At 36.4% G+C, this 71,874-nt stretch overlaps 4 protein-coding genes and 1 non-coding gene across 6 annotated transcripts; 4 read left to right on the top strand and 1 right to left on the bottom strand.

The window, feature by feature from the left end:
• Positions 1-21,620: 21,620 nt before the first annotated feature.
• LOC110267105 (uncharacterized) lies at positions 21,621-22,800 on the top strand. Its single transcript, XM_021112246.2, has 3 exons — positions 21,621-22,185; positions 22,291-22,354; positions 22,489-22,800. Exons 1-3 carry the CDS (start codon positions 21,917-21,919, stop codon positions 22,750-22,752), a joined length of 597 nt encoding a protein of 198 aa, XP_020967905.1. The 5' UTR covers positions 21,621-21,916; the 3' UTR covers positions 22,753-22,800.
• A 1,979-nt stretch (positions 22,801-24,779) lies between these two features.
• Positions 24,780-27,405, top strand: LOC107616881 (phosphatidylserine decarboxylase proenzyme 2-like). The gene is made up of 7 exons (XM_088499180.1): positions 24,780-24,821; positions 25,702-25,773; positions 25,897-25,971; positions 26,081-26,149; positions 26,466-26,552; positions 27,149-27,210; positions 27,330-27,405. The coding sequence occupies exons 1-7, from the start codon at positions 24,780-24,782 to the stop codon at positions 27,403-27,405; spliced, it is 483 nt and encodes a 160-aa protein (XP_088355306.1).
• Positions 26,496-29,000, top strand: LOC148546300 (alcohol dehydrogenase 1-like). 2 transcript variants are annotated; one of them, XM_088500445.1, is made up of 7 exons: positions 26,496-26,552; positions 27,149-27,210; positions 27,362-27,629; positions 28,025-28,160; positions 28,291-28,386; positions 28,490-28,651; positions 28,748-29,000. In XM_088500445.1, exons 5-7 carry the CDS (start codon positions 28,303-28,305, stop codon positions 28,862-28,864), a joined length of 363 nt encoding a protein of 120 aa, XP_088356571.1. In that variant the 5' UTR covers positions 26,496-26,552; positions 27,149-27,210; positions 27,362-27,629; positions 28,025-28,160; positions 28,291-28,302; the 3' UTR covers positions 28,865-29,000. The 2 variants fall into 2 exon arrangements, with proteins under 2 accessions (XP_088356571.1, XP_088356572.1); XM_088500446.1 differs by lacking the exon at positions 28,025-28,160.
• Positions 29,001-33,846: 4,846 nt separating this feature from the next.
• LOC107615899 (protein FAR1-RELATED SEQUENCE 6-like) lies at positions 33,847-37,944 on the top strand. Its single transcript, XM_088499179.1, has 6 exons — positions 33,847-34,041; positions 35,153-35,212; positions 35,312-36,048; positions 36,145-36,545; positions 36,767-37,728; positions 37,825-37,944. The coding sequence occupies exons 1-6, from the start codon at positions 33,847-33,849 to the stop codon at positions 37,942-37,944; spliced, it is 2,475 nt and encodes an 824-aa protein (XP_088355305.1).
• Positions 37,945-64,281: 26,337 nt separating this feature from the next.
• LOC148546299 (small nucleolar RNA R71) lies at positions 64,282-64,389 on the bottom strand. Its single transcript, XR_015901628.1, has one exon. It is a non-coding gene; the product is annotated as a small nucleolar RNA R71 (small nucleolar RNA).
• Between the last annotated feature and the right edge of the window lie 7,485 nt (positions 64,390-71,874).

Below are 71,874 nucleotides of genomic sequence, written 5' to 3'. Positions count from 1 at the left end.
ATGTTTACTTTCTTGGTTATAGTTACAGGATTAAGATACTTGTTGAAGATGGTACTTCTTGTGGAATGTTTGTCTTGTTAGACAGTGCAGTCACTAAGCTATTAGGGAGAACCTGCTCTGATGTGTTTTTGTTGTTAGAAGATGAAATGGAGGTATGGTTAATGTTCTTAAGTTTTATTTCTGTATACTGTATCAATAATTATTTCTTATTCTTAAATTTCCTCCATTAATTAGTGATTATTTTTCAATATTTATGACAGAAAATTGAGCACCCATACTGTCCACAGTTTTTTCATCAACTCATTGGGAAAGAGATTGTTTTCAAAGTTCAAGCAAAGCGGATTAATAGTCCCGGTTATTGCGGTACCTTTAAAATCATCAATGTCATTAGTGATGCACATTTTTTCAACAAACTTCAGTCTGATCAGTGCATCAAGGTTAGTACTCTCTCTTTATGTTAGATATTAATGAATTAGAGGAATCATTTTTAGATATAGTTTGTTGATCCCCAGTTTCTAATTCTTTGGCTGTTCTTTTGAATGGTATCCTTTACATGCCAACATGATTTTGTCTCATACTTTACAAAGTTGGCTTTGTTTTGTAATTCATGTTTTGCTTCCAAATTTTAAGGATGTTAGTTCTGATTCGGCCTTTAGCCCAATACTTGAAGACTTCTCTCAGTGTGGACAGCTTAGAAGTTATGACAACCAAGTCATATCTGGTGTTCCAATACAACTGCATAGCATTAAAGAGATGCTTGCTGACATTCTTTGTGCTAAAATATATTCTTCTGCATCAAGAAATGTTAGTATTTATGTTTATGTTCTCAACCGTCTGAACTGTGTTTCAGCATGTGTAGTATGATAAAACATGTATCATAATATACCAATTACTGTTCCTCTACAGGATCAGATTTGTTTCTTGATCAGTAAGATTATTGATGTGCTGAAACATCAGAAGTGGTGGTGCTACTACTGTTTGTGTAATGCACCTGTTTCTCATGTTGGGAATTTATTTTATTGTTATTTGTGTAGATTTGAGTGTGTTGATGCCATAAGAAGGTATCTATTTTATCTCTGAGTTTTTGGTACCAGTTTTCTTTTTGCTTTATTGCATCTTCCACATCTGTTTTTCAGTGTATATTTTGATTTTGTTTATATTATTTAGGTATCGCATCAAAATTATTGTTTCCCATTCAAATGGCAGCAATATTTTCATACTTGAGGATGATGAGGTGATGCAAATACTCAAAAAGAGTTGCTCAGAATTTTTGATAGACAAAGGAAATTCCTCCTAAGTAATCATTTTGGTTTTAATTTAGTTTAATTGTCCTTATTTTCAGTTTAGTGTTTATGATTCAGGTATGTGAATTTTGCTAATGTACCTATTCTTTTTTTTCCCTTAGTCAAAGGATGATTTCACTGTTTCGAATAGCATGATTTCTCAGTTGATGAACAAGAAAATTGTCTTCATAGTGGATCCTAGACCCATTGGATATGAATTGAATACATCTCTTCATGTTGTTCGTGCAATATGTGATGATATTGATATTGTGAGGTTTTTGGAGGACTCCATCCATGATAATCAACAGCAGGTGATAACATTACTATGTAAATCTGATGTTGAGTTATCCCACTTTGTTTCTGATCAAGTTAACCTCAATTGGGTATATTGATTGTGTTTTTTCATGCATGGTGTGTTAAGTGTTACTGATGTTATTCCTCTCTTGTTCCATTTAGAAATTTCATCTGGATCCTTTTGTTCCTCATTTTCCTTTCGAATTTAAGAATCCAGTTGAGTTTCACTCCAATGCAAGCATTCAATGTTCGTCGAGCTCAAGTGCTCCAGTGCGTCAGGCTTCACCGATTTCTGTTCTGAACTGGAATTGTTGGGTATTTCTTGAGCTAATGAACTTTTATTCTTTATCTCTTAGTAAACTATGTTTGTAAGATCCAGAACCTTTGAAAAGTCTTATTATGATCAAGTCTCAAATCATATTGTTATTTATAGCCTTAATTTCAGAGATTATTTTATTAAGGATAATTAAGGCAAGTTTGGATTTATTGAACTTGAGATAAGTTATGATTATTATCTAATATGATAATTATTGGATTATTTTCTATAATTATATTATAAAGTTGGTAGTTATGAAATAATAAGGATTTTTATATGATTTGGATTAAATAAGTAATATTTTAAATATTAATATTGTTACTTTGGAAAATAAAGGGTTTAATTATATTATTTCTAATTATTTTGATTTGGGCATTTTATGGAAAATAATTTGTAGAATTGATGAGCAAATGGTATTTTCTATATACAATTAGTGTTGGATTTAATTGGGTTTCAATTACTATATTTTTCCCAATTTCATTTGAAATTACAAAAGCATCCCTAACCCTAAGTTTTAAAAATGAAACCCTAATCCTGAAACCCTAACCCATGACCCGGTTCCCTTCAGCCACACCCCCAAAACTTCCTTTGCTCTCAGCTGCGGCAACATACACAGAATTTCCTATGTTCCCTAAAAAAAAAAATGAAATGAAGCCGAAGGAGGAGTGGGGTGAGGAATCCATGGAGAAGGAAGGAGAGGGGGAGAAGAGGGAGGCGGCGCGGTGGGTGCCACTGCCACCGTCGTCGCCGTTGCTAGCCGAGGGGAAGGGAGATCTGGGCGAGCACGAAGAGAGAGAGAGAGCTCACGAAACAGGGAGAGGAAGGATCTGGTCGCGCCGTCACCACGCGGTTGCTGAGCCATGCCATCGCCGCCATCGCCGCCCTGTCCCTGAAGACCTGAGTCGCGCTTCTGTCACCGAGCCAGAGGAGCTCATCCTTGCTGAGTCGCCGCCACAACTGCTGGGGTTGTCGCCGCCATCTTGCCTCTGCCGGCGAGCACGAAGAGAGAGGGAGAGTGCGACAGGGGAGAGCATGGCCGCCTGGGTCACCGTTTCCAAATCCATCCTTCCCGTCGCCACTGTCGTCCAGGGAAGACCGCCGCTGCTTCTGTGTCCTCCAACGGCGCCGCTACACGAGTCGGAGGAACTCGTCCCTGTTGAGCCGCCGCCGCCACTGCTAGGGTTTGCCGCCTCCGTGCCGTTGGGAGGAAAGCCGTCCAGTCACACCGAGCAAGAGAGACAGAGAGAGCTGAGGCCGAGCTGGAGGTCCAACCACCGCAACCAGCCGTTGTTCACGTCGCCGGCGTCGCCTCCATCGGAACCGCCGCCGTCAGTACCAGCTTTACCTTTGACGTGGCTGATTATGGGTGAAAAAGGGGGCGGAGCTGCCTCTGCCGTCGGAGAACCTTGTTGCCATCGCCGGAGAACTCTGCCGGTAAGGGTTTTAATTTGCGGTTTTGGTCATTTTGGATCTTGAGAAGGTTTTAATGCTGCGCGATTTTTTATAGTTGATCCACCGGAGCTTCTGGCCACCGCTGGAGCTGTTGTCGGGGCCGGTTCGAAATCGCAACTGCTTCGTGTTGTTATTCCGGTAAGAAATCATGTTTCGAAAAGCCTCGCGTTAGTATTCTGTTGTGTTCGGTTAATGAATATGAGTTTTGGTAACGTGGGGTCGAGTCCTAATCATTATATGTTGCGATTAGTGTTGCTATGGTTATTGAGAACATGGTTGGGAGCTGAGGTTTTAGTTGCCGTCAGTTCGGGTTGAGGCGGAAAGGACTTGATGCAGCGTTTGGGTTATGGAATTGCGTTTTGAGGTAGGGGCGCTTTTCAAAAACTATGTTTTATGTATTGGAATTATTACATATGGATACTGATGTGAGATATTGAGTATTTGGTGATTGTATCTGCCTTATGTATTATTTGGTTGACTCGAAATGATTATGGATGTTGGTTTGGCTGAATTGTTGTGCGGCTTTGTGAATTGTAATGTTTGAAGTTGATTCTTTAAAGATTTGAAATCTAAGTTTAATCCGTTGAGGATTGATTTGATTTGAGTTAATTATTTTGATGATTGGAGAAGTTGAATGCACTTTTAAATTCAGCCTGGTTTACTTTAATCGACTCGGTTTTGGACAAATGATTTGTTAGTGAGCCGTTTCTTTAAAGCTTTGGAAATGAGTTAAATCAGTTGATATTGAGCTGATTTTTGAAATGGTTTCCTTGAGATATGCCACTGAGGCGACTGTTGGATTTAGCTTGCTTTGAATTGATTTCTGGTTTTGAGCTGTTGAAAAGAAATGAGAAACGGTTTAGTGGGGACCAGAACCGGGTGGCAAAAGTCCGAGTTTTAGGGGAGATGTTGTCGAAATTTGTATAAAATCTGAGTCTTTATTGAAATATTGTCTGAAATAATGATGAGTTAAAGACTTCTACTATTCTATTTGAATTATCAAGAAAAGGATGATTCATGCCTTTGAAATGAGTTATTAAAAAGGAAACTGTGATTTAGTCTTGTTTCTCAAGAAAGGTATTACATTTCCTTTGTGAACAATTTATTTAAATGAAACTTATGCCTTAAGGCCGTTGGAATGTGAAAAAGGTTTATGCCTTCGAATTTGACTTGGGGTTTTCAATTAAAGAAGTTTCAATGGTTTTGAAAGGACCCGAGTGTCTATTGACAAGTCTCATTTTAAAGTGTTTTCGGAAAGGTTTAAGTACTCCTCGAGTTCTGAATTTTAGCAAGACTAAAACAGTTTCTGAGCAGTTGAAATGCTTTAGAATCCCTCATGGGGTTGAAGCTGGTTTTTGTTTAAGTAAAAGGAAAAGCCTTTGAAAGAAGTAAATGATTATGTGACTCGGTTTGGCTTAGATTCTATTTTATTACTCAAATCAGGAAGCCAAGGTTTTTAATGAATTTAAATGAATTTGGCAAAATGAGTTATGTTATTCTCCCCTAAAGACTTGGGACTCTGCCGAGAAACTTTTGTTATGAAATCCCATTGTTGTATGGGTGATTTTGAATACTTTGAAATAAATCTTTAACTTTCCATGGTTTTGGAAGTTTTGGAAAGAGGAAGCCGAGAGTGGCTTATTTCAAAAAGGGAATTTTCCTTGAGTAAAATTGGCTTATGAGCCTGAGATAATTTGAGAAATGAGATCTTTAAAGCCAAGGCTGAAAAGAGTTGAAACTTGATTTCAAAGTGAAATGAATTGAGAAAATGATTTATGACTTAAATGCCGATTTCATGAATTTGATGATTTTAAATGTGGAAGTGCTGTTTTATTATGAGCCGGAATGGCTATGTATGATTATGAATATTGACTGGTTCTGGATTGAACCGTGAGCCGGAATGGCTGTGTGTGATTATCAATATTGGCTGGTTCTGGACTGAACCGTAAGCCGGATGGCTGAGATGGATGTTGATCCATGGATGAAAATGAATGCATGTATATGCTGAATTATTGATAATTGTGATTTTTGCACTTCTACTATTGGAGATGAGGGTTTCCCTGGGTAGTAGCAATGGCTAGCCACCATGTGCTCCAGGTTGAGACTCGAAGCTCTGTTAACCCAATGTCGTAAGTGTGGCCGGGCACTGTGAAAGGCCCGGATGAGCTCGCCCCCATAAATATTCACCAGTGATGGTGATGGATAAATATTCACCAGTGAGGGTGATGGATATGGATCATGATTATGATCAAGTTTATGATGAGTATAACTCGAGTTGGGGATGCACGACAGAGGGACAGTCCAATGGTTAGCTACCAGGACTTGTCGGGTTGGCTCTATAACCGACAGATGATATCATCAGCCACTAGGGACAGGCATGCATCATATGCATTTGTGTGACATTGGTTGGGTGTGCATATTGTACTTGGTCTGCCTATGTGATTAATTGCTAACTGTTCTACTTGTAATAACTGTTTGTTTGTGCTTGAACTTCCTTCCTGTGTTTGCATCTGGGACTCTGTTGGATTTGTGGTGACTGGTTGTTGGTTGGATTGTTTGGGCCTAGGGCCGTGGTTGGAAAGAGATGAACTGATGGTTGATTTCGGTTTTGTGTTTCTGGTTTGGAATAAAATTATGAAAGGCTATTTTGGTTCCGCATAGATAAACCGTTTTGAAAGGCTTTTGAGTTTTGAGAATTGAATGGTTCCTCTTTCAGTAAGGATTTTTTACTTTACTTTTATTGAAAACCGTGTTTTTGAAAAGAGGCATAAGAAGGTTATTAATCACTGGTACGGTTTATCTTCATGTATCCTATTACAGTAATTCCCAAAAACCCTCTACTGAGAACCCTTTCGAGGATGATGTTCTCACCCCCCTACACTTTTCCCCTTTCAGGATATGGGCGCAGAAGTTACGAAGAGTTCTTTTAGTTGTGGTTGAAATGCTTTGTATTGCTTTAGACTATTATTTGTACCCTCGCCTTTATCTTGAGATATTCTGTAAGAGGGATAGGAATCGTATTGGATTATGTTTGTAATATTACTTATATATATGTATGTATATATATGGATGTGCTCTTTATGAGTTTTGTAAGTTGTATGGTATTTATGGATGTACGTTATCGAACGAAAGTATCTTTGGGAGCGCTACTGCGGTTTAAAGTTTTAAACAGGCTCATATTTTAGTATAAAAATAATATAAGTGTCGTCATAATGTCCGAGCTATCAGAGTCGCGCAGCCGGAAGTGTGAGCTTTGGTAGTTAGGGTGTTACATTATGGTATCAGAGCAGTTCTTCCTGTAGAGCCTGAGGAATGGACTGACTATGCTTCAATTGCATGCTCTGAGCGTTTGTCATGGAATAGGTCTTGTCAAATGACGAGAATTAGAGCTTTATGCACATGACGATCTATTGATTAACGCTATTAGTCTTGCATTGCATAATTTCTGATATTAAGTTTGGCCGGCTTAATACCAGTGAATCTTGTATATAAAAGCACTAATGGGTTATCATAGATGATATTCGAGTTTTGAGTAAAGCGAATCGCGAATTTTGGGGACGTTAGAAACTATTTCTCGAGGCTATTCAGTTGTGTGTCTTGAAATTCTATTCGAGTCGACCTATTCTTTCATATCCTAACTTGAAGTTCTTGTTTGCTACTCCTTTCGAAAAGTAATCTGATGTTTTCACCCTATTTCTCTGTTCATATGCATTCTTGTTTGATCTTAATTGCATATGCTTATTTGCAGTCCTTGTACATCTATCTTCCTCTGTTTGAGTTCTTCTTGATCCCTGTATTCTTTGACATGGCTTTGAACTGGTCCTAATGCACTGTGCATTTTAACTCCTGATTTTGAGTACCTTCTTAGAGAAATTGTTGATTCAATTTTTCTTTTATTTGACAATAATTACAGTCAACTTTGAGATTTTTATAAAAAAATTGTTGTTGATTGGATATATACTTATATGTATATAAAACTGTGAAGATTACTTATACAGTTTAGCAACTATTTATTTCTAATACCTCACCTGTACTTTTACTGGTTTGCAGAATTGCATTTACTTTAAAAGTAAATTGACTTTCTAGTAATTTTACTATAGTTCCAATGTGCATCTTCAATTGATTATGTATTTGGGGTATTTTTTTAAAATTCTAGAAAAAAAGGGGATTCCTTGCTTTTATCCCGGTTGAGTTTCGTTTGGTAAACTTCACTTAATTTATTTTGATTTGAGTTTGATTTAGCATACTACATGGTTTATGCTATTGTTGTTCTTTTGAAAATGTTGGACTCATAGCTTTCTCCTTATGATCAGACTCGCTCCTTCTTAAGCTTTTCACCTCTATGAATGTCATACATGATTCTGTTTTTAACTAATCTGTTACATCTTGTGAACATTACCATTGATCTTGGTTTGTCCCCTCTTGTGAATCTCATCCTTATGTGGGTCAGTTTGATTCGTTTCAAGTTAGTGCATTGTTTATTCTCCCATTATCTCTACAAGAGTTTTTAGTCAAAGATTTATCATAGAGAAATTACAAATGATTGAGTTGTCTTTTTCTGTAACTTTTGTATTCTTTTGGATCAATTTAAAACTTGTTTGATGTTTCATGTCTAGTGAATCTTGTTTGAACTACTTTAAATTAAGATCCTTTCTTGCAAGGCTTGATTCCTTTTTAGTACATCTTGAACTTCTTGAATGTTCTTTTGAGATGGTGATTTTAAGGACGCTTTTGGAATCTTGTTTTGAATTTTATAAAGCAGGTTGAATTCTCTTTGAAGAAGTTCCAAATCGAACTTATTTTTCAGTTGCTTGGTTATAATTGAAACCATTGTTCAATTTTTGACAAAATTGTTTTAAAGTTGACATGCGCTATTTTAAATGAGGTTTTGGAAAGTTTCCTTGTTTAGTGGAAATTGGTTCGTTTGTAATGCACCACTTATTTCCTTTACCAAATTGTAAGCAAATTTTTGTCTCGGAGTTTCCTTTTCTGAAAAGAGTTTAGCTTCCTCTTTTGTACTTACTATAAATGTTATACACGCTTGTTTGAATACGAACTTTGGGAATTTCTGAACAAGCATTTGATCACTTCCGAGTTTTTATGAACTGCTTTTGGTTACGTTGTGCACCTAACTATCCTTCTAAAATATTTGAGGAAATACTTTAGCTTTTAGCCAAACTTGTGTGCATTTCGTTTTTAAAATTCTGCATGATCTGTTTCAACATGAAAGTGTATTACAGCAAAGCCACGTTTATGCTTTTGTTACTCTCTTGAAGAATGTTTATTACTTAACTTTCTTCTAAACTGCGAAGTGATATTTCCACGAGTTTTCGATTCTTTTAAGAACAAAGTATTCGTAAGTATTTTAATTATGCTCTTGAGTTCTATGAGCTTGACTTGGGTCTGAGATATTCTTTTCTGTAACCTCTTACTTCTTCGACTCATCTTGAAATTGTTTCAAACTAAGGCGCTGATTCTCCTTCCTATTGATCCTATTGAATTTCTTTGATCCAAGGGTTATCCTTGAAGTTGTCAATTGATTTATTTCTAGCAAACTTCATTGCTTGAACGTCCTTGTTTATCTGGAAATTGGATACATTCCCTTAAATCTATGAGTATTGTCCTTGACAATTGTCTCTCCGTTCTAAATCTTGTATCCCTCGGAGTAGACTCGAAAATGGTTTGATATCACGTGCGACCTGTAGACGTAGTAACGCGATGCATTAGTTCTTTAAGACGTGATACGTGTATACGGAAGTTGAAGCGGTAGGTGTGCAACATTATGAGTTGGGGGTGTTTTGTTCCTTGCGAATGAATTTGCGGTTGTCAGGCTTATGATCGAATATGAGGGTTGTAAAGTGCTTGATGGAGTTGGAAAGTTGAGGCTTTGAAGTTGATGAGTTTAGTGTGCGGATGTTGAGCACGTCGTTTTAACCCCATCATGTTTTATAGCCTTCAATACCTTGCCTTACCATCACATGTTTGACCCATTTCATCTTTTGCATTGAGCCTACCTTGTAACGTTTGCTTTGCAATCACACTCCTACCTTTGCACCCTTATGCATATGACAATCAAAGTATTTGAAAACCGTATATATGTTTATATTTTGAGACATTTTTGCTTCTTCCTTAAATGTGTTCAAGGGTGAACTGTTATGAAATTTCTTTCGTTTTGTATCAATTTTCGAGGGCGAAAATTTTTATAAGGTGGGTAGAATGTAAGACCCAGAATCTTTGAAAAGTCTTATTATGATCAAGTCTCAAATCATATTGTTATTTATAGCCTTAATTTCAGAGATTATTTTATTAAGGATAATTAAGGCAAGTTTGGATTTATTGAACTTGAGATAAGTTATGATTATTAGCTAATATGATAATTATTGGATTATTTTCTATAATTATATTATAAAGTTGGTAGTTATGAAATAATAAGGATTTTTATATGATTTGGATTAAATAAGTAATATTTTAAATATTAATATTGTTACTTTGGAAAATAAAGGGTTTAATTATATTATTTCTAATTATTTTGATTTGGGCATTTTATGGAAAATAATTTGTAGAATTGATGAGCAAATGGTATTTTCTATATACAATTAGTGTTGGATTTAATTGGGTTTCAATTACTATATTTTTCCCAATTTCATTTGAAATTACAAAAGCATCCCTAACCCTAAGTTTTAAAAATGAAACCCTAACCCTGAAACCCTAACCCATGACCCGGTTCCCTTCAGCCACACCCCCAAAACTTCCTTTGCTCTCAGCTACGGCAACATACACAGAATTTCCTATGTTCCCTAAAAAAAAAAAAAAGAAATGAAGCCGAAGGAGGAGTGGGGTGAGGAATCCACGGAGAAGGAAGGAGAGGGGGAGAAGAGGGAGGCGGCGCGGTGGGTGCCACTGCCACCGTCGTCGCTGTTGCTAGCCGAGGGGAAGGGAGATCTGGGCGAGCACGAAGAGAGAGAGAGAGAGAGCTCGCGAAACAGGGAGAGGAAGGATCTGGTCGCGCCGTCACCACGCGGTTGCTGAGCCATGCCATCGCCGCCATCGCCGCCCTGTCCCTGAAGCCCTGAGTCGCGCTTATGTCACCAAGCCAGAGGAGCTCATCCTTGCTGAGTCGCCGCCACAACTGCTGGGGTTGTCGCCGCCATCTTGCCTCTGCCGGCGAGCACGAAGAGAGAGGGAGAGTGCGACAAGGGAGAGCATGGCCGCCTGGGTCACCGTTTCCAAATCCATCCTTCCCGTCGCCACTGTCGTCCAGGGAAGACCGCCGCTGCTTCTGTGTCCTCCAACGGCGCCGCTACACGAGTCGGAGGAACTCGTCCCTGTTGAGCCGCCGCCGCCACTGCTAGGGTTTGCCGCCTCCGTGCAGTTGGGAGGAAGGCCGTCCAGTCACACCGAGCAAGAAAGACAGAGAGAGCTGAGGCCGAGCTGGAGGTCCAACCACCGCAACCAGCCGCCGTTCACGTCGCCAGCGTCGCCTCCATCGGAACCGCCGCCGTCAGTACTAGCTTTACCTCCGACGTGGCTGATTATGGGTGAAAAAGGGGGCGGAGCTGCCTCTGCCCTCGGAGAACCTTGTTGCCATCACCGGAGAACTCTGCCGGTAAGGGTTTTAATTTGCGGTTTTGGTCATTTTGGATCTTGAGAAGGTTTTAATGCTGCGCGATTTTTTATAGTTGATCCACCGGAGCTTCTGGCCACCGCTGGAGCTGTTGTCGGGGCCAGTTCGAAATCGCAACTGCTTCGTGTTGTTATTCCGGTAAGAAATCATGTTTCGAAAAGCCTCGCGTTAGTATTCTGTTGTGTTCGGTTAATGAGTATGAGTTTTGGTAACGTGGGGTCGAGTCCTAATCATTATATGTTGCGATTAGTGATGCTATGGTTATTGCGAACGTGGTTGGGAGCTGAGGTTTTAGTTGCCGTCAGTTCGGGTTGAGGCGGAAAGGACTTGATGCAGCGTTTGGGTTATGGAATTGCGTTTTGAGGTAGGGGCGCTTTTCGAAAACTATGTTTTATGTATTGGAATTATTACATATGGATACTGATGTGAGATATTGAGTATTTGGTGATTGTATCTGCCTTATGTATTATTTGGTTGACTCGAATGATTATGGATGTTGGTTTGGCTGAATTGTTGTGCGGCTTTGTGAATTGTAATGTTTGAAGTTGATTCTTTAAAGATTTGAAATCTAAGTTTAATCCGTTGAGGATTGATTTGATTTGAGTTAATTATTTTGATGATTGGAGAAGTCGAATGCACTTTTGAATTCAGCCTGGTTTACTTTAATCGACTCGGTTTTGGACAAATGATTTGTTAGTGAGCCGTTTCTTTAAAGCTTTGGAAATGAGTTAAATCAGTTGATATTGAGCTGATTTTTGAAATGGTTTCCTTGAGATATGCCACTGAGGCGACTGTTGGATTTAGCTTGCTTTGAATTGATTTCTGGTTTTGAGCTGTTGAAAAGAAATGAGAAACGGTTTAGTGGGGACCCGAACCGGGTGGCAAAAGTCCGAGTTTTAGGGGAGATGCTGTCGAAATTTTTATAAAATCTGAGTCTTTATTGAAATATTGTCTGAAATAATGATGAGTTAAAGACTTCTACTATTCTATTTGAATTATCAAGAAAAGGATGATTCATGCCTTTGAAATGAATTATTAAAAAGGAAACTGTGATTTAGTGTTGTTTCTCAAGAAAGGTATTACATTTCCTTTGTGAACAATTTATTTAAATGAAACTTATGCCTTAAGGCCGTTGGAATGTGAAAAAGGTTTATGCCTTCGAATTTGACTTGGGGTTTTCAATTAAAGAAGTTTCAATGGTTTTGAAAGGACCCGAGTGTCTATTGACAAGTCTCATTTTAAAGTGTTTTCGGAAAGGTTTAAGTACTCCTCGAGTTCTGAATTTTAGCAAGACTAAAATAGTTTCTGAGCAGTTGAAATGCTTTAGAATCCCTCATGGGGTTGAAGCTGGTTTTTGTTTAAGTAAAAGGAAAAGCCTTTGAAAGAAGTAAATGATTATGTGACTCGGTTTGGCTTAGATTCTATTTTATTACTCAAATCAGGAAGCCAAGGTTTTTAATGAATTTAAATGAATTTGGCAAAATGAGTTATGTTATTCTCCCCTAAAGACTTGGGACTCTGCCGAGAAACTTTTGTTATGAAATCCCATTGTTGTATGGGTGATTTTGAATACTTTGAAATAAATCTTTAACTTTCCATGGTTTTGGAAGTTTTGGAAAGAGGAAGCCGAGAGTGGCTTATTTCAAAAAGGGAATTTTCCTTGAGTAAAATTGGCTTATGAGCCTGAGATAATTTGAGAAATGAGATCTTTAAAGCCAAGGCTGAAAAGAGTTGAAACTTGATTTCAAAGTGAAATGAATTGAGAAAATGATTTATGACTTAAATGCCGATTTCATGAATTTGATGATTTTAAATGTGGAAGTGCTGTTTTATTATGAGCCGGAATGGCTATGTATGATTATGAATATTGACTGGTTCTGGATTGAACCGTGAGCCGGAATGGCTGTGTGTGATTATCAATATTGGCTGGTTCTGGACTGAACCGTAAGCCGGATGGCTGAGATGGATGTTGATCCATGGATGAAAATGAATGCATGTATATGCTGAATTATTGATAATTGTGATTTTTGTACTTCTACTATTGGAGATGAGGGTTTCCCTGGGTAGTAGCAATGGCTAGCCACCATGTGCTCCAGGTTGAGACTCGAAGCTCTGTTAACCCAATGTCGTAAGTGTGGCCGGGCACTGTGAAAGGCCCGGATGAGCTCGCCCCCATAAATATTCACCAGTGATGGTGATGGATAAATATTCACCAGTGAGGGTGATGGATATGGATCATGATTATGATCAAGTTTATGATGAGTATAACTCGAGTTGGGGATGCACGACAGAGGGACAGTCCAATGGTTAGCTACCAGGACTTGTCGGGTTGGCTCTATAACCGACAGATGATATCATCAGCCACTAGGGACAGGCATGCATCATATGCATTTGTGTGACATTGGTTGGGTGTGCATATTGTACTTGGTCTGCCTATGTGATTAATTGCTAACTGTTCTACTTGTAATAACTGTTTGTTTGTGCTTGAACTTCCTTCCTGTGTTTGCATCTGGGACTCTGTTGGATTTGTGGTGACTGGTTGTTGGTTGGATTGTTTGGGCCTAGGGCCGTGGTTGGAAAGAGATGAACTGATGGTTGATTTCGGTTTTGTGTTTCTGGTTTGGAATAAAATTATGAAAGGCTATTTTGGTTCCGCATAGATAAACCGTTTTGAAAGGCTTTTGAGTTTTGAGAATTGAATGGTTCCTCTTTCAGTAAGGATTTTTGACTTTACTTTTATTGAAAACCGTGTTTTTGAAAAGAGGCATAAGAAGGTTATTAATCACTGGTACGGTTTATCTTCATGTATCCTATTACAGTAATTCCCAAAAATCCTCTACTGAGAACCCTTTCGAGGATGATGTTCTCACCCCCTACACTTTTCCCCTTTCAGGATATGGGCGCAGAAGTTACGAAGAGTTCTTTTAGTTGTGGTTGAAATGCTTTGTATTGCTTTAGACTATTATTTGTACCCTCGCCTTTATCTTGAGATATTCTGTAAGAGGGATAGTAATTGTATTGGATTATGTTTGTAATATTACTTATATATATGTATGTATATATATGGATGTGCTCTTTATGAGTTTTGTAAGTTGTATGGTATTTATGGATGTACGTTATCGAACGAAAGTATCTTTGGGAGCGCTACTGTGGTTTAAAGTTTTAAAAAGGCTCATATTTTAGTATAAAAATAATATAAGTGTCGTCGTAATGTCTGTGCTATCAGAGTCGCGCAGCCGGAAGTGTGAGCTTTGGTAGTTAGGGTGTTACAATGTTTACAGTAATATGTATATGCATACATGTATATCGCTTAAATTTTGTTTCTTTATTCGTTTAATATTTCTTTTATTAGTCTTCGAATTTTTATCACAACTGATTTCTTTCTCATCTGAATTTGTTTTTTTTTTTTTATTTTGCATTCCTCCTTCTTATATTTTGCTGTGTTCTTTGTAGACTGTTAACCATGATTTTCATGCAAGAATCTTGTCCTCACAAGGTTCCAATTTAGTTGGGAATCATCAGCCTCTCACTATTAGGGAAGAGCTTCGGAGTGCCTTTGGACAATGTGAAAATACTGGCGACACTGTTGAAAGGATGGATGAGTGTAGTGGCTAATCATTTGTTACATTACAATATATATATATATATATATATATATATATATATATATATAATATAATTCCAAGCCTCTAAAGAATTGTTAGAATTTTGCTTACTTGTGTTAAGTAGTTGGAAAATTGGTAAAGTATGTTGTCAACAGATCTATTTTGGTATGTAGTTATCAACTCATTTTTTGGAGTTGTGATCTTTGTGAAACTTATTGTTCTCTTTCTTATGCTTAAGTTTGTATGTGTGAGTATGTTTCTCTGTGTTTTTGAATAAAGCATGGTTATTATATATAGAACTGGGCTTTGTTTGGTATATATATATATATATATATTTGTTTTCTTATAAGTTATTAAAATGTATGGAATAATTTAAATAATGAACCCCAAAATCATTTAAAAAAATGTCTTTTTTTTCAATCGTGTTATGATTTTATATTTAGATATCTCATATAAAAAGATATTTTTAAGTAAAATTGGTTAACGGTATTTTTTTTTATCATGTGAAAATATATATTTAAAAAAAATAAAAAATATAAATTTGAACTTCTCTTATACATCTTCATCTACGAACACATTACAGTATAAAAATTAGTAAATTAGCATTTATTTGAAACAAAATTAAGTAAATCATAGAAAACACGATGATGATACCAATACTGTTCTGACGGGTCGTTCGAGACAGAAAACGTCGATCGAAGTTGGACACCTTGATTCACAATGTACCCAGATGGAGAAAACTGGGATAATCCAAGAAAGGATCCAGAAACACGAACTGGATGGGGATAAAGAAAAATGGGTTGAAGATCAGGATTTCAGAGTGACACCAACACCGTGCAGAGAGAAACCGAGAAAAAGGACAGAAAGACAAGTCACACGGTGGAGATGGAAGAATCGGGATCACAACACCCACAGAGAAGATCGAGGCAGGAAGGCGAGAGTGGCAACAGCTAGCAAAAAGAGAAACCATAATCAAATTAACAGGAAATTCCAAAGAATGAAGTGAAAACCCCAAAATTTTATAAAATGCACAAACCACATGCAACAAACAATTTAATAGGTAGCAAAAAGGAGAAACCATAATCAAATTAACAGAGGGAAGCACATGCACGTTGAGGTGGGGTTGCCACGCTAGAGGAGAGGTGCCACCTGGGATAGGAGCCGGCCTGGAATGCGGGGAGGTCTCCAGCTCGGAGATGAAACCACGGCTATCTAGTGTATAATGATATTTGTTTTCCTATGAGTTATTAAAATGTATCGAATAATTTAAATAATGAATCCCAAAATCATTTAAAAAATGTATTTTTTTTCAATCGTGTTATAATTTTATATTTAGATATCTCATATAAAAAGATATTTTAAAGTAAATTGGTTAAAGGTATTTTTTTATTTATTTATCACGTGAAAATGTATATTTCAAAAAAAAATAAAAAATATAAATTTGAACTTCTCAAAAAAATTATAATAAATTTTTTAGTAATTTTACTTTTATTATTAGAAATTTATCAATTGCACTAAAACGTAAGTAAAAATATATTTTTCATCCATTTTTTTTCGATTTAGTCATCCCTAATCAAATACTTAGTTGCTTCTATTAGTTTATTGATATATTTAACATATTTATCTATCTTACTATTTTAATAGTGTAGAGATAGATAATTTTTCATAAAAAAAGGTTAAAAATTTCTATGATACTGGATGGATTAGATCAATAGATGTGGACCGCACGATGGAGTTAGATTGAATCTGATTGGGGAACAGGGGTGTTCCATTGGGAAGACATTATCTCTTGCTCACTATCTGTTTTCTTCGTCAAGCCGATTTTGATTCAGAGCCTTCTCAGTCACATATCTCTTCTCACTCTCTCTGGAATTCGGGCGAAGATAGAGTCCGATCGGAAGAGGAAGAAGTCTGCGGTGGTGCCGACGGAGCAGAAGGAGAAGCATAAGCCGCATTTGAACAAGAGGAAGAAGATGTCGTACTGTGGCAATAGCGACGGTGGTGATGGAGCTGAGGTTAGGGCATCCCACATACTGGTGAAGCACCAAGGTTCCTCACTACTTTCCTTTTTGTGAAGCTGACTCTGATTTGAAGCCCTGTCAGTGACACATCTCTTCTCACTTTCTCTGCAATTCCGGCAAAGAAAGAGTCGGATCGGAAGAGGAAGAAGTCTCCGGTGGTGCTGGCGGAGTAGAAGGAGAAGCATAAGCAGCATTTGAACAAGACGAACAAGATGTGATACTGTGGCAGTAGTGACGATCGTGATGGAGGTGAGGTTAGGTATCACAAAAACATCTATTTACTTAGTAGAGGAAGTGAAAAAGTGTTGTTAACATTTCCTATTATGTTTAGATCTTGCTTGAGCAATTAGATATCATTATGAATTGTCGTTGTTCAGTCTGCAATTTCTTATTTGTTAGGAACTTATCACGGTAAATAGGTCACTCCCAATTTGTTTTGCAGAATACTTCAAATACTGCTAGAGGATAGGAACCATCTTGATAAATTTGGTTGTTAAAGGGGTGTTTTCATTTGCACTGGTATGTGATCAATTGAGATTTGTGTTGGAACTATTCTAAAATTCCAAAGGGCATTGTGTTTGAATTTGGATGGCTTCGTTTGTTACTTTCTTACCTTTTGGACTGATGCTTTTTTTTTCCTTCTGGTTGTGAGTTAGTCGTGTGTTTTGAGAATCGGTTTTATGCTTATTAATTATTGAGATGAAATACTGGTTTATGAATTCTGGGAGTCAAGTAGAGGATATGGGAACTGCAGCTGCTAGATATAACAGAGTAGTAGAAGAGAATGGGAAATTATTTATCATGGTTTAAGATCTGAAAGGTTGAATTTTTAATTGTTTATTTAATTAATGGCCGTTTTCTCTTTATACATTATTGAGCAAAGTTAATTTTGTCCAACTTTTCAGATCCAAATTATAGGTAATATTCGAGTTTACTGCAGAATCAGACCCACATTCTAGGCTGAATCCAAGAATTTTATTGATTTCATTGGGGAGGATGGTTCTGCATTCAGTTTAGATCCATCCAAAACATTGAAAGATGGAAGGAAAGTTTTTCACTTCAATCGGGTTTTTGGTGCAAAGGCTGGCTAAGGTAGAGTTCCACATACTGATTATAGAAATTTTCCCTCCCCTTCCCTCTCTTTTACATCATCTTATTGAAATTTATTCTAACTTTGTACACAGATGAGATTTTTAAGGACACAGACCTGTTAATTAGATCCCTGATGGATGGATATAATGTTTGTATTTTCGCATATGGTAAAACTAGATCTGGGAAGACATACACCATGGTAAGATAAAAGAAGTATGATACACATTCCATTATTTATTCCATACATTAATTAACACGGACACAGACCAATAAAATAAGAAGCAATCTCTGCTTACTATATATGCAAACTCGGTGAGGTCAAGTGTGCTGTCAGTTCCACTGCACTGAACAATAGGAGTAGTCGTTCCCACGGGTAATTTTTTAAATTTGTTCAGGTTTGTTCTGTTCCATGATGCTCTCTATTTAATTTTCTGGCTAGATGAGGTTGCTTTCATGTGGTTAGACAGCAAAAGAAGAAAATGAAATAAATGAGTCTGTGGCTCTATGTGAATTTGCTTATGAATATAACTATTTCATATCAAACTAATTCTGCCTATTAGAATTGATTAAGCTTTATTCATTGTATAATTCAGTGGTATGTCTGTCTTCGCATAAAATCATCAACAGCAGCCAGAGCAACAAATAGGCTTTCCATATAAAAATGGTGTTGTTTCTAAGCCAGAACAATTAATATACTTTTTCCCCTTTCATGACCAGAACTGTTTTACTTTTTTTGTGAACTGTTTCAGTTATAAATTCTAATTTAGGATACAAAAAGATTGGACTAACTTTACTCTGACCCATTCTTCGGGTTAGTTTAAGATTGTGTTGTTATGGATGCTGAAATGGGTATTGGCTATCGTTTCTCATATTAAAGGAAGCATTCCTATTTTACGTTCAGATAATTTTGAAAGTTAGCCTTCTTTTAAACCAGCTTCTACTTAATGATTTTGTATCACATGCTTTGATGGAGTTTGTTTTTTTTTTATTCCTAATTCCTATACCATTATTATAACTATATATTTTCTTTAGACTAGATTATAATTTTACTTCTCACAGGATTCAATTTATTTATATAATTATTTTTGGAAAAATGGCTATTTTAAGTTTTCAAATGTCATCTTAATTTCATAGAAGTTTTAGATTTCATTTTGTACTTGAAGATAATTGATAAATTTAATATTTAATTTTCTTCTTCTTTTTTCTTGGTTTGTGGGTTAATTAGAAACTTTATTCTACAATAAATATAAACAATTAATATCTACATTCTTACTTATTTTTTCACTTATATTTGTTAATTTGTATGTTAATCTGTTTTATATTGCCTACAATTTTCGTTAAGTAATTATTTCTTTCATTTTTTTCTGTGATTTTTCATCATTTTTTTCTCTAATTATCAATAGAAAATAAAAATGAAAAAAATTGTGAAAATTAGTTAAACTTTGGGACACATAAAATTTATTGATATCAAAAGTTCTGAAATGAATAGAAAAAATTATATTTACGATACATTTTTGTCAATATTTAGTTATTTTTAGCTATCATAAGTATTAAAAAAATTTCTGATTAATAATTCTGAAATTAATTGTATTGTCTAATGATTCATTTCTCATAACCGTTCTTTTAGTGTCATTTATTTTTAATGAATTATCTACATTATTTTAATTGTAATCTTATATCTTCTATTAGTATTTTTACTTCTTTAAGACTTTAACGTTATCAAGGAAAGATGAAAAGACCAAAGGTGCCTCTCTTTTCTCCCACCCCCTCCCTACCCCCACACACACACAATAAAAAAAAAAACAAAGTTCACAAACAAGACACACACACGGGAAGAAAAAAAGAAGGTCAGAAAAAAGACCTAACGTCGTCACCGTGCATCCTCTCCCTCTGGGTCTCAGCTCACTCAACCCAGAAAGACGCCGTCCTACTTTTTGCATGGTTAAACCTCAAATAATCCTACAAGATACAAGCTTGTCGTCATTTTCAGTGGTGCCGGCGTCTCCATTTCTTTGAACAGATAAATTTTCTGACAATCGAATAACAAGTTAAGCTTTTGCCCTAACTGTTGTAGTCCCAACATAATCTTCTCTTCACTTTTTTTTTCTTCTGATTTTGGCATGCATGTATCATTCAAAGAGACGTTCTTCTCCGATTTAAAAAGAAAGAAAGAAATTTTTTATTTCCAAAACTACTGATCTCTGATACTTGGATATTTCCAACATCTGATTCTTATTAAGTTCATTTTTTTTAGCTTCTTTTTAGCAGGTTGTCACACGTGGGTAGCAGCTACTTTTGTTAATCAAGTTGATTAGGAAGCTACATTTAAGGTAACATACTATAATGTAAGTTATTAACATGAGAGAAGTTCAAAGGATAATAACAGGAAGCTATTTTTTTTGGTTAATTTCTTATTAGCAAGTTAATTAATTCAGTTTCAGTGAGGTTGTATTGGCCGTGTGAAATTCAGTAATTTTGGTATTACTATATTGTATGTAATAAGAAAAAATATTAAGCAGATAATTTAAAACATTTTTAAGAGTAAAAAAAAGAAAATCTTATTTATAATTTTTTAATATTGATTCTGGTCTTTTATATTTTAATATTGATCTAATTTTTGTATATTTTCTGTTTTTCATATCGTTTGTAACGCATATTCTAACTAACAAATTCATAATTCATGATTGTTTCATTAAATTATTATTAGTAGTAGTGGTTAGCTTTCTGAAAGTTCTCATCATTATAATTAGGATTAGTAGAAATTTAATTTACTAGAATTAATAACAATATTTTTGTTCATCTATTTCTTCTTTTGTTTATGAATGGTTGCTGTTCCTTCTTTATGTTTGTTCTTTATGTTTCTTGATTCAATTTTATCAGCTGTTTTTGTTGAATTTTTTGAAATCTCCTATTAGGGTTTACTTTATTATAATGCTCTCTTTTGCAGTAAAAGACAAGATTTTTTCTTTCTTCTTGAATCTTTATACCAAGCCTCTCTATTTGATAAGTCTGAATGGCCATGGATGCCAATAGAGAAGATCCAAACAGGTATGGTGCTGAGCATTAGAGAAGATGTTTTCTTTGCTTTATTTTCAATTCAATTGAAGTATCATTTACTTTTCCATTCAATATATTTCAGATTAACTTTTGAAAATTTTAATGTCAATTAAATATCGATATTATGCCATCTATAGTTTTTTTTAAATTCTTACTCAGATATTTTTCATGTTGTAATTTAATTTTATTGGCTTCTCATTTATATGTAGGCCAGATTTCAGAAGTTGTTGTAATTTATAAAATATGTTGTGTAGTAGTTTTCTAACGTGGTCTCTTGGGTATTTTTCATTAATGTGCTTTTAGTTTGTTACTATTTTTTTTTGTATACTTAGTTAGTTGTTTTCTTGGTTAAAAGTCTCAGTCTTAAATTCTAATCGTGCCATTATGTGCTAATAGGAGGTTTTTAGCAACCCAGCTATACTGGCCCAGCGGAAAAGAACTAGTTTTTAGATTTCGCGTTTTCAGTAACCAGGTAACGAAATATAATGGCCAATGTGCAGTTTTGGCCAGTAGTATCAATCTCAATTAATTAGATTCCTGATTTGACTTGATGTTCTTTAATTTGTTATTTTCTACTATTTTCTGCATGTGTGAGAGTGATTGCTTTGCCCCTTTGTCCCTTTTCTATGGATATTTTGTTTAAATTTATTGAGCTGTTTACTGAACTAGAATCTTCTCAATTATTTATTCTAAAGCTTTCTTTTCATTATAATGTTAGTTCATTTACGTGATTATTTTTCTCTTGTGTTGCTCAGTTGGTAATAATTGTAGATTTAAAATACCTCTATTTGCTAAATAATTAGGTAAAATTATGTGAAGCTTTTTTAGCATGTTTTGTTGCACATGAAATAACTTTGGGAAGAAATTTGAATATAGGGTGACAGAGCTCTTCCCCCAAATTTTGTTTCAACTCATGGGGAACGATTAGGGCCAATATTCTATGTCATTGACAAGTTAGATAATTGTTTATCGTTGGAGGTGATCAGAAAGAATGATCAGTTGCTCATAACTGAGTCCTCATTTGAACATATTAGAACTTTCTATCTTATCGATAGAGGGGCATCTGTTCAATTTAGGTATGTTGGTTTTGGAATTTTTTTATTTCATTGTGGGATAAGGACAACCAACCCATCCAAGTTCACCTTGATCCTGACTGCTATGTTCCTGAGCTAATGGACCCAGAGACACTTGATAATGTATCAAGAGTCTTCCAAATAAAGTATACCAGGATGGATGAGGACTCATCAGCTGATGCGATTGTTCTATCTGGGTCTGAACCATCGGATGATCAGTTTTCATCAGATGGTGATGAAGACAATGATCAAGCTGGGGCACTGGTAGGGGATAATCCACATAATCCGATAGATTTGTCTAGTGGCAGCAGTTTATCATTGGAAGTCGATGAACACATTAACGCGTCAAATGAATTGGCTGATCCTAGGTAATGCTAAATGTAACTTTTTTTCTTGTGTTTTGGATTTTAATATCATGGGATAGCTTGCTATTTTTTACTGTGCTGACTAAGATTCATATTATCCTAAATTAGATATGCTCCAGAGGTTTCTTATGAAAAGAAGATCACAGCTTCGGATCTCGAACAATCTAGATTGGTAACTTGATCTCAAAAGAGTGTTTTGTTTTTTGTTTTTTTTTCCTGCAAGCTTATTGGATGTTCTTCCTAAATTTGTTATTCATTGTGTATGAAAATATTATGTTTATGTTAACTATGAATTATTCGTTGCAGTATTTGGCTTCAAAATTTGCTGTGTATCTTAAACCATCTGGAGATGGTTCGATTTGGACGATCACCGGTCCAGATTCCAATGTAGAGAAGAATGTGTTCTTCTTTCACTTACTGAATAGTGGAGGAAGATGTGGAGAATGGAAATTTGGGGTTGGGTGGAGTGAATGTTGTAGAATATACAATTTAAAGGAGGGTGATAGCATTACTTTCAAACTCAGCTCGATAGCTAACCGCCAGATAGAGTTATCGATTCAGCGACGTTAGGCCTCCTATGTATAACTCTATTTGATGGATATTTTGAATTATATGTTAACTTGTCTTGGACATATTTTATTTTTTGTTTAATGAACAAATTTATATATGTTGTATATATTTTGTTTTGCTATCAGTAAGTATCTTGACGTTATGTGTTCTTAAGATAATACGTAATAGTAAACTACATCTCTGTTGGACTTATTTTTTCTGTTTTTTTTTTAGTGTCTACCAATTGTTTGAATATTTTATTATCTTTTATTATCTTACAAAATATGTTATACTATTTATTGACATATTGAATAATTATTGTAATCTATTTTTTTATTTTAGTGTAATGATAATTTTGTAATTATCCAAAATTAATACAACATATCTATTTTTATAGAATACATTTTAGTTATATTCTTAGTATTTTTCTTTTAAAAAGGTTTAAATTTTGTGAATCCCGTGCATTGCACGGGTTATCACGCTAGTTATACACTAGATAGGCGTGGTTTCATCTCCGAGCTGGAGAGCTCCCCGCATCCCACGGTGGCACCTCCTCCACCTGGCTTCTCGCGTTCAGGAATGCATGTGCTCCTCTGACAGTAGTCGTCAGCCATCCCTTTCACCTTCTCTCTCACACAACCTGGCATCCTTTTGAAAGGAAGTGGGTGAGTTACTTGCTGCCCACTCTCCTCCTTTCTCTCTTCCTATTCCCTTCTTACCCTTCAACCCAAGAGTGATCTTCTTCATTCCAATTTAGTGTTGGCCAAGCTGGATAGGTACAGAGGATACTACTACAGAAACAACAATAACAACGATGTTTCTCATGGCCACCGTCACTCTTCGAGGCCTCACTCTCGCTTCTTTGATTCTCCGATGACGTACCACAACCCTTGTCTGAGCCCCGTGCACTTCCGCTCTGGTGGCCGGGGCTTCCAAAGGCTGCCACGTTGCTCTCCCAATAGGACTGTAGGTTTCCACCCAATCGGCCCCGGCGACGGGTTCGGACCAATGAATGGTGACGGTTTCGAGGAGTTTCGCTAGGTGAGGTGCTATACTTTTCACTGTGATTTGGATCTTGGTTGCCCTTCTCCTATTTTAATTTTTTACCTTTTTTACATTTTTTTGGTTCTTTTGAGCATAAGCGGTCGTGCTGAACATGATAATGGAGAACAATGGGTTGAAGTCATTTCTTGGGGGTCTCGAGCTTATGATTATCATAATTTTCTGGTCATTTGAAATTTTCCAGATTTGAGATCTGAAAATTACAAAGATAACGTTTGATCTAAATTTTAGACTGTTGGGTATAGTTAATTGGGCGCTATGGACTGAATTTTACAAGACAGGATATATCATCTCTTTGGTTTTTGTGTAAATAGGTAACATTCTCTTCTGCTGTTGGTTTTCAAAATGTTTTTCTTTCTGAGTTTATATATAATCTTTGATGTTTTAATCAGAAGAAAAAGAAAATCTTAGTGATGCTATAGAGTTTGATTCTCTTATTACCAATCAAGCATGTAATCTTTTTCGCCCTTCTGAGGTACATTTGTAGTGATGCTGTGAGTCTATTTTGTGACCTAATGATCTACTTTTTCTTTATTTATATGTAAATTAAGATAGATTAGAACTAACTAACAAAAATCATACAAACAACAATACACCAAAAGAAAAATCAAAACTAAAGATAATAAAATGAAACTTTGATATATTGATATGGTTTTTCCGCTTTTTTTATCTTGAAATGAAACTGCAGATTCCATAAAGGTGGCTTGCTGTTAAACTGAAGTTTGAATGCTTAAAAAGTTGCTATTGTTGAATGGGTATGAAAAAATTAGCTTATTATTCCTGTTTCTGCAACAACCATGTTAACATGTCGTTGCACCTTTTTCCTTGCTGTTTGCATCCATGAATTCTTAAAATGCTCATTCTTGTGTAAATAGATTATGTTGCTGGAGTGGACAGATGACTTGGGGGCTTATATTCTTAAGGGTTATGGTAACTCCCTCAACTATATAATGGGATTGCCATTACTTGAATATGTTGTGTAGTCTATGGAACAAGCTATTCAAGCTGAAAAAGGTACTTCAGATGCTGTAATGTTAAGTGTGTATTATATCTTCTTGTGCATGGCATATTCATTAAATGAAACTTTTGAGGCTATGAGATTTATGTATGGATTAGTCTCTTTTAGTTAATGATATTTCATCTATTAAAGATTTTTAAAAATAGCTTTTGATGGTACTAGGGAATTTAAGAAAGGTTAATCAAGTCCTAGGAAATTTAAAAACTTTTCGTGCACTAAAAAAATTCTGCTAGAGTAGCTCAGTCACAATTTAGAACAATCCTCCTAAATTTTGTACTCAAAATACAAGAACGTGAAAAACTGAAAAGCATTTGATATTCATATACGGGTGAATATATTCATATATTTCATTATTCTATTAGTTCTTCATTTAATTAAATTTTCTTTATTTTTGGCAGCCTAGCTACTTACTCTTTCTCAAATATATAACAATATAATTTAGGTTTTAATCTTGATTTCCAAACTATTAATGATCGTATTTCGATTCCCTTGCGAACCTATCTTAATTTGTCTTCAAATTTTGATTTCCCCCCTTTTTGACATTTTTTTCGATTCTTTTGAGGATAAGCGGTACACAAATTGAACAATTCAGAAGAAGAGTCGGCCATTTGGTTTTTATTCTTCCACATTTGCTTAACATCAAGCAAGAGATGTAAGAAGTGTAACATATGAAACCATTTGTTTTTTATACAATATCAAGTGATGCATGATGAATACTGGTTTTAGGTAACTATTAGTATATCTACTACCATTTCATGATCACATTCTATATTTTAACTTCTTCCTTAATTTTGAAGATTTTATGTTCCTTGAAAATTGGAATATATTCTGTCGTTTAATTCTTTCAACTTAAATTATGTATATTTATGGTTGTTGATTGTTCCTTTTAGGGTCAAAAGTTTTCAGTTCAAGGACTTTTGGAGAAAGAAATGTGTTCTAATGCTTTTGTTAATGGAACTTTGGTAATATTCCATTTGGCACCATAGGTATTTGTTGCTTTCTTTGTGTCTTATTTCTTTCAAATTCACTTTCATTTTAAAAGTAATTTGATTGCAAATTTTTATTTGAATGCTTCTTTATTGCAGGATTATCACCGTTTCCATGTTCCAGTATCAGGAACTATTGAGCAATTTGTTGACATCCCTGGATGCTTATATACGGTATGAGATAATGACCTAAGGAGAATCATTTTACATTTATGTTTTCTACTTTTCTTGGTGTTGATTGTCATTAGTATTTTTTTAAGGTCAATCCAATTGCTGTAAATAGCAAGTACTGTATTGTATTCCGGAGAATAAGCAAGTTGTTTCAATAATTTCTACTGTAGATTTTGGAAAGGTTTGTCATCCCTATCAATTTTAATTTACAAATTCCCGAGTTCATAACTAGGTCCTGCTCAAAATTCTGCCACGTGAATTTATTGGAGAATATTACTTTGTGGATAACAATTCCAATTTGTTATTTCACCATTGGCTGGGTTGCGAAAAATGTAAAAGCTTACATTTCTTACCTTGAATAATTTATAAATAGCCATCATCCTAGAATTGAAACTACACGTTTTTGTGTTCACAACAAAGTTATCCCTTAGCTGCGCGCCTGATATTTAGTGTTTTTTTTAACCTGTATCTGGGAGTAATATATGATTTGGATTCAGGTGGTATTTGTTGCAATAGGAGCTACTATGGTCGGCAGCATTACTTTTACAAGGAAAAAGGGTGATTATGTCAAAAAGGGAGATGAGGTTTGCAAGTTACAGTTTTACTGATGTCTCATTTTTCTGTTGCTTGAGAAATGATAAATTAGATTTTTGACTGTAGTGTCTAAAAACTTTTTTTATTTGAAATTTCACTAATATCTATTAAACGGTCGTTGAATATTGTGGATATTACATATAACATGATGAGTGGGATTTTGAATTAATAGGATTGTTACACTTAACATTTAGAAGCTATATCAACACTATGTTGTTTTTGCTTCTAATCAACATTTATTTACTTAATATATAGTTTGAAGATTTTAATTATATGAATTACATTTTTTTGGGGTTTGATAATTGGTTCAACTCTTTGAATACATGCAAATTATGCAAGGGTTGAAGTCCATTTTGTTTTGATTTGTTCTCTGCAGAATTCAATAGCAATTGATGAAGATCTTCTAGCAAATAGTAGGAGATTAGTATAGACCTTAGTTTGTGTGGGGATGAGATTGGGCATTTCTATGAAACTGTCTTGAAATCTGGTTGACCAACTTGGAATTGTTCAATTTGTGTACCATTCTCTTCTAAATCTAACCAATAACCATGACATTGCTAATTTGACATTTTTTTCGGTTCTTCAGCTGCAGTTCTTCTTGCAGAAGGGAAAAAGAGTCGGCGAAGGCCGAAGAAGCATGGGCCCTTGGTAAGTATACCTTTTCTTTGAGAAATCATTTTTGGCAAAAAAATGTATTGTTTCTTTCAGAAATGGTATCAGTACAGTTTGTAAATCAAATATAATATTTCTTTCTATTTGATGAATAGCTTTCTGTCTTCATATTTCTATATCTGCACAGGTGTTTTCAATTTTGAATACTTTGGCATATCTGCTGAGGCGTAGCTAGAATCAAGTCCATTGAACATTAAGACTTTGAAGAGAGGTCTAATCCTGTGTATGCGAGGGTCCCTGTTCTAATCCGCCATGGCAAACCCATCTCTAAGTCTCTCATCATAGTCGAATACATTGATCAGAGTTGGTACAATAATAATGCCCCTTCAATCCTTCCTTCTGATCCTTATGACAGAGCAATTGCTCGCTTTTGAGCCACTTACATATATGAAAAGGTGATTCCTTTTTGTTTTTTCTTATCTGATTTTTTGCTATTTTCGCTGTTTTTTTTCTCATTGTTTCATTAAAGTTGGATTATTTCTAATTATTGAGTAAAAGATCTTAAAAGTTTATGTTGGTGAGTTTTCAGAGACTTTGAATTGTTTAAAGACCATCGGTAACTCCATTCTTTATTAACAACTTTATAACTAGCTCATTATGATTAGATTATTTCTATTAATTATATTGATTATACTATTATTTCAATAAAATAAACTTCCATGGAGTTCACATGGAAGTTTGTTACATGTTGTCAGTTAATAACTTAAGATTAGTTGGTAGGTTATAGTGGTTACTCTAATTAGTTAGCTTTCTCTTAACATTTTTTTCCTTTCTATGCAAATGGGGGTAGTGGTTTCCTTCTATGAAGAGCATTATAACTATTGAAACAGAAGAAGAGAGGGAGCCATATTATAAGGTGATGGAAGAAGTGATTGAGAGGGTGGAAGAAGCTTTTGGGAAGTGCAGCAAAAGGAAGCCCTTCTTTGGTGGGGACAGTGTTGGATTCCTTGACATTACTTTTTATTTTGCTTAACTTTCAATTTTATGATGTCTTGCATATTTTTTGAAAAGTTTGTTTCATGGAAGAAAGACTAAGATTTTAATGTTGCTCAACAGGTAATTGCTGAAATGACCAATAGAGGCGTGGATCGTTCTGTTGAATGTACTAGCAGCATCCAAGCTATGATCTCAGCCTTTGAATATGTCCATGATGTAATTGAATCAGAACTTGTTCTTTTTTTAATTTGTTGCTATAATGTTGTTATGATAAGTTATTTACTAATACTGAAACTTAAATATTCTATTCCCTTTTCAGGGTTGGGGTGTTGCTATTCTTGTTGGTGTTCCAAGCAAAGATGATGTTTTCAAAACTCATCCTATGAACTTCTTGAATGAGAGAACTCTCAAGGGTACCTTCTATGGTAACTACAAACCCCGAACCGATCTTCCTAATGTTGTGGAGAAGTACATGAAAGGGGTAAGCTTTTTATACTAAACTCTTCATTGTAGTCTTAACAAGTTGATATGTTTTTATTTATGTTGCTAATGGATCTCTTCATTGGTTATAATTCAGGAGTTGGAACTTGAGAAATTTATCACTCACACCGTTCCGTTCCCAGAGATTAACAAGCCTTTTGATTTGATACTGAAAGGAGAGTCCATCAGGTGCATCATTCGGATGGACGAATAAACTTAACAGTGAGGAAATTGTCCCTGATAGGGGACAATTCTCTTTCAGAGAAAAAGAAAAAAAATACAAAAATAAACATCATTTGTAATCCCTTTTAAAAGTTATCAAGTTTGTAGAGTTTGATTTTGAATGTAGAGAATGGATGATAGGCCTTTTCCTACTACTATTGTGTAGTTTTTGTTTCTGATAAAAAAAATATTGTTGTTAAATTCTTGTTCTTGTCACATATTTAGTATCTCTTATATCTCATTGGTAGAGCTGCATGTCTGAATTCTTAGTTCCCAAATTGGCATATTAATGTTGATGTGTGATAAAATGCAACCGTTTATGATCTTATCAACGTAGAAGTATATACATACTACATCATCATCGTGTTAAGAATTCATCAATTTTTACAAGGACGATATCATCGAAAGAAGAAAAAAGAAAACACAGCTTCAGTATGAAAGATTAAGATCAAATATTTAATTGTGTTTTTTTATGTATGATATATGTCCTCTGGAGCTGCAGATTCTTGGGATAGTTTGGCTTGAAATGCACAACTGATTTTTTTGAGCTATTTTACACGTTATGATCATTTCTATCTACTCTCTTTGAAATATAAAATGTGAATTTTAGTTTTCATCTCTTTTATTTTCTCATAACTATGTGTTCATGGATTAGTTATATATGTGTCTTCAAATTTTTTTTAAGGTTTGTTTTGGTAAGAAACATGCAATCATAGGAAGATAAAAGAAAACATTAAAACTTGTGTGTTAGTTGGTTATGCAAAGAAATATAAAATCTTTTTTGATTCAATAGTCAAATTTGCGCGAAAGTAGGCAAAAGTTAAATATGAATGAATACTTGATTTTTTAATGATAAAATGAAAACTTGATTTTCCCATGTTCTAATAGTGGTTTTATCATTACTACGAAACTTATTATATGTTCCTCTTTTTTTTTTTTGGCTTAGAACGAGCGTATTCAAATTATATTATTAGTTGTTTAAGTTTCTTTATTTTGGATGAAATAGTTACAACTTCGTTGGTTGGTGGTAACAAAGTGCAAGCAAGAAGACACTGTTAAAGTAAAATTGAAGTGGCTCAGCAGGGGCGGAGCTACATACATAGAAAGGGGGGCGATAGCCCCCTAATTTTAACTTTTTACATGTAAATTATATGTAAATTTCAGTTTAGCCCCTCCCTTAAAATTTTATTTTAGTCTTATTTTATTGTGTAAATATTTTGGCCCCCCTCTAATATTTTATCTGACTCCGTCCCAAGCTCAGAATGCAAAGAATTTTAAAATTGTACATATGCTTCTAATTCCTATTTAAATCCCTAAATCTTGATTTAGATTATTGGTTGTCATTTGTTGATATTGGAAGTGTTTATAACTTTTGCGATTAGTACTTTTTTTTATGAAGTGATTGATTAATTGATTGATAAAATATGAAAAAATTTTAGTCAAATAGAATAAAGTGAGTCAATTTATACATGAGTCAAAGAGAGTAGTTATGATGTACTTAGGTAACTTGTGACTTATTCTTATCTCTTTTGATTTTTTAATTTTTTTAAATTAAAACCTCATAAGATTTCTTTTTTCTCTAAAGAAATTTATTTCTTTTCACCAACATTTGGTTTGCTTATTGAAAAGTGTAGTATGTCATGCTTTTTAATAATCTGAAGGTTTTATAGCAACATACAGTTCAAATAAAAGTGTCTCAATTTGCAAAAGAAACATTGCACATCATGCTTCAAAAATAAAGCACACAAATGATTTCTCTCTTCTTTCTTTCTTTCTTTCTTTCTTTCTTTTGTTATATATATATTTTTTAAATTTTTACTATTGAAAGAGAGAACTAAAATTCTAGAAAAAAAAAAGATACATCAAATGAAAAAAAATATATAAATGAGAATATGTTAGGAGAAAGGAAAGTTTTTTATTTGAGTTTGTATATTGTAGTGTTTGCTACTTATTATTCTGTTAATATTTCAAAGTTACTCACCATGTGTTTGATATAAGCTCCCAATCATACCACTCTCTTGTTTTCTTATTTATAATTACTATCTTAAGAAGATATATTGACTTACAAATATTTTATCTTCATCTTCTGCTTTGATTGTTAACAATATAGTTTTTCTTGACCATATCAATTAGTTGTTCACTGGAGTCCTTTTTTTCTTCTTCTTCATATTGGTTTATAGCTTTATTAGATCAGTAACTGAAATTGATCAAATTTATAACGTATATTATTATATGATTTTTTAATATAATGTGAATTCACCAATTTAGTTAGCGTTTGGTTCTGAGTTTAGTCCAAATTAGAATTTTCAATACATAATTATTTTGCGCACCCCTAATTTCAAGTTTCAAAACTTTCCTACACCCAACCATTGAGGATTCTATTCCTCTTTCTTTCCTTCTTCAATCAAATTATCTATTTCATGTTTAAATCTTTGTGATTGTTTTAGTGACTGAAAGAGAATCAGAAGCAAAAGAAGAAGAAGAAATAGTCTTGTAGAGAATGAAAAATTATTGTTGCACTTCTTATTCAATGCTATTTTACAAGTTTGGGAGTGCCATATTTGTGATTTTAATTCAGTTGACAAGTTATATTACATCTATTATGTCATTGTGGTTACTCGTCCAGAAACACTTATCAAGTATGTTATCTTATCCATAGACCCTTTTTTATAAAATCAATCTTCATTTTTTTTTTGTTTTGGTATTTTTTTTAAAGATCAACTCAAATGATTTTCATTAATTATTTATCTTTTGTGTCAAATAGATATGTTTCAATCAAAGAGATTTCAATTTAATATGGTGGTCTCAAGAGGGAAGATAACACAAAGTTCTCTTTTGAAGATGATACTGTTTCAAAACACACTCTCAAGGCTGCATCAACTCCAACTTTTGAGATTTTTACATTTGAGGTACCTATTACTATTATTACGTTTAAAAAATTATTACATTGGAAAATTAATTTATTACATGAAATTTTTTAATTTGTTTCCAATGGTTTTGAAGGTGTGTTTTATGAAAAAAGAATTTAAAATGACTTATAAGAACTCTTTCATTTGTTGTGTAGTTATTTAACTTTTGAGTTCTTTTAATAGTGTAAGTTGTCAAAGAAACTTGTTCTATAGTAGAATTTTTATTATAGTGACTACTAATTTTATTATTGTTGTCATTTTCCTTTGTTGGATGGTTTCCTTCAAAGTCAAAGCTCCATGCCTCCTTGCATTCTTTCTTTTTCCAGGGATGATGACAAGATTAAGCCTACATATAAACACATAAATATAGTAGTGTTTCTAGAGTTTGTTTAAGGATTCTGTGGACAAATTTAAAAATATTAAAACTCAAAGCTCATTTAAAAGGGTTGTTTTCTTGCTATATTTTCGAATCAACTATATCATTGATTTTTTCATGGGATTGAATTTATTTTTACTTTTCAAAAATTTAGTTGTACACGTATATTTTTTTAATAAATTTACATAAATTGATTGCAATAATGCAAATCACAAATCCTTCGAATATGTATGAGTTTTATAAGTGATAAGGACGATTATAATTAGAAAATACGAAACTAAATATTTAATTCCATTTTATTGTTTGAAAAATTATTGAATTATTACATGGCATTGGGGATTTTAATTTTCTATCTTTCGATCTTTACTTAAATTATTAATTTCAAGTTTGAATGTCTGTGGTTGTTTCCGTGATTGAAACATAATCAAGCACAAAAGAGAGAAGATGGGAGAGGTGAAGGTGTTGAACAAGTACTACCCACCTCTGTCGTAATGTTTGACCTGAGGCATACACTGGGTAAGATAAAATTTTGTTTTTTGCTACATGTTTTGCCTTGAAAGCCATATTTAAGTGAATATCGATGCTTATTTGAAACTGTGAAGTCATTGCTGAAATTTCTCTTTTTCCCTTTTAGAGGGTAGCAATATATGTGTGCAACAATCTCATAACTGTATGTGATTAATTAATCCATTTGCTCATAAGATGTTTGTGTATTTGTCTATGTGAACTTTGGAGAACAATTAATGCCAATATTTTATTTTGAATCATCAATTTTCTTTCTTTCTTAGATGCCGAAACAGTGGTGCATACTGGGGGTTGCCATCGCAAGAGTGTGAGGTGAAAAGTGGTCTCTCTTTTAGGTGTTGTTGCTTAGGAATGTAATTACTCTGACTCTTTCATGAGAGCTAATACTCATTCTGTTGTGTTTGCGACCCAGTAATAGAGAGGCTTAGCGGCGTTGGTGTTGCTACTGTAGTGTTAAGGCAACAGTTCTGTAGCAAGATGGAGATGCTGAAAATCTAATATTGGATAAGTACTCCCACTACATTTTTGCAAACCAAGCATTTTTATTTTCATGCAATTTCATATTTTTTGTAATTGTTTACTGGAAGTTTTAATTTGATTTGAGTTGGTTCAATATTTGTTGCAATCTGTTGAAACCATTAGAAAAGATTATCTCAATAAGATTGGTTACATTTTACTGCACTCATCCATGGTACATTAACTTGGATATTCTTTTTAAATATTTTTTTTGTATAAACTTTGCTAAAAGAGCAATTAAGAGTCTTCATCATAAGCATATGGGAAAGTATGAGGAAAAAATACACTTATTGTACAATCCATACAATGGGGGTGTAATTGAAATTAAAAATAAATAATGGGTTATTAATTAATTTCATATTATTAATAATTTGAAATTTGAAACTATTTAGAATTAATCTTAATTATAGATTCAAATCAAATATTTAGGTTAAAAATAGAATCTCCCTGACGGCATCTCCTCCTGGAGTACACTGCTACCCCATGCGCTGATTTCCACCTTCCACAGCAGTCAATTGCCCATGTCTGTGTCCTGTTGATCGGCTTCAGCCTTCAACTCCGATCGAACATTGCACCGCCAACAACGACTAACCAACCAGTGCCGCACTCTCCTCCGCACACAGCGCAGCCGGTTTTGAATACTTCAGAATGGCAGAATCGCAAGAAAAACGTGTTTCAAGTGAGGATCCTCCTTTATGCACATCACCTAGCCGAAATTCATTAATGGAGGTCGATATAGTGGAACCTCTAGAGTGTGTAGCCTCTGACGATTCAGAAAATTTATCATACGAACAAGAAAACTTAGCCGGCGATGTCGCAGGCCATGCTCACGAGCCGAGCAAGGTGAGCAATTTGGATCCTCAAATTCTGCCATGGATGTTTATCGTGCGTTTAGTTTTTAGGTTTAGTCACAATGTAAAGGAGTATTTTAATTGTATGGTTATTGAAACATGCAATTGTAATAGTCAGTTGAGATGCAAATAAATTTATGGGTGTTTTATATTTAATGGTATCATTACATGCATTGAGGATTAGATGAAATTATTGCATGCTTATATGATTACATCCAGGAAGCATAATTTCGTACGTGTATTGAAGTGAATGCTAGTTGTATTTGCACCATGCTAACCATGGAATGTTTAGCTTAGTGTTTTAATCATGTAATAGTATGTTTAAAAGCTAGCTCACTGCATATTTTTTTAGTTACATGCTGATATGCTTCCTGTCTTTTATTTTAATATTTTTCATGCTTATATTAGTGCTTTAATCATGTAATGGTATGTTTAAAAGCTATCTCACTGCATATTTTTTTAGTTACATGCTGATATGCTTCCTGCCTTTTATTTTTATATTTTTCATGCTTATATTAGTGCTTTATTCATGTAATGGTATGTTTAAAAGCTAGCTCACTGCATATTTTTTTTAGTTACATGCTGATATGCTTCCTGCCTTTTATTTTAATATTTTTCATGCTTATATTAGTGCTTTAATCATGTAATGGTACGTTTATATGCTCACTGCATATTTTTTAGTTATATGCTCATATGCTTCCTGCCTTTTATTTTAATATTTTTCATGCTTATGGGATTATATAGTTAATCAAAGATGTGCTTATGTTCTTATTGCATCTAAAGAAACGAGTGTGTATATGTAAATATATAGGAAAAAAATTTTGTGGTTGGAGTGAAAAGAGAAGCCACTAAAGGGTGAGTAAGGCCCATAACTATTAGCCAAAATGGAACAAATAATTCCACAAGATTTTCATTGAATGAGAAAAAAAACAAATAAATGGTGAAAACTAATTAAATAATACATGAAATGAAAAAAAAAAAAACTATTTGCTTGATTTGTAGCAGTTGATGTGTTTTTGGTGATTGTTTTAGAGATTGTATTGAAATGAGTTTTGATCAGGATCTTCCTCCTTTTGGTTACTTTGTTTGTTTTGGAATTTTAGGCCGCACAGTTGTCGGATGTTACAGATGTTGGAAGTGATGAGATGGAGCTTGGTGATGAGGTATTGGAGTCTAGCTTACTTTTTTGTACTCATAATGTTCATGTTTGATTTGATAACTAATGGTAATTAATTTTTCGTTCGAATTAATATAAAATACAGTTACCAGATCATGGTTGCTTACAAGAAGATGAGATACCAAGAGTTGGAATGCGGTTTGCTCAGTTAAAGATGGCTCATGACTTTTATGTGACATATGCAAAGAAAGCTGGATTTGCAACTAAGATAAGGACGACAACATTTGATAAGATCACAAAGGCTCCCATTAACCAAGCTATACACTGTAATCGTGATGGGATCCGCGAGTCTCGTGTTAAAGCACCAACACGGAAGAATACGATTTCAGCTGCTGGGTGCAAGGCAAGGATATATGTAAAGTTTGATAAAGATGTGCAAGACTGGGTTTTGCTCAAGGTTGACTTGATGCACTCTCACCCCTGTTCACCGAAAAAGGCAGTGTACTACCATGAGTATAGGCAGTTGACCATGCATGCGAAGTGCGTGATCGAGGATAATGATGAGGCTGGGATTCGACCAAACAAGACATTCCTTGCTTTGTCAAATGAAGCTGGTGGCCCCTCTAACTTGGGATTCTCAGAGAAGGATTTAAGAAATTATATAACAGTAAGGCTCCGAACTAGCAACGTGAATGCGGATGTCAGGGAGATGATGAGGTACTTTAGGAGAATGAAGGACATCAATCCGAACTTCTTTTACGCGGTGAAGTTGGACGATGAGTGTAAATTTAAGAGTGCAGTATGGGTTGATGCAAGGTGTAGGGCGTCGTATGAATACTATGGAGACGTCGTGTCAGTTGATAGCACGTACAGTACAAATAGGTACGTAGTAGTTAAGTTGGTGTTTTTACCTTTGCTTGATAATGCGCTTTTTGATCGTGATTGGCATTTCTTACATCTGGTTGGTTTTTCTGGTAGGCATGGATTACCGTTTGTGTCGTTCGTTGGGGTCAACCACCATGGTAGGTCGACCCTCCTCGGTTGTGTTTTGTTGGGGAATGAAGAAATCAGAAGTTATGAATGGGTTTTTAGCCAATGGGTGAAGTGCATGGGAACTGCTCCAAAGTGTATCATAACCGATCAATGTCGATCCCTTTATCGTGCAATCAAAAATACTTTACCCGACACACGCCACCGGTGGTGCATTTGGCATATTATGAATAAGCTACCTTCGAAGCTTGGGGGTTACCGCCGGTACGGAGCTTTGTATGGTGACCTAAACGACATTGTGTGGAACTCTCGGACGGAGGAGTCATTTGAAGATGATTGGGCTGATTTTATAGATGAGTACAACTTACATAACAACACATGGCTGTCAGGTTTGTTTATGTGAGATTACTTCTCACGCTTTAATTGGAATTATTCGGCATCTGAATGTTTAGTTTATCAGTAATTTTGGATGACAATTAGCTGGATGATCATTATAGTAAACATTTGGATGTTTAATATATCAGTGATTTTGGATGTTCATTTCTCAGGTGTAGTAATATGTTTGGGGTAAGCTTTATTTGCTTAATTCGGTATTATTTATTTCTTGTAGATCTGTATGATGAACGATGCATGTGGGTCCCAATATACTTCAAGGGTGAATTTTGGGCAGGAATGCGGAGTACGCAGAGGAGTGAGAGCATGCACGCATTCTACGGTGGATACTTACACAGTAAAACTAGCTTGGTCCAATTTGTTCATGAATATGACAATGTGCTTGGAGTCAAGGAGCAGAGGGAACTGGAGGATGATGCTGCAGACTCGAGGGGGGTTATCCCTTGTGCAACTACCTCGCCTATAGAGAAACAGTTTCAGCAAGAGTATACCACGAGCATTTTTAGGGATGTTCAAATTGAGTTTGTGAGGAAGGCTAACTGCAGAGTTTCTGCAGTTGATGAACAGGGTCCATTGGTCTGCGTGAAGGTGGAAGAGGAGAAACTACTCAACGATACTATTCTATGCGTTCCGTACGATGTTCACTTTGACCGTTCCACACAAGAGCTTCGTTGTGAGTGCAATCTTTTTGAGAGTTCAGGTGTGTTGTGCTGTCACTGCCTTGAAGTTTTCCATTCGTATAAAGTGTACAAAGTACCTTCCTGTTATATTCTTCCTCGATGGAGCAAGAAGATAAAGCGCAAGCATACGTATGTCAAAAGTAGCCATGATGTCAGTCGGTCAGATGAGAGTCATGTTGCATTCAGGGGACTGTGTGCACACTTCTATAATGTTGCTCAAGAGTTCCTCGATGATGATGAAGAAACAGCATTGCTGCATGTTGCTTTGGAAGAAACAAGGGCCAAGTTGGCTACGCACCGTGCCAAAAAGAGGTCCGAGAACGTGGCAGAGACTCAGACCAACATTGGCTCTCAGAGTTCGAACGATGTCGGTGTTGATGACATCCAAGGCCCATCGAAGGTCACCACAAAGGGCAGGCCAAAGAGTAAGAGGCTCAGCTATGCCCTTGAAAAGTCCATCAAGAATTCAAGACGGAGAAAACAAAAGAATTCACCCCCGGTATATGTTTGGCTTAATCCCAACTTTGTATGCTTATTTGGTATAGTACTATCCTAGAACATAACTATTGGACTTTTTCTTTTTAATTTTTGGCAGGTGGTTCGTCTGCAAACATTTCAAGATATAAACCATTGTGCTGTTTCTGGCTTGAATGTTCCCGAACAAGCCGGTGGTTTCATGTCTTTGTTAAGCTCCTTCAACAAAAAATGGGATTAGTTGTACGAGGTTGTGATAGTGTATATTTTCTCATTTATGTGTTTATAGGATTCATGTTAGTTTCAAGGTTCTAAGGCAGCTGTTGCAAAGGTCCACATGTTATTGATTGCAAGAACCATTTTTCCATTTGTTAAAACGAAGCATTTTACTATTTTTATTTCGTGTAGACTTAATGCATAACATGTATATTTGATGGTTATTCTGTAACTTAGTATATAGTTTAATAAAGTTGTTTCTGATTTCTACATGCTTGACTATATAGTTTTTCGGTACGTAGCTGTTCCTCATAGACATTGTTTTCACGTATTTTTAATGAACTAAAGTGGATGTTCATTTCTATAGGCTTTCAGATGTTCATTTTTACTATAAACAAAGATGGTTATCCGTTAGCATTAGTGACCACTAGGTTATGTTTTGATTTCTACACGCTTGACTATATAGTTTTTCGGTACGTAGCTGTTCCTTATAGACATTGTTTTCACGTATTTTTAAAGAACTAAAGTGGATGTTCATTTCTATAGGTTTTCAGATGTTCATTTTTACTATAAACAAAGATGGTTATCCGTTAGCATTAGTGACCACTAGGTTATGTTTTGATTTTGACCTTATTAGACTGGATGTTCATCATAGTAAGGTATAGGATGTTCAGATTAGCTATATTGGCGGATGGTTAGTGGTCACCAGTTTCGATAAGCACAAATATGGCAGCTTTACCAAACAACTTTGATAAATCTGGGAGTCTAAAATCTAAAAGACATGGGTAAATTTTAGGTAACATAACCAACATATCATTGTACTGTAGAAAAAAAAATGTCATGGAATCAGGTCTTTCTAATGTGAAAAATAACAAATCATTAAGCATGTCAGCAGTAAGTAAACTCAGTATAATCTGGTAGTTCAATTCATTGTAACTAATACTAAGTAAGCAACTTCTTCCTCCCTCTGCGCATTGCCCCCTTCGGTAATCCCTCCGCACGTTCAATCAATGACCGTGTACTAGGTGCAGTGTATGGTGAACGAACGTCCTTCTTCTTGTTCCGTGGTTCATTGCGACGAACAAGTATAACCTTTTGTTCCAATAACGAAATGAGCTGGTGGACCAATGTATTGTGCAGGCCACAAATAATATCTAGCATCAACTCCATCCTATCTGATTGGAGTGAATCCTGTGGGTAGATTTATCAGTTGGTTTAGTATTTTGAACCGTTACAGTAATAATTTTACAAGATCAATCATGACACCTGCGCAAATGTGAAATTTACAAACCTCATCCCATTCACAAAGTTGACGTTCTTCGGTCCAGCTCTCCATCAACTTAATGACACACATGCCACAGTCAAAGCTACAGGACAATAAAATGCTATTGCAATTAACTTGAGAAAAACCAAGTTACATGGTACGACACATTTTCAAATGAAATCTAACAAAGCCTCAAATTTGGGTTATAATTTCATCTCACTTGTTCGGTTGCTTTGGAACCCTCACGTACGAACGAGCTGGGCCATGCGTAGTCCGAACAAATGCAGGAATAGAAATGCTTGCCATATCCTCACATAGTCTCCCCTGAAAATCATGCAACGAACATACGCAAGCAAAATTATTTCCACTTGAACTGTGCGGATGTATATTGATTAAAAGAATTATGGTATCTTACCACATATGCATCGAGCTTTATTCGTTTATCATCTTCTGGACCATAATGCAAACTCTCGAGAATAAGTAAACGCTTCGCAACCACATCAAATGCATATACCCAACAATGGCCCCTCCAACAATAAGGAATTAACCACTGCAGCAAGCAATACATATGAAGAAATTATCCATGTGAGGAGAAAAAAAAAAGAAGAACACAGAAACTATTGATCTCATTCGACCATTCAAGAACCTTAACATTCTCAAATCATGTGACAAGCTATTTCCAACAGGTATTTAAATATAAAACAGCACTCACCCATTTTCTCTTTGCAGCTTCTACTTTGTCAAAGAACCTAGTATCATCACCAAAGCTTGGACTAAGACCATCATAAATTGGTTCCACACCATCCATAAATGCTTCCAGGCTATCTTTTTTTATCACTGATTCCTGCAGACCCACACATAGTAAGAATCCCAAGAAAAAGCTTTCTCCACATTGTAATAAGAATGTAATACCAATATGCCTGGACACACGCAATAGAACTCTCGCTTAAACCTAGATGATTGAGTGTCGTTGAAAGAATAACACATCTATTGAATTACCTACACAGAGTATTCAGCAAGTGTAATTCAAACACCGATATAAGTATAGAGAATTAAAACCCATACTTAAGTTCATATACTTACATAGCTGTTTACCCAACTGCGGGGTTTCAAGGTCCAGAAATCCTTCCTTTGTAGTACCATGTAGCCCCGCCCTTCATAGGAAGCTAAATCTTGATTTTTATCCAATGACGAGTTAACTATCCAAGTTCTGATTTGTTCCTCCTTAGTCTCCCCCAACTTTATTTCTCTTAGTCTTGGATGAATTGAATGTATTGGGGACGAGGTTGGAGTCTTTTCAAGCTGAGTTAAACCCAGTGAAAAGCTCGGTCTACCTGGACTCGGTGTATGATAGGGTGATCCTTTTGGAAACACCGTTTGTAGGGGTTGCATGATTATGGCTTTGGTTTGGTGCTCCTGTTCAACATTATTGAGAACTTGCTCAAATTCAGGACACTGAACGATAGAGATGTCAAATTCGCTGCAAACCAATGGAACAAGAAATTAGCTAAGAGAACAAGTCATGCCTAGCTAGATGGCTAATCACATGACATGGGTGTGAAAAAAAAAAGAAGAAAACATGCAGCAATGTAATTAATAACTCACTAACCGGTCAAAATCATAGTCACTGAGCTGTACAGGTGCTGCTGGCGGTGTGTGTGGAGATCCATTTTTGAGGTCAGTTTTTCCAGTTTGATGACTTTCATGAGTGTCGTGGAACACTGGATCTTCTTGTCTTGATTCATGTGGCGGAGGGTGCTGTCGGAATAACCGTATCCTTCTAGCAAGCGGGACATGGTCATCATCATCAGATTCCGAGACTACCAATGGCGCAGCAGTGCTTCCTGAGACACTTTCTTTTGGAATTTCTTTTCTGGTGATTCGTCTAGATCGGCTCCTACTGGGAATCACCTTTCTCCTCGTACCAGTCTTGGATTGCTGTGATGTAAATTCATGCATATCATCATTTAAATTAACAAACAAAGAAAACCCTACTAAAGTGAACAACCAAATCATACTAAGGTGTAAACCCAAAAATATAACAAAGTGAACATCCAATTCAAATTATCATATAAGCTATGATACAGAAAGCAGACCACCTTATCCGTCTCCTTGTATCTTGGCTGAGATGTAGTCTTGCCTTTGGTAGACGGAAATTGGTCAGTGTCCTTGCATGGCCTTCTGCACCCTCCTTTCTTGTTAACTGCCTTACTCGAAGGCTGCTTCTTGTGTCTTTTCATTGAATTGTTGACTAGGCAACCCTGTGTTCAATATGGGACAACAAATACATGAAAAAAATCTAATGTGAACTTCTGGCATTTGGGAAACATAACAACCTCACAATCGTTCATAAAAACTAACCATCTATTGCCACACTATATTTTACATCCAAAACCCAACTATAGTGAACATCCTTCAGCAAGGTAATTAATCAACTAGGCAGCACCATCAAGCAATTCTTTCATACATAAAAATCCATCCAAATAAATTAATCATAATTTATCTATCCAATTCAGGTTAGAACCTAATTTGAGCATCCTAAATCCTCCTGTTTAAGTAACAAACTCAACTAAAATAAAACCTTAATAAAATTAAGACACAACTATATTCAAACAAGCTTTCAACATAGAAACATGTAAATATCATACACGGTCATTGAATCTAGCCCTCGTAACCGTTCTTTTATGAACTTCATATATCAAAACAAGCCATACAGCCACATAATGAAGCCTCAATTACAATTTTGTTATCGCAAAATCTATGATAACGATCAACCATCACAACACATAAATAAGGATCCAATTAATTGAGCTAACGATCTTGCATAAGGAAAGCAAATCACCTTTTCTGCGTTCCTATAGGTTGGATGAGGTGAAGTCTTCCCTTTGGTAGACGGTGATTCGTCAGTGTCGTTGCGGGTCCTTTTACACCTCTCCCCCTCGTTAACAACTTTACTCGAACATTGTTTCTTCTGCTTTCTCTTGGTCCTTACAGTTGTTACTATGCAACCCTGTATGTTCATCATTTGGTCAAAAACAAGATTCCAATCACTCAACGTGGACCGCCCATTGCATTTTTTTGTTCAACTAGATTTTATAAAATGCATTAGTAGAGATTGAACCTGTGAGATGACGTAGTCGGCCTTCTTATCAAGCTCATTCGTGGTCCACTCAACAATCCAGGGTTCGGGAACTCGACATGCATGCAATGGACCATGTTTTAAGCGCTGAAAGTACAAAACCTATAGAGAAATAACTTAAATTTTAGGAATTACACATACGGTCGTACATTGGCTTCAAATTAAATTAATTTATTGCATTACCAGCAGCACAAACATGCACCCGCCGCATGTTTCCCTGTTCTCATCTTGGAATTTCCTTATCGCATCCCGCAGCCACTTTAATATGTGATAAGGCCAATGAAACCTTCTAGGGTTTGACACATCTAATATTGGAGGGAGGTGCCACGGAGAAATAGTTTGCTGGCTTGTGGGGTTCAGAAACATCTTCAAAACAACCATGATAAAGTATCTTCTAAACCTCATCCTCTGTTGCTCAGTCTCCATTGGACAAGCAAAGACAAACTCACGGAGTTGGCTTGTTGTTTTCTTCTGAAACTCCGCCTTAATTGCCAGATGCGATGGATTTTTCTTCTGCAATTCTGGGATTGGTTCGCCTGCAAGGAACGGAACAGTTTGCCACAATCACTAAGTGTCAAAAATAGAGAAAGTAAACCACTAAGAGAAATTTTTACAACCTAAATAACTAACACTAACCATGAGAAGGTATGCCAAATACACTGCCAATAAGTTCGGCACTAATGCGAATGTTCCCTGCGTCCACCATGAGCGTGCTTGTGTCAACGTCATAAGCCCTGGCTAGTTGGAGAATGATGCTCTGTTTCACATGCCATTGTGGTACGCGATGGAGGAAACCGAATCCATGGCATCAATCTCGTCCAACTTAGCTCGCTCATGATGTCGTTCCAGGTGGGTAAATAAGTTATTGATGTAGCAAGGTGAGCACCGGGTCTCTACTAGTTTCTGTTGAGCAAAACCAAAAAAGATCAGAATAACATTTTTAAAAAAAAATATGTTGATTTAGTGATGTAATTTGTTCGATACCTTTTTACCCATCTGAGTTTCAGGTCAGCCGGTATACAGATTGATTCCTTCCAGCAGCGTGGTAATCTGCTCACGCAATAGTCCCCCTGAAACCTTTCAGTGTATCTTCTATGCTATGGAAGATAAACAAATATCAAAGCTCAAAACTTCCCATTAGTAACCATCTATAACTAGGATGAAAAACTAATTCATGAACACATAAATCAGTAATTTCACACTATAACTGACCATCCACACACTTAACTAACAATCAAAATAACTATGAGTCATGTCTATCAATCACACCAACTATCGAATTCCCTATCACAAGGGGTACCCAAACAGCTTTGAAATATCATTAACAAACAAAGACCAGCCGCACACCCGTCAACTACAAGCATAACAATCATCAAGGAAAACTACTTTCATACAATTCATCAACTAGATAGCTCCAGATATTGTTTTATTCCTTCACCAGAGGGCATGGCAATAAATGATTCACAAAAAAGATATTCACTTCAGGCGACTCCCACATGAGCATATAGAATTGGAATTTTTTTTTAAAACCAGCAAAAATCATACAAAAACCAAAAGACAAAATAAGCGTGTACATTATAAACTGTTGTATGACATAATAAACAAGACCGTTTAGAAATTATAAGATGCACCAAGGACACATTTATGGTTTCAGTCCTCTTCCTAGCACATGATTCAGCGACATCAATTAACTGTTGATCAATAAGATGGAACAAAGATGATAGATACTTGTTTCAGGTGGAATCTAAAAAAGCTATCAAACAACGCAACGAATACAAAACACATAGAAAACGGACACCGTGATATCAGGTTGTATAAACCAACATGCATGTTGTGAAAATTAGTATATAAGGAAAACTAAACAAAGGTGATTCACCTAATAGTAGGTTAGCACGCTTGAATTGTTGAGAGCCTGAATTTGAGACAGTGTGGTTGTTTTCTGGTTCCTGAGGCACCAAAAAAAATTAATATAGTGTATTTATCCGGCTCCTGTACCCGGAAGCAGGATATAAATATATTACAAGAAAAAAAGTCAAGCTTGTTTTCCACAAAACAGCATGATACAAAGAAGCATCGCAAAGCCACCAACACATTCCTTTGTCCATATAGCAGGTATTACCTTGTTAGAGCGTACTAAATGCAATTTAGTCTCTCATGTTTAAAAATCAGGGGATCCAGGCTAGAGAATAAGGGATGTTTACCAGATTCCAAGCAGAAGAGTGCATATGAATGAAGGGAAAGAGAGGCTTGCAAGAAGGGGAAAGGCATGCCGTGAATATGCAAATTCTATGTTCACAGCTAGAAAGATGGCATTAGCATATGAGAGGCTATTCCTATGCATTAAAAAGGATACATTTTGTTCCTATCCTTGACCAACTTAGATTAGATAGATACTATTCTTTTTTCTTTACTTTTGTTTTTTTTTTCTTAATGCTTCTTTCATTCAGTATTACATGATCACAGTACAAATTCAAAAATGTATCAATTCATATATAGTTCTCATAACTGTAACATCTTGTATCACACTATGGCTTCCATCTTGGAATACATAACTTCTGTATGATGATTATTTTGCAGCCAATAAAAAAGAAGCAAAAATAGTTTCAGCAATCAAAAAGAGAACTGGCAGTTCATACACATTAACAGTTGCACCTTCACTTATACATAAAACTCAATGAAACTTTTATTTTCTTTCTTTTTTCACATTTTGCTGCGAAAGCCGCATGCCAGGGGTACTTCTTCATTAGGCATCTAAGGATTCTAAGACAGTCATGATGATTTTGGTTTCTGCTGCGACCTTAGCAACTAACAACAGGTGATTAACCAGAATTTGAGGTAATAGCAAAAGGACTTGAAATAGTAAAAGCCAAAAGGTCTTGCTGAAAGTCATAAAATCAATGAAGCTTATCTTTTTGCTCTTACCAAGAAACAATAGGCCCTAAAAATTACAAAATTGGTTTAGTTACAAATTTATTTTATTATTATTACAAAGCAATATCATAAAGAGCTGGTAATTATTTAGTTACAATGTCAAGAGAAAGATTTTTTGTTTCAATAAAAATTCAACTATATAGCAAAATTTCAAGACTAACCATCCAATATCATACTAAACTAACCATCCGAGATAATATCAACGCAGAGTCAACCATGGTCAAGCAACAAAACGTCAAATTAGATGCACATGGTCCACACAGATACAGTCAAAAAAAGGAAAAAAATTAATTTAAAATGATATGAAATCAAAACGAACCAACTTTTTCGGTTCTTTCCCGCGCTAGAGTTAAATCATCATGAATTACAACAACGTAAATGAACTGCCTACCCCACAGTCTCCGCGATGCTACCATCGCACCCATAGCTTTCCCACCATGGTTAATCACTCATATATTCAACAATATCTATCTCTAACACTACATGCAACAGCTATAACCGTTTGAAAGATGAACAACTACAGATACTTACACTATAACCGTTCGGATCGGATGCTCAGTTGACCGACGGGGGTGCCCACACGAGTGCAACGGCTCGAATGCTTCTTTCGGGGGTGAGCGCTCCTCTGCCTTCAGCTCTGACTGGAGGCACACCGCGGACGGAATCCGGGTCGGCGACGGCGGGATGTTCAGCCGCCTCACTCCCTTCGGATATGATCAGAGGCGGAGCACGGACCTTCTCGGGCGATCACGGGGTGGTGTACACGACGTTCTTGGGCAGTCACGGCTGAGTAGTCTCGACGGCAACGTTGGGTGCGGTTCACCTACCAGTTCGCCTACCGTGGTTTCCGTTTCCGGAGTTGAGGGGTCTTCCTTGACAAACGGCGCTGAGGGGTCTTCCTTTCATCAACAATTGAAAGAGTTTTGGAATAGGGGGTAAAAGGGCCTCAATTTACTGTATTAGGATTTGGGGGAAAAAATGTAATTTCCTAAAATTTTGTGGTATGGTTAACTAAACATCTAAAAAAGATTAGGGTTATTAATAGGTTAATTTACTTTGTTAAACTAAATTGGGCCTTTTAAACGATCCATTGTAGCCATTGTATACATATTTCATTGTTTCCCTAGCATTATCCTAAGCATATATAAGCTTTGCTAAAAGAGCAATTAAGAGTCTTCATCATAAGCATATATATTTTTATGTCTTCTAATATGTTGAACTCCGTTTGCTTGAATATTTTGGGTTTCACTATACATGAAAACTAAGCTTCTCCTGTTTACTAAGAGAAACATCCCATTTTAAACTTGTAGAATGTAAGATCCCAAGTTTTCGAAAATTAATTTAATAAAATAAAATTTAATTTAGTTATTATTATTATTATTATTATTATTATTATTATTATTATAGAAGAAAAAAAAAGAGTTGGCCGAAGGCCCTTATATATCCATAATATATATATCTATATACATATAGCTAGTAAAGAAATTAAAGAAAGCAACGTGTCAATTCATATATGCATATATATACATATATATGACACATTCCCCTTTATATTCCTTAATCATCATCATATACGAAGGGTACCATTCATTCTTTGAAGGAGAAAAAGAAAGAGAATGGCCGTGAGAGAGAGAACGTGAAACCATGGCCAACCTTCTTCTTGAGTTCGATTTCTTGAAATCCGTAACTCCAATAGAAAATCTAATCCGGTAAAAGTGTTCGTATCTTCCTCCTCTACGCGTTGACGTTATTTTTGTCCGGTGGAAGTCGACGGTGACGTAGCTCCCCTACCCCTTGAGTTCGGTTAATTGGAGTTCTAGGAAGCACAGACGATTTCTGACGCTTTCTCCTTCAGCAGCTCGGTCAGAAAGCTTCTCCGGAGCTTTCGATAATTTTGATTTCATACGAAAGTAGGGGATTTTGTTTTGAAATTAACTGTTTTTAAACTATGAATGCCATGGAAGTCTAGTGGGTATTTGTAAATAATTTATGATTGTTTGCAATGACTAAATGATGAGTTTGAGTTGTGTTTGTGACTGAATTTGATGAATATGTATTTGATTTCTTGATTGAAAAGATGTTGAAAATGGTTCAGTTAGGACCCGAAAAAGGGTGGCTAACCCCGAGTTTTAGGAGAAGTGTTGTCGAAATTTTATTAAATCTGAGGTTTTATTTGAAAAGTTATTTTAAAAGATTTGGTTTTGGAAAATTAAATTATTTAAAATATATTTAGTTAAGAAAAGATTTATTCTATTTTAAAGTTTGATTTATTAAGAAAAATATAATATTTTAAACCCAATCTTTTAAAGAGAGATTTTGTTTTAAGTAAAGATTTGAGCTCGGTTTATTAAGAAAAGGAATCTCTGCCACAGGAGAGCAGAGAACAAGGATTTAAAGAATATATTAATTAATGAAATATCTGCCACAGGAGAGCAGATGTGACATTGTTTGGGCCTTAGTGCCAAATGTAAAGTGGGGACGCCCACACACTGAGAACTGTTTTCCAGATGTACGCTTATTGATTTGGAAAGTCACACTGTATGCGGCCTGGCCGTACGACTTAAGGTCACACTGTATGCGGCCTGGCCGTACGACTTATAAGCACACTGTATGCATCTGGAAAGCCATACCTGGGACTTGTGCCTGGGTAATGTCGGGAGCGGGTAGGCAACCGACACATGAGCTCATGGCCTGCGTTAGGGATAGACATGCATCATATTGATTGCGCATTTGCATTTGATTGCGCTTGCCTGTTTTATTACTTTGTGATTGTATTGTTTGTCTTGTTGTGACTTGCTTGTACATTGAATTGAATCTCTTGCTTGCACTATTTGTTTGTGAGTGTATTAAAGTGATTACGAGTTGACATTTGACTGAGGATTAACTATGTGGCTGAGAGACAGAAAATGTGATTAGTTTTATATTTAAAATTTGTTTTGAGTTTAGAAATTTAAAGAAAAGTAATTATTTATCTAAAGTAGAAATAAAAGTATTTCCAAAGGGTTAACAAAATAGTTTTATTGAGTAAAGTTAATTATTTGCATTAAATTCATTACTTTTACGGCATTCCCATTCCCTACTGAGAACGTGTGGTTTGTTCTCACCCCAAAATCTTCCACCCTTTCAGTGACACAGGTTCGAAGATTCAGTTAGAAGATGCAGATGACTAGTAGATTTACTTGTGATTCCTGTTATTTTTATAGAGTTCCCTCGCCCTTGTTGCTTTAAGTTTTATTTTATCCAGAGGGATAGGTATTGTATTTGAGTTTTATATTGGATTTATTTGTATAGCATTTATTATTATTAATAATTGTGTGATTTGAATTACTACAAAATAATTTTCTGGTATTTTCTTATAAACTGAAACGCGATATCGACCTAAAGGCTCAATATTAAATAGTAAATAAGGAGAACAGGTTAGTAACTCCTTACTTTTGGTACGATCATGACATGCTAAAGGTTAGGGTGTTACATAGAAATTTACAAATGATAGTTAATTTATTTCAGATTTTGGAAGATTTGAAGCATTTTGGTTATTGATATATTTCCTATGAAAAATGTGAATCAAATATGTGAATATCTTTTAGATATTTAGTTTGTTTTTGTCATTAATTTTTAAATATTGAATGGTATCTAAAAACTTGATGTTTGGCACCTATATTATTTTTGTCACCACCTTAACATTTAATATAGACAAAAAAATTGTGGGATGAAAATCGATCTTCTTGAATTGTGTTTGTATCAATACATATATATATATATATATATATATATATATATATATATATATATAAGGTATAAATGAATTTTATGATAGCCAAAAAGTTAGTTAACATTTTTTGCATTTTGCTTAACTTAAATAAGCATGTTAAACCATAGACTTTGAAACTTCTTGAGTTTGAAGTTTGATATTAGCAAGCTTAAACTCTAAAATATTATGACTGCAGTTGCTCTACTAGCACCAGAAATTTTTCATGCCTTCAAACAAAAGTTTTTCTGGTGGTGTTGTTGAATAGGTAAATACATTATCTTTTTCTACAATATTGCTATTTTATTATGGTGGTTATTATTTTGACAATCTAAAAGTTCTCCAATTTTTATTGGAACTAATAAAAGTATTTCTTTTAATATTCTTTCTTACAAGAAATTAATTAATGGCTAATTAACCCATAAATAAGAATTTATTCTAGAAAGTCAAAAATGTTATTTTTATGGCTAAATGTGATAGAGGAGATTGAGACGAGAATTTCGGTACCAATTTTATAGAAAACGGACCAAGATTGGACCAAACGGGCCAAACCGGTCCAACCGGACCCAAAATGGGCCCTTGGCCCAACTAAACTAAACCAAAACCCTAGTTTTCAGCACTCTCTCTCCTCACTTAGCACTCAAACACGCTGAAATGGAGTAAGGGAGGGGAAGAACACTCTCTCAAGTTCTATCTCTCACTTGATCTTCAAACCACCATAACTTTTGATCTAGAGCTCCGATTGCCGCTCCGTTTGCGGCCACGCGTTCACCGCGGAGAGCTCTACAAAACCCATACAATCAATCTTGAGGTAAGCCACGTTTTACTGTTCGAAATTCCAGCCCTTGATTTCGAGTTTCATGAGCAAAAATGTTGAGATTTTGGGTTCTTTGATGTTATAGGACCCAACTCTCTTGAAGAAGAAGGTTAATCTTGTCTCCTTGGACCTTGGGTGTGGTAAGATTCTCAACCCTAGTGTAATTTGTTGTTTGTAACACCCTAACTACCAAAGCTCACACTTCCAACTGCGCGACTCTGATAGTTCGGACATTACGACGACTTTTATATTATTTAATACTAAAATATGAGCCTGTTTAAAACTTTAAGTCGCAATACCGATCCAAAAATACTTTCGTTCGATAACGTACATCCACAAATACCATACAACTTACAAAAGCTCATAAAGAGTACATCCATATATATATACACACATATATATAAATAATATTACAAGCATAATCCAATACAATTCCTATCCCTCTTACAGATTATATCAGGATAAAGGCGAGGGTACAATAAACCATAGCTAAAACAATACAGAGCATCACAACAACAATTAAATAAGCTCTTCGTAACTTCTGCGCCCATATCCTGAAAGGGGAAAAATATAGGGGGGGTGAGAACATCATCCTCGAAAGGGTTCTCAGTAGAAGGTTTTTAGGAATTACTGTAATAGGATACGTGAGTATAAACCGTACCAGTGATTAATAACCGTCTTATGCCTCCTTTTCAAAAACAATGGTTTACAATAAAAGTAAAGTCGGAAATCTTTTCTGAAAGAGGAACCATTCAATTCTCAAAAACTCAAAAGCCTTTCAAAACGGTTTATCTATGCGGAACCAAAATAGCCTTTCATAATTTTATTCCAAACCAAAAACACAAAACCGAAATCAACCATCAGTTCATCTCTTTCCAACCACGGCCCTAGGCCCAAACAATCCAACCAACAACCAATCACCACCATCCAACAGAGTCCCAGATGCAAACACAGATAGGAAGTTCAAGCACAAACAAACAGTTATTACAAGTAGAACAGTTAGCAATTAATCACATAGGCAAACCAAGTATAATATGCACACCCAACCAATGTCACACAAATGCATATGATGCATGCCTGTCCCTAGTGGCTGATGATATCATCTGTCGGTTATAGAGCCAACCCGACAAGTCTTGGTAGCTAACCATTGGACTGTCCCTCTGTCGTGCATCCCCAACTCGAGTTATACTCATCATAAGCTTGATCATAATCATGATCCATATCCATCACCCTCACTGGTGAATATTTATCCATCACCATCACTGGTGAATATTTATGGGGGCGAGCTCATCCGGGCCTTTCACAGTGCCCGGCCACACTTACGACATTGGGTTAACAGAGCTTCGAGTCTCAACCTGGAGCACATGGTGGCTAGCCATTGCTACTACCCAGGGAAACCCTCATCTCCAATAGTGGAAGTGCAACATCACAACTTATCAATATCTCAGCATAAATGCTTTCATTCTCAATCATGGATCAACATCCATCTCAGCCATTCGGCTCACGGTTCAATCCAGAACCAGCCAATATTCATATCATTCAAGGCCATTCCGGCTCACGGTTCAATCCAGAACCAATCAATATGTATAATCATACACAGCCATTCCGGCTCACAACAAAACAACACTTCCACATTCAAAATCATCAAATTCATGAAACCGGCATTTAAGCCATAAATTATTTTCTCAATTCATTTCACTTCGAAATCAAGTTTCAACTCTTTTCAGCCTTTGCTTTAAAGATCTCATTTCTCAAATCATTTCGGCTCATAAGCCACTTTTTCTCAAGGTAAATTCCCCTTTTAAAAACAATGCCACTCTCGGCATCCTCTTTCCAAAACTTCCATAATCATGGCAAGTTAAAAGCCTCTTTGAGATATTCAAAATCACCCATCCAACAATGGGATTTTATAACAAAAGTTTCTCGGCAGAGTCCAAAGTCTTTAGGGGAGAATAACATAACTCATTTCGCCAAATTCATTTAAAATCATTAAAACATTGGCTTTCTGATTTGAGTAAGCAAATAGGATCTAAGCCAAACCGAGTCATGTAATCATTTACTTCTTTCAAAGCCGTTTCCTTTACTTAGGCAAAACCAACTTCAACCCCCATGATAATATTCTAGAACGTTTCAACTGTTCAAAATTGTTTTAGTCTTGCAAGAATTCAGAATTCAAAGAGTACTTAAAACCTTTCTCAAAACATTTCAAAATGAAACTTGTCAATAGACCTTCAGGTTCTTTCAAAGTCATTGAAACTTCTTTAATTGAAACCCCCAAGTCAAATTCAAAGGCATAAACGCTTTTCACATCCAAACAGCTTTAAAGCACAAGTTTCATCTAAATAACCTTCTCCTGAAAGAGATACAATGCCTTTCTTAAGAAGCAAGACTAAATCACAATTTCCCCTTTATTAATTCATTTCGAAAGCATGAATCATCCTTTTCTCGATAATTCAAATAAAATAGTAGAAGTCTTTAACTCATCATTTTCCAGATAACATTTCAATAAAGACCCGGATTTTATAGAAATTTCGGCAGCACCTCCCCTAAAACTTGGACTTTTGCCACCCGGTTCGGGTCCCAACTAATCCGTTTCTCATTCCTTTTCAACAGTTCAAAACCATAAATCAATTCAAAAGCAAGCTAAATCCAACAGTCGCCTCAGTGGCATATCTCAAGGAAACCATTTCAGAAATCAACTCAATATCAACCGATTTAACTCATTTCTAAAGCTTTAAAGAATCGGTTCAGCAATAAATCATTTATCAAAACCAAATCAGTTAAAGCAACACAGGCTGAATCTCAAGAGTATTCTATTCTTTCACATCATCAAAATAATTGACTCAATTCAAACCAATCCTCGACGGATTAAACTCATTTTAAATCTTTAAAGAATCAACTTTAAACATTACATTTCATAAGCCACACAACAATTCAGCCAAACCAACATCCATAGTCATTTGAGTCAATCAAATAATACATAAGGCAGATATAATCACCAAATACACAATATCTCACATCAGTACCCATATGTAATAATTCCAATAATAAACTATAGTTTTCGGAAAGCGCCCCTACCTCAAAACGCAATTCCATAATCCAAACGCCTCATCAAGCCCATTTCCGCCTCAACTCGAAATCACCGGCAACCAAAACCTCGGCTCTACTTGTTACAAAATCAGAAACAGCTACAAGCGGCATAAGCAAACCGGATTCTAACTCCTAACACAATAATACCGCAAGACCTTAATATACATAACAAGACATTAACGCGGAGGTTTCGAAACGTAAAATACTCACTGAATTAACAAAACAGCCGCAGCTCCATATCAACCTGGTAGCGGCTGCGTCAGCCGCCTCAAGCGGCAGCGGCAATATAAGACTCCGACAACCGCGACTGCACAACAACGTCATGACGATAAAGACCCATGAATAGAAAGGAATGAAGACCAAATGCAAGGACCCTTACCGGCAGTGGTTTTCCGGTGGCTAAGCTGCATTCTCCGGCAGCAGAAACGGCAAAAGCCTCGGCGGTGGTTTTAGCAGCAGTGGTAAGAACAGCAACCCAGGGGTGACGGCGACGCGGCTCCACCACCAGTGACCGAGGAGCGTGACAGAGGCGTTTCCCCCACTCAATGGCGCTCTCTCCTTCGAACTGGATCGGAGCAGACCTCCAGCAGTGGCGAGGTGGCACCTTCGAACAGTAAGCCATGGCGGTGGGGGACTTCAGTGATGGTGGAAGGACAGCGGAGGACCCGCGATGGCGGAGGCACGGCCGCAGAACAGGGACCCCCTTTTCTGCCGTTCTCTCTCTCTCTTCTGCTCGGGCTTCTCTCTTCGGCCCTCCATGGATGGCGAGGACTCAGACTTCGCGGTGAGGAGGACGACGACCGAGCATCACGGTGGCGGCGGCGAGCTAGTCGGCGACGAGGAGAACAGCGAAAGCCCCCCACTTGGTCTCTCCCTCATTCCAGCGCTACTCGCTATGAACCTCCTCTCGTCGTGGAGTGGCGGCAGCGGCGCGGATGGCAACTCGCAGGCCTGGCGACGACAACGCGACGGCGGTGGTGAAGTCCGACGCGCCGGCATGGCCTCCTCTCTCCTCTCCTCTTCTCCTCAGCCACAACCCAGCCTCTCACTCTCTGTTCAGTTTCCGATGAAAGGGTTTGAGTGTGTTTGCTGCTGCTTTGGAGGGAAAGAAAAGGATTTCGGCTGCAGCTGGGTATAGGGGAAAAGAGAACCGGGTCGGGTAACGGGTCGCTGGGTTAGGGTTTCATTTTCAAAAATTAGGGTTAGGGACCTTATGGTAATTTCACATAATTTTGAGAATAATATAATAATTGAAACCCACATTAAATCCAATACTAATTGTATATAGAAAATACCATTTGCTCATCCATTTTACAAATTATTTTCAATAAAATGCCCAAATCTAAAAATTAGGAATAATATAATTAATTTCTTCATTTTCCAAAATAGCAGTGATAATATTTAAAATATTACTTATCTAATCTAAATCATGTAAAACCCCTCTTATTTCATAACTGCCAAATTCATAATCTGAATATAGAAAATAACCCAATAATTATAAAATTGGATAAAAATCATAACTCGTCTCAAATTCAATAAATCAAAACTTGCCTTAATTATCTTTAATAAAATAATCTCTGAAATTAAGGCTATAAATAACTATATGATTTGAGACTTGATCATAATAAGACTTTTCAAAAGTTCTGGGTCTTACATCCTACCCACCTTACAAAAATTTTCGCCCTCGAAAATTGATACAAAACGAAAGAAATTTCATAACAGTTCATCCTTGAACATTTTTAAGGAAGAAGCAAAAATATCTCAAAATATAATCATATATACGACTTTCAAATACTTTGATTGTCATAAGCATAAGGATGTAAAGGTAGGAGTGTGATTGCAAAGCAAACGTTACAAGGTAGGCTCAATGCAAAAGATAACATGGTTCAATCATGTGATAGAAGGGCAAGGCATCAAAGGCTATCGAACAGGATGGAGTTAAAACGACGTGCTCAACCTCCGCACACTAATCTCATATCAACCTTAAAGTTTCAACTTTCCCACTCCATCAAGCACTTTACAAACCCCAAATTTGACCACAAGCCTGACAACCACAACCCGTTCGCAAGGAACAAAACACCCACAACTCATAACGTTGCACCCCTACCGCTTCAACTTCCGTATACACATATCACGTCTTAAAGAACTAACGCATCGCGCTACTACGTCTACAAGTCGCACGTGATATCAAAACAATTCTCGAGTCTACTCAGGAGGATACAAGATTTAAAAAGGAGAGTCAAATGTCAAGGATAGTACTCAAAGATTTGAGAGAATGTATCCAATCCTAGATAACCAAGGATACTCAAGCAATGAAGTTTACTAGACACAATTCAATTGACAACCTCAAAGATAACCCTTGAATCAAAGAAATCCAATAGGATCAACAAGGAGAAGGATCAGCGCATTAGTTTGAAACAAATTCAAGGTGAGTCGAAGAAGTATGAAGTTTATAGAGGAGAATCTCTCAAACCCAAGACAAAGCTCACAGAACTCAAGAGCATAATTGAAATACTTCCGAATACATTGTTCTTAAAAGAATCAAAAACTTGTAAAAATATCACTTCGCAGTCTGAAAGAGAAGTTAAACAACAAACATCCTTCAAGGGAGTAACAAAAGCATAAACGTGGCTTTACTTCAATATAATTTCATGTTGAAGTAGATTTTTTTTTTTTTAGAGTTCCAAAAATAAATGCACACAACTTTGGCTAAGAGCTAAAATATTTCCTCAAATATTTTAGAAAAATAATTAGATGCACAACTTAACCAAAAGCAGTTCATAAAAACTTGAAAGTAATCAAATGCTTGTTCAAAATTCTCAAAATTTCATATTCAAACAAGCATGTATAATATTTATAGCAAGTACGAAAGAGGAAGTTAAACTCTTTTTAGAAAAGAAACTCCAAAGTAAAAATTTGCTTACAATTTGGTAAAGGAAATAAGTGGTGTGTTACAAACGAATCGGTTTCCACTAAACAAGGAAGTTCTCCAAAACCTCATTTAAAATAGCGCATGCCGATTTTTAAATTCACTTCATCAAAATTGAATAATGGTTTCGATCTCAATCAAGCAACAGAAGGTAAATTCCGTTTAATGTTTCTTCAAAGAGAATTCAAAACTTCTTTAAAAATTCAAAACAAGACTCCAAAAGTGTTCTTGAAATCGCCATCTCAGAAGAACATTCAAGAAGTTTAAGACGTACTAAAAAGGAGTCAAGCCATGCAAGAAAGGATCTTAAATCAAAGTAGTTCAAACAAGAGCCACTAGACATAAAACATCAAACAAGTTTTAAATTGATCCAAAAGAATACAAATGTCATAGAAAAAGACAACTCAATCATTTGTAATTTCTCAATGATAAATTTTTGACTAAACTCTTGTAGAGATAATGAGGGAATAAACAATGCACAAATTTTTGAAACGAATCAAACTGACTCACATAAGGATGAGATTCACAAGAGAGGACGAACCAAGATCAGTGGTAATGTTCACAAGACGTAAAAGATTAGTTAATAATAGAATCACGTATGACATTCATAGAGGTGAAAAGCTTATGAAGGAAAGAGTCCGTTCATAAGAAGAAAGTTATGAGTCCAACATTTCCAAAAGAACCACAATGGCATAAACCATGTAGTATGCTAGATCAGGCTCAAATCAAAATAAATTAAGTAAAGTTTATCAAATGAAACTCAACCGAGACAAAAGTGATAAATCCTTTCTTTTCAAAATTTTGAAAAATATCCAAATACATAATCAAATAAAGATGTGCATTGGAACCGTAGTAAAATTACTAGAAAGTCAATTTGTATTTAAAGTAAATGCCGTTCCGCAAACCAGTAAAAATACAGGCGAGATATTAAAAATAGATAGTTGCTAAGCGGTATGAGAAATCTTCAAAATTTCATGTATAGATAAGTATATATCTATTCAACAGCAATCTTCATAAAATCTCAAAATTAGCTGTGCTCACTGTCAAATAAGAGAAAAACTGAATCAACAATTTCTCAAAGAATGGACTCAAAATCAGGAGATAAAATGCACAGTGCATTAGGACCAGTTCAAAGCCATATCAAAGAATACAGGAATCAGGAAGAACTCGAACAGAGGAAGATAGATGCAACAAGGATTTTCAAACAAGCATATGCACTCAATATCAATCAAGAAGGCATATGAATAGAGGTATACAGTTGAAAATATCAAACTAGTTTTCAAGAGGATTAGCAAACAAGAACTTCAAGTTAGGACATGAAAGAACAGGTCGACTCGAATAGAATTTCAAGACACACAACTGAATAGCCTCGAGAAATAGTTTTTAACGTCCCCCAAAACCCGCGATTCGCTTTACTCAAAACTCGCATATCATCTATGATAACCCATTAGTACTTTCATTTACATAATTCACTAGTATTAAGCCGGCCAAACTTAATATCAGGAATTATGCAACGCAAGACTAACAGCGTTAATCAATAGATCGTCATGTGCATAAAGCTCTAATTCTCATCATTCGACAAGACCTAATACATGACAAACACTCAGAGTATGCAACTGAAGCATAGTCAGTCCATTCCTCAGGCTCTACAGGAAGAACTGCTCTGATACCATAATGTAACACCCTAACTACCTGATGAGCGGATAATTTATACGCTTTTTGACATTGTTTTTAGTATGTTTTTAGTAGGATCTAGTTACTTTTAGGGATGTTTTCATTAGTTTTTATGTTAATTTCACATTTCTGGACTTTACTATGAGTTTGTGTGTTTTTCTGTAATTTCAGGTATTTTCTGGCTGAAATTGAGGGACTTGAGCAGAAATCAGATTCAGAGGTTGAAAAAGGACTGCTGATGCTGTTGGATTCTGACCTCCCTGCACTCAAAGTTAGGGGTGTTCATAAAAAAACCAAAATGTGGTTAACCGGTTAAAAAACCATAACCACATTTTGGTTAACCAGTTTAATGAAACAATTTAAAAACCATATCCAAATTTTTTAGAATTGGTTAACCAAAACCAAATTAAAAAAAACCGGTTTTTAACCGGTTAACCAAAACCAAAACCAAATTAAAATCAAAACTTAATTTTAAAACCAAATTACATACTCTTTCTCTCTCTCTCTCACTCACTCTCTCTCTCTCTCTATCTTCCACTTCCTCTCCCTTTCTCTCTCCCTCCCTCTCCCCCTTACTCTCTCTTTCTCTCTCTCTCTCTCCCTTCTTTTTCTCTCTTTCTTTCTCTCTCTCCCTCCTCTCTCTCTCTCTCTCATTTTCCTCTTTCTCCTCCTCTCCTTTTCTCTCTCCCTATCCTCTCTCTCTCTCTCTCTCTCTATTCTCTATCCCCTTTTCTCTCTCTTCTTTTCCCCCTATTTCTCTCCCTTTTCCCTCTCTCTCCCCTTTCCTTCCCCCATCTCTCTCTCTCCCTTCTCTCTCTAACTCATTTTTCTCTTTATCTCCTCTCTCCTTTCCTTCTCTCTCCGCTTCTCTCTCTCTCTCTCACTCTCTCTCTCTCTCTCTCTCTCTCTCTCTCTCTTTTTTCCCTCTTTCTCTCCTCCTCTCTCTCCCCTATCTCTCTCTTTCCCTATCTTCCTCTTTTTCTCTCTCCCTCTCTCCCCTCTTCCTCCTCTCTCTCTCCCCTCCCTCTCTCTCTCTCTCTCGTCTTTCTTTCTCTCTCCCTTGTCTCTCTATCCTTCTCTCCCTCTCTCTCCCCTTCCCTCTTTCTCTCTCTCCCTCTCTCTTTCTCTCCTTCTCTCTCTCTCCTTCTCTCCGCTCTCTCACTTCTCCCCCCTCTCTCTCTCTTTCCTTGCCCTCTTTCTCTCCCTCTGTTCTCTCTCTTCCTCTCTCTCCTCCCCTTTCTCTCTCTAATCATCTCTCCCCTTTTTCTATCTTTCCCCTCCTCTCTCTCTCTCCCCTCTCCTCTCTTTCTCTCTCTCCCATATCTCTCTACTTTCTCCTCTCTTTTCCATTCTCTCTCTCTTTCTCTTTCTCTTTCTCTCTTTCTCCCCTCTCCTTCCTCTCTCTCTCTCTCCTTTACCTCCCCTCTCTTTCTCTCTCTCTCTTTTTTCTTTTCTCTCTTTCTCTCTCTCGCTCATCTCTCTTTCCTTTTCTTCTTTCTCTCTCTCTCTCCTCCTCTTCCTCTCTTCATTTTCTCTCCTTCTCCTCTTTCTTTTCTTACTCTCTCTTTTCTCTTTCTCTCTCAACCTTCTCTCAATCTCTATCCCTCTTCTATCTCTTTTCTCCTCTTCTCTCTAAAGCGAGAGAGAAGAGAGAGAGGAGGCGAAGATAGAGGAGGAGAAAGAAAAAAAGAAGAGAGATAAGAAGAGAGAAGAAGGATAAGAGAGAGAGAAGTAGAGAGAGAAAGAGGACAAAGAGAGAGAAAGAGAGAGGAGAGAGAGAGGATGGGGAGAGAGAAGGAGAGAGAGACAGAAAAAAAAAGAAGGAGAGAGAGAAAAGAGAAGAGGGGAGAGAGGAGAGAGGAGAGAGGGAGATGAGGGGAGAGAGAAAGAGGGAGGGGGAGAGAGAGAGCATGGGGAGAGAGAGGGAGAGAAGGATAGAGAGAACGAAAGCGGAGGGGAAGAAAGAGGGGGAAGGGGAAGGGGAGAGAGAGAGAGAGAGATAGATAGAGAGGAGGGGGAGAGAGAGAAGAGAAAGAGAGGAGGAGAGAGAAAAATGGGAGAGAGAGAGAGAGAGAGAGAGAAAAGAAAGAGAAGAGGAGAGAGAGAGAAAGAGAAAGAGAAAAAATTATTTATAGAAAATATTGAAAAGAGATAAGAAAGAAAATGGAACGAAAGCAATGGAAGGGACTTCATTATTTACAAATGTTACTCGTATCATTTAGAAAGAAAAAAATTAGATTAAAAAAATTCAATTAAAAAAGATTTAAAATTTTGGGTTTTTGTATGTAAAAATATTAATTTTTGTGCAAAAATCTATTTTTACATGTAAAAACCAATTTTATGGTATAAAAACCAATTTTTTAGTATAAAAACCGGTTTTTGGACAAAAACCGGTTTTTTGTGTAAAAATTTGGGTTTTATATGTAAAAATATTAATTTTTGTGTAAAAATATATTTTTACATGTAAAAACCAATTTTATGGTATAAAAACCAATTTTTTAGTACAAAAACCAGTTTTTAGTACAAAAATCGGTTTTTTGGTACAAAAACCGGTTTTTTAGTATAAAAACCAGTTTTTTGGTATAAAAACCGGTTTTTTATATAAAAATCGGTTATTTTTTTAAAAACCGGTTTTTATTTTAATAACCGGTTAAAAACCGATTTTAAAATTCACTAACCGGTTAATAACCGGTTTCATCATGTAAAACCAATTTGGTTAATTAACCAATACTATATTTTTGGTTAACAAAAAAACTGGTTTGGTTTTTGGATTAACCAAACCATGAACACCCCTACTCAAAGTGGATTTTCTGGAGCTACAGAACTCAAAATGGCGCGCTTCCAATTGCGTTAGAAAGTAGACATCCAGGGCTTTCCAGCAATATATAATAGTCCATACTTTGGCCAAGAATAGATGACGTAAACTGGCGTTCAACGCCAGCCTTCTGCCCAAATCTGGCGTCCAGCGCCAGAAAAGGATCCAAAACCAGAGTTGAACGCCCAAACTGGCACAAATACTGGCGTTCAACTCCACAAATGGCCTCTGCACGTGCAACACTTAAGCTCAGCCCAAATACACACCAAGTGGGCCCAGGAAGTGGATTTATGCATCAATTACTTACTCATGTAAACCCTAGTGACTAGTTTATTATAAATAGGACCTTTTACTAGTCTTTTTGACCATCTTTGAACGCATTGTTCTTAGACCATAGGGGCTGGCCATCTCGGCCATGCCTAGACCTCCACTTATGTATTTTCATACGGTAGAGTTTCTACACTCCATAGATTAAGGTGTGGAGCTCTGCTGTTCCTCAAAGATTAATGCAAAGTACTACTGTTTTCTATTCAATTCTTCTTATTTCGCTTCTAAGATATCCATTCGCACCCAAGAACGTGATGAAGGTGATGATTATGTGTGACGCTCATCACCATCTCCCCTATGAACGCGTGTCTGACAAACACTTCTGTTCTACATGAATTAAGCTAGAAGGAATATCTCTTAGATCTCCTAACAGGAATCTTCGTGGCGTAAGCTAGAATGATGGCGGCATTCAAGAGAATCCGGAAGGTCTAAACCTTGTCTGTGGTATTCTGAGTAGGATTCAATGATTGAATGACTGTGACGAGCTTCAAACTCGCGAGTGCTGGGCGTTAGTGACAGACGCAAAAGGAGGGTGAATCATATTCCAGCATGATCGAGAACCGACAGATGAATAGCCGTGCCGTGACAGGGTGCGTGAGCATATTATTCACTGAGAGGAGGGGATGTAGCCACTGACAACGGTGATGCCCTTGCATACAGCCAGCCATGGAAAGGAGTAAGACTGATTGGATGAAGATAGCAGGAAAGCAGAGGTTCAGAGGAACGAAAAGCATCTCCATTCGCTTATCTGAAATTCCTACCAATGATTTACATAAGTATCTCTATCCCTATTTTATTAATTAATATTCGAAAACCACATAACTGTTTTATATCTGCCTAACTGAGATTTACAAGGTGACCATAGCTTGCTTCATACCAACAATCTCCGTGGGATTCGACCCTTACTCACGTAAGGTATTACTTGGACGACCCAGTGCACTTGCTGGTTAGTTGTATCGAAGTTGTGACAATTATGAATTAAGATCAGAGCACCAAGCTTTGGAGCCATTACCAGGATTTGTTCGAGCCTGGAGATCACAATTTCGTGCACCAAGTTTTTGGCGCCGTTGCCGGGGATTGTTTGAGTCTTCGGCAAGCTTTTGGTCCGATAACATCAGTGCCAGATTCCCTTTTGATCCGGCAACAACACCAAGTTTTTGGCGCCGTTGCCGGGGATTGTTTGTGTTTGGACAACTGACGGTTCATCTTGTTGCTCAGATTAGGTAATTTTCTTTTTATTTTCTTTTCAAAAATTTTTCAAAAAAATTTTTTCATCTGTTTTCGAAAAAAATTAAAAATGTTTTCAAAAATTTTGATTCAAGATTTTTAAGAATGAATTCTAGTGTTTCATGAAGCATGTGAAGCCTGGCTGGCTGTAAAGCCATGTCTAAATTCATTTGGACTGAGGCTTCCAAACCATCAGAGCTAAGTTACATACTTGATAAATGATGAGCAGCAATTTGTTATCAAGATCAATATACTCTGGTGTTAAATGTTGAAGCTTGGCTGGCCATTGGCCATGTCTAGTGTTTTGGACTGGAGCTTTCATTGAAAGCTTGGCTGGCTAGTGAGCCATGTCTAATTCCTGGACTGAAGCTTTAGACTAACAATGCAAGATTCCTGGAATTCATATTAAAAATTTTGGAATCCTTATTTTTCTTTTTCATAATATTTTCGAAAAAAAAATCCAAAAAAAAATTAGAAAATCATAAAAATCAAAAATATTTCCTGTTTCTTGTTTGAGTCTTGAGTCTTGTTATAAGTTTGGTGTCAATTGCATAAGCATCTTGCATTTTTTCGAAAATATCATGCATTCATAGTGTTCTTCATGATCTTCAAGTTGTTCTTGGTAAGTCTTCTTGTTTGATCTTGATGATTTTTTATTTTGTGTCTTTTCATGTTTATCATATGCATTCTTGAATTCTTAGTGCGTAAGCATTAAAGAATTCTAAGTTTGGTGTCTTGCATGTTTTCTTTGCATTAAAAATTTTTCAAAATTGTGTCTATGATGTTCATCTTGACATTCAAAGTGTTCTTGGTGTTCATCTTGACATTCATAGCATTCTTGCATGCATTCATTGTTTTGATCTAAAAATTTCATGCATTGCATCATTTTTCTTGTTTTTCTCTTGCATCATAAAAAATTCAAAAATAAAAAAAAAAATATATCTTTCGCTTTTTCTCTCATCAAATTCGAAAATTGAGTTGACTTTTTCAAAAATTTTTAAAATCAATTTGTTTCTCATGAGTCAAATCAAATTTTCAATTTGAAAATCTTATCTTCTTCAAAATCTTTTTCAAAAATCAAATCTTTTTCAAAATTCTTAGTTATTTTCGAAAATTCCAAAAATATTTTTCAAAAATCTTTTTCTTATTTTTATATAAAATTTTCGAAAATAACTAAACAATTAATGTTTTGATTCAAAAATTTGAAGTTTGTTACTTGCTTGTTAAGAAAGATTCAAACTTTAAGTTCTAGAATCATATCTTGTGATTTCTTATGAATCAAGTCATTAATTGAGATTTTAAAAATCAAATCTTTTTCAAAAACTAATTTCTATCATATCTTTTCAAAAATATCTTCTCATCTTATCTTTTTCAAAAATATCTTTTCAAAATATCTTTCCTAACCTCCTAACTTCCTATCTTTTAAAAATTTGTTTCAACTAACTAACTAACTTTTTGTTTGTTTCTTAACTTTTTCAAAACTACCTAACTAACTCTCTCTCTCTCATTTTCGAAAATATCTCTCCCCTTTTTCAAAATTTCTTTTTAATTTATTAATTATTTTAATTTTTAAAACTTAATTTTCGAAAATTACTAACAATTTTTCAAAAACCATTTTCCAAAATCACTAACTCCTTTTCAAAAATAATTTTCGAAAATTCCCTCCTTCTCTCTCATCCTATTCTATTTATTCATTCATATCCTAACATCTCATCTCACATCTCTTCCATTCGTACAGTTGTGTTTCTTCCTTTACATCACATCCTTTATCTCCCCCTTTTCTTCTACTCACATAAGGGAACCTCTATACTGTGATAAAGAGAATCTCTATTATTATTATTTTTTTGTGCCTTCTTCTTTGTTATATGAGCAGGAGCAAGGATAAGAACATTCTTGTGGAAGCAGATCCAGAACCTGAAAGGACTTTGAAGAAAAAATTAAGAGAAGCTAAAATACAACAATCCAGAGATAACCTTTCAAAAAAATTTTCGAACAGGCAGAGGAGATGGCAGCCGAAAATAATAATAATGTAAGGAAGATGCTTGGTGACTTTACTACACCTAATTCCAATTTACATGGAAGAAGCATCTCCATTCCTGCCATTGGAGCAAACAACTTTGAGCTGAAACCTCAATTAGTTTCTCTAATGCAGCAGAACTGCAAGTTTCATGGACTTCCATCTGAAGATCCTTTTCAGTTCTTAACTGAATTCTTGCAGATATGTGATACTGTTAAGACTAATGGAGTAGATCCTGAAGTCTACAGGCTCATGCTTTTCCCTTTTGCTGTAAGAGACAGAGCTAGATTATGGTTGGATTCTCAACCTAAAGACAGCCTGAACTCTTGGGATAAGCTGGTCACGACTTTCTTAGCCAAGTACTTTCCTCCTCAAAAGCTGAGCAAGCTTAGAGCTGATGTTCAAACCTTCAGACAGAAAGAAGGTGAATCTCTCTATGAAGCTTGGGAAAGATACAAACAGTTGACCAAAAAGTGTCCTTCTGACATGCTTTCAGAATGGACCATCCTGGATATATTCTATGATGGTTTATCTGAGCTATCAAAGATGTCACTGGACACTTCTGCAGGTGGATCCATTCACCTAAAGAAAACGCCTGCAGAAGCTCAAGAACTCATTGACATGGTTGCTAATAACCAGTTCATGTACACTTCTGAAAGGAATCCTGTAAGTAATGGGACGCCTATGAAGAAGGGAGTTCTTGAAGTTGATACTCTGAATGCCATATTGGCTCAGAATAAAATATTGACTCAGCAAGTCAATATGATCTCTCAGAGTCTGCATGGAATGCAAGCTGCATCCAACAGTACTCAAGAGGCATCTTCTGAAGAAGAAGCCTATGATCCTGAGAACCCTGCAATAGCAGAGGTAAATTACTTAGGTGAACCTTATGGAAACACCTATAACTCAACATGGAGAAATCATCCAAATTTCTCATGGAAGGATCAAAAGCCCCAACAAGGCTTTAATAATGGTGGAAGAAACAGGTTTAGCAATAGCAAGCCTTTTCCATCATCAACTCAGCAACAGACAGAGAACTCTGAACAAAATGCTTCTAATTTAGCAAATCTAGTCTCTGATCTATCTAAGGCCACTGTAAGTTTCATGAATGAAATAAGATCTTCCATTAGAAATCTGGAAGCACAAGTAGGCCAGCTGAGTAAAAGGATCACTGCTATCCCTCCTAGTACTCTCCCAAGCAATACAGAAGAGAATCCAAAAGGAGAGTGCAAGGCCATTGACATAAGCGCCATGGCCGAACCAGTGAGGAGAGGAGAGGACGTGAATCCCAAGGAGGAAGACCTCCAGGGACGTCCAGTGATCAATAAGGAGCTTCCCTCTGGGGAACCAAAGGACTCTGAGGCTCATCTAGAGACCATAGAGATTCCATTGAACCTCCTTATACCCTTCATGAGCTCTGATGAGTATTCCTCTTCAAAAGAGAATGAGGATGTCACTAAAGAGCAAACTGCCAAGTTTCTTGGTGCAATCATGAAGCTGAATGCCAAATTATTTGGCATTGATACTTGGGAAGTTGAACCTCCCTTGTTCATCAATGAACTAAGTGATCTGGATCAACTGACATTGCCTCAGAAGAGACAGGATCCTGGAAAGTTCATAATACCCTGTACCATAGGCACCATGATCTTTAAGGCTCTGTGTGACCTTGGTTCAGGAATAAACCTCATGCCCCTCTCTGTAATAGAGAAACTGGGAATCTATGGGGTACAAGCTGCTAAAATCTCACTAGAGATGGCAGACAGCTGAAGAAAACAGGCTTATGGACAAGTAGAGGACGTTTTAGTAAAGGTTGAGGGCCTTTACATCCCTGCTGATTTCATAGTCCTGGATACTGGAAAGGAAGAGGATGAATCCATCATCCTAGGAAGACCTTTCCTGGCCACAGCAAGAGCTGTGATTGATGTTGACAGAGGTGAAATAGTCCTTCAATGGAATGAGAACTCCCTTGTATTCAAAACTCAAGGATCTCCCTCTGCAACCATGGAGAGGAAGCTTGAAAAGCTTCTCTCAAAGAAGAGTCAACCAGAGCCCCCACAGTCAAACTCTAAGTTTGGTGTTGGGAGGCCACAACCAAACACTAAGTTTGGTGTTGAACTCCCATATCCAAACTCTAAGTTTGGTGTTGGAGAGTCTCAACAAAGCTCTGCACATCTGTGAGGCTCCATGAGAGCCCACTGTCAAGCTATTGACATTAAAGAAGCGCTTGTTGGGAGGCAACCCAATGTTTATCTAATTCTTATTTTTATTGTTTTTCATGTTTTCTTAGGTTCATGATCATGTGGAGTCACAAAATAAATAGAAAAATTGAAAATGGAATCAAAAACAGCAGAAGAAAAATCACACCCTGGAGGAGCATCTGTCTGGTGTTCAGCGCCAGAACAGAGCATGGTTCTGGCGCTGAACGCCCAAAATGGGCAGCTTCTGGGCGCTGAACACCAGAACAGGCATGGTTCTGGCGTTCAACGCCAGAAATGGCACACAGATGGGCGTTGAACGCCCAAAATGGCCACCAACCTGGCGCTGAACGCCCAGAGTTGGGTACAAAGGCATTTTTACATGCCTAATGGTGCAGGGATGTAAATGCCTTGACACCTCAGGATCTGTGGACCCCACAGGATCCACTCAGGATCTGTGGTCCCCACAGGATCCCCACCTACCTCCACTCACTTCTTCTCACCACTCTCTTTCACACAATCCCATAAACACTCTTACCCAAAAACCCTTCACCAATCACCTCAAACTCTCTTCCCCATCACCTCTTCACCACTCACATCCACTCACTCCTCCCAATAAACCTACCTCATAAACTCCACCTACCTTCAAAATTCAAAACCAATTTCCCACCCAAACCCACCCATATGGCCGAACCGTAACCCCCCCTCCCTTCCCTATATAAAGACCTCCATTCTTCATCAAATTCACACAAACACACCCCTCTACACTCCCCTTGGCCGAAACCACATCTCCCTCTCCCTCTCCATATTTCTTCTTCTTCTTCTTCTATTCTTTTGTTTATTGCTCGAGGGCGAGCAATATTCTAAGTTTGGTGTGGTAAAAGCATAGCTTTTTTGTTTTTCCATTACCATTGATGGCACCCAAGACCGGAGAATCCTCTAGAAGAGGGAAAGGGAAGACAAAAGCTTCCACATCCGAGTCATGGGAGATGGAAAGATTCATCTCTAAAGCCCATCAAGACCACTTCTATGATGTTGTGGCCAAGAAGAAGGTGATCCCTGAGGTCCCTTTTAAACTCAAAAGAAATGAGTATCCAGAGATCCAACATGAAATTCAAAGAAGAGGTTGGGAAGTTCTAACAAATCCCATCCAACAAGTCGGCATCCTAAAGGTTCAAGAGTTCTATGCCAATGCATGGATCACCAAGAACCATGATCAAAGTAAGAACCCGGATCCAAAGAACTATGTTACAATGGTTCGGGGGAAATACTTAGATTTTAGTCCGGAGAATGTGAGGTTGGCGTTCAACTTGCCATACATGGAAGAGAACGCACGCCCCTACATAAGGAGAGTCAACTTTGATCAAAGGTTGGACCAAGTCCTTATGGACATATGTGTAGAAGGAGCTCAATTGAAGATTGACTCCAAAGGCAAGCCGGTTCAACTAAGAAGATTGGACCTCAAGCCTATAGCTAGAGGATGGTTGGAGTTTATTCAATGCTCAATCATTCCCACTAGCAACCGGTCTGAAGTTACTATAGACCGGGCCATCATGATCCATAGCATCATGATTGGAGAAGAGGTGGAAGTTCATGAGATTATACCTCAAGAACTCTACAAGGTGGCTGACAAATCCTCCACTATGGCAAGGTTAGCCTTTCCTCACCTCATCTGCCACCTATGCAATTCAGCTGGGATTGACATAGAGGGAGATATCCTCATCAAAGAGGACAAGCCCATCACTAAGAAAAAGATGGAGCAAGCAAGAGAGCCCACTCATGGAGCTCAAGAGGCGTATGAAGCTCATCACCATGAGATTCCGGAAATGCCTCAAATGCACTTTCCTCCACAAAACTATTGGGAGCACATCAACACCTCCCTAGAAGAATTGAGTTCCAATATGGGACAACTAAGGGTGGAACATCAAGAGCACTCCATCATGCTCCATGAAATAAGAGAAGATCAAAAAGCAATGAGGGAGGAGCAACAAAGACAAGGAAGAGACATAGAAGAGCTCAAGGACATCATTGGTTCCTCAAGAAGGAAACGCCACCATCACTAAGGTGGATTCATTCCTTGTTCTTCTTTCTTCTGTATTTTGTTTTCTATGTTATGTGCTTATCTATGTTTGTGTCTTCATTACATGATCATTAGTAGTAGTAACTATGTCTTAAAGTTATGAATGTCCTATGAATCCATCACCTCTCTTAAATGAAAAATGTTTTAATTCAAAAGAATAAGAAGTACATGAGTTTCGAATTTATCCTTGAACTTAGCTTAATTATATTGATGTGGTGACAATGCTTCTTGTTTTCTGAATGTATGCTTGAACAGTGCATATGTCTTTTGAAGTTGTTGTTTAAGAATGTTAAATATGTTGGCTCTTGAAAGAATGATGACTAGGAGACATGTTATTTGATAATCTGAAAAATCATAAAAATGATTCTTGAAGCAAGAAAAAGCAGCAAAGAACAAAGCTTGCAGAAAAAAAAAAAGAAGAAAAAAAATAGGCGAAAAAAAATAGAAAGAAAAAGAAAAAGCAAGCAGAAAAAGCCAATAACCCTTAAAACCAAAAGGCAAGGGTAAATAAAAAAGGATCCCAAGGCTTTGAGCATCAGTGGATAGGAGGGCCTAAAGGAATAAAATCCTGGTCTAAGCGGCTAAACCAAGCTGTCCCTAACCATGTGCTTGTGGCGTGTAGGTGTCAAGTGAAAACTTGAGACTGAGCGGTTAAAGTCAAGGTCCAAAGCAAAAAAAAGAGTGTGCTTAAGAACCCTGGACACCTCTAATTGGGGACTTTAGCAAGGCTGAGTCACAATCTAAAAAGGTTCACCCAATTATGTGTCTGTGGCATTTATGTATCTGGTGGTAACACTGGAAAACAAAGTGCTTAGGGCCACGGCCAAGACTCATAAAGAAGCTGTGTTCAAGAATCATCATATTGAACTAGGAGAGTCAATAACACTATTCGAAATCTGAAGTTCCTATAGATGCCAATCATTCTGAACCTCAATGGATAAAGTGAGATGCCAAAACTATTCAAGAGGCAAAAAGCTATAAGTCCCGCTCATTTGATTGGAGCTATGTTTCATTGATAGTTTGGAATTTATAGTATATTCTCTTCTTTTTATCCTATTTGATTTTTAGTTGCTTGGGGACAAGCAACAATTTAAGTTTGGTGTTGTGATGAGCGGATAATTTATACGCTTTTTGACATTGTTTTTAGTATGTTTTTAGTAGGATCTAGTTACTTTTAGGGATGTTTTCATTAGTTTTTATGTTAATTTCACATTTCTGGACTTTCCTATGAGTTTGTGTGTTTTTCTGTAATTTCAGGTATTTTCTGGCTGAAATTGAGGGACTTGAGCAGAAATCAGATTCAGAGGTTGAAAAAGGACTGCTGATGCTGTTGGATTCTGACCTCCCTGCACTCAAAGTGGATTTTCTGGAGCTACAGAACTCAAAATGGCGCGCTTCCAATTGCGTTGGAAATTAGACATCTAGGGCTTTCCAGCAATATATAATAGTCCATACTTTGGCCAAGAATAGATGACGTAAACTGGCGTTCAACGCCAGCCTTCTGCCCAAATCTGGCGTCCAGCGCCAGAAAAGGATCCAAAACCAGAGTTGAACGCCCAAACTGGCACAAATACTGGCGTTCAACTCCACAAATGGCCTCTGCACGTGCAACACTTAAGCTCAGCCCAAATACACACCAAGTGGGCCCAGGAAGTGGATTTATGCATCAATTACTTACTCATGTAAACCCTAGTGACTAGTTTATTATAAATAGGACCTTTTACTAGTCTTTTTGACCATCTTTGAACGCATTGTTCTTAGACCATAGGGGCTGGCCATCTCGGCCATGCCTGGACCTCCACTTATGTATTTTCATACGGTAGAGTTTCTACACTCCATAGATTAAGGTGTGGAGCTCTGCTGTTCCTCAAAGATTAATGCAAAGTACTACTGTTTTCTATTCAATTCTTCTTATTTCGCTTCTAAGATATCCATTCGCACCCAAGAACGTGATGAAGGTGATGATTATGTGTGACGCTCATCACCATCTCCCCTATGAACGCGTGTCTGACAAACACTTCTGTTCTACATGAATTAAGCTAGAAGGAATATCTCTTAGATCTCCTAACAGGAATCTTCGTGGCGTAAGCTAGAATGATGGCGGCATTCAAGAGAATTCGGAAGGTCTAAACCTTGTCTGTGGTATTCTGAGTAGGATTCAATGATTGAATGACTGTGACGAGCTTCAAACTCGCGAGTGCTGGGCGTTAGTGACAGACGCAAAAGGAGGGTGAATCCTATTCCAGCATGATCGAGAACCGACAGATGAATAGCCGTGCCGTGACAGGGTGCGTGAACATATTATTCACTGAGAGGAGGGGATGTAGCCACTGACAACGGTGATGCCCTTGCATACAGCCAGCCATGGAAAGGAGTAAGACTGATTGGATGAAGATAGCAGGAAAGCAGAGGTTCAGAGGAACGAAAAGCATCTCCATTCGCTTATCTGAAATTCCTACCAATGATTTACATAAGTATCTCTATCCCTATTTTATTAATTAATATTCGAAAACCACATAACTATTTTATATCTGCCTGACTGAGATTTACAAGGTGACCATAGCTTGCTTCATACCAACAATCTCCGTGGGATTCGACCCTTACTCACGTAAGTTATTACTTGGACGACCCAGTGCACTTGCTGGTTAGTTGTATCGAAGTTGTGACAATTATGAATTAAGATCAGAGCACCAAGCTTTGGAGCCATTACCAGGATTTGTTCGAGCCTGGAGATCACAATTTCGTGCACCACTACCAAAGCTCACACTTCCGGCTGCGCGACTCTGATAGTTCGGACATTACGACGACTTTTATATTATTTAATACTAAAATATGAGCCTGTTTAAAACTTTAAGTCGCAATACCGATCCAAAAATACTTTCGTTCGATAACGTACATCCACAAATACCATACAACTTACAAAAGCTCATAAAGAGTACATCCATATATATATACACACATATATATAAATAATATTACAAGCAAAATCCAATACAATTCCTATCCCTCTTACAGATTATATCAGGATAAAGGCGAGGGTACAATAAACCATAGCTAAAACAATACAGAGCATCACAACAACAATTAAATAAGCTCTTCGTAACTTCTGCACCCATATCCTGAAAGGGGAAAAATGTAGGGGGGGTGAGAACATCATCCTCGAAAGGGTTCTCAGTAGAGGGTTTTTAGGAATTACTGTAATAGGATACGTGAGTATAAACCGTACCAGTGATTAATAACCGTCTTATGCCTCCTTTTCAAAAACAACGGTTTACAATAAAAGTAAAGTCGGAAATCTTTTCTGAAAGAGGAACCATTCAATTCTCAAAAACTCAAAAGCCTTTCAAAACGGTTTATCTATGCGGAACCAAAATAGCCTTTCATAATTTTATTCCAAACCAGAAACACAAAACCGAAATCAACCATCAGTTCATCTCTTTCCAACCACGGCCCTAGGCCCAAACAATCCAACCAACAACCAATCACCACCATCCAACAGAGTCCCAGATGAAAACACAGATAGGAAGTTCAAGCACAAACAAACAGTTATTACAAGTAGAACAGTTAGCAATTAATCACATAGGCAAACCAAGTATAATATGCACACCCAACCAATGTCACACAAATGCATATGATGCATGCCTGTCCCTAGTGGCTGATGATATCATCTGTCGGTTATAGAGCCAACCCGACAAGTCTTGG

This window comes from Arachis ipaensis, chromosome B9, assembly GCF_059453495.1.
Source record: "Arachis ipaensis isolate K30076 ecotype BB chromosome B9, ASM5945349v1, whole genome shotgun sequence".
Lineage (NCBI taxonomy): Eukaryota > Viridiplantae > Streptophyta > Magnoliopsida > Fabales > Fabaceae > Arachis > Arachis ipaensis.
Note: the sequence above shows the minus strand (reverse complement) of the source record. Positions and strands in the feature narration are given on the sequence as shown.

Coding starts and splice junctions, on each gene's coding strand:
- LOC110267105 (XM_021112246.2), top strand. CDS start 21,917: ATGGACCCAGAGACACTTGATAATGTATCAAGAGTCTTCCAAATAAAG. Junction 22,186..22,290: donor AATGAATTGGCTGATCCTAG/GTAATGCTAAAT, acceptor ATCCTAAATTAG/ATATGCTCCAGAGGTTTCTT. Junction 22,355..22,488: donor ATCTCGAACAATCTAGATTG/GTAACTTGATCT, acceptor TATTCGTTGCAG/TATTTGGCTTCAAAATTTGC.
- LOC107616881 (XM_088499180.1), top strand. CDS start 24,780: ATGGAACAAGCTATTCAAGCTGAAAAAGGTACTTCAGATGCT. Junction 25,774..25,896: donor CTTTTGTTAATGGAACTTTG/GTAATATTCCAT, acceptor TCTTTATTGCAG/GATTATCACCGTTTCCATGT. Junction 26,150..26,465: donor CTACTGTAGATTTTGGAAAG/GTTTGTCATCCC, acceptor ATTTGGATTCAG/GTGGTATTTGTTGCAATAGG.
- LOC148546300 (XM_088500446.1), top strand. CDS start 28,303: ATGACCAATAGAGGCGTGGATCGTTCTGTTGAATGTACTAGCAGCATC. Junction 28,387..28,489: donor CCTTTGAATATGTCCATGAT/GTAATTGAATCA, acceptor TTCCCTTTTCAG/GGTTGGGGTGTTGCTATTCT. Junction 28,652..28,747: donor TGGAGAAGTACATGAAAGGG/GTAAGCTTTTTA, acceptor GTTATAATTCAG/GAGTTGGAACTTGAGAAATT.
- LOC107615899 (XM_088499179.1), top strand. CDS start 33,847: ATGGCAGAATCGCAAGAAAAACGTGTTTCAAGTGAGGATCCTCCTTTA. Junction 36,546..36,766: donor TAACAACACATGGCTGTCAG/GTTTGTTTATGT, acceptor TATTTCTTGTAG/ATCTGTATGATGAACGATGC. Junction 37,729..37,824: donor AACAAAAGAATTCACCCCCG/GTATATGTTTGG, acceptor AATTTTTGGCAG/GTGGTTCGTCTGCAAACATT.